Genomic DNA, 72,089 nt, shown 5'->3' on the forward strand with positions numbered 1-72,089 from the left:
TATAGCTCTTTCCATCATATATATATATATGTGTATATATATATTTATTTTCTTTTATTTTATTTTCTTTCTCTTTTTTTGTTCCTTTCCTTATCCTCCACCTGTTCCCTTTTCTTATTTTGGATATATATTTATCGTCCAAAAATTTGGTAGAGGACTCACCCACGTCCCGGAGACGCCAGCAGCTCACCGGAGCCAAAAGAAGCCGGGAACAACAAGCAGCAGGAACCTCTGGGAGAGACCGAGGAGGAAGACACAGCATCTGAAACAAGCCCCACAGTCGACGCAGGTGGGAACCGAGGGAGTGAGGACACGCTGGAATGCCAGAACCGGCTCAACAAAAAAGGCAACGGCGAAATGAGAGGAAGGTGTTTGCGGGACGCATCTGCAGCATTTACGGGTATAATAACCCGTTTTCACGGCGTCTTAATCGGCGTCCTACCGGGGGCCATCAGTCGGAGGGGAAAGCAATCACCCACGCCTCCTGGAACGTAGCGCGTCACGCGTGCGTTACGTCATCTCGTTCCCCTCAGGAGCCAATTTATAACTTATTTGAAATGCGTTGTTCTGGATTTTTTTTGTTGTTGCTCTGTCTCTCACTGCTCAAATAAACCTACCATATTATAGACTGATCATGTCTTTGTCAGTGGGCAAACATACAAAATCAGCAGGGGATCAAATACATTTTTCCTTCACTGTATCATAGAGCTACTATCTTCTCCCCGGCAGCCATTTCTCACAAAAGGGAAAGTACCCAGCTTTAGGTGGAACAGGGAGGCTCAGTGTTAGGTTCAGTGACCCAACACCAGTGGGTTGAGAAACCAGGCAGACTAAAATTAGCTAACATGTTGCCAAAGACCAGATATGCTATTAAAGTAGGGGATTGAACAGCCCAATGGATTCCCTACTTGAAAAACCTGGTGGTAGCTGGGTACCTGATTTATCTCTAGCTACTTGCCATACTCATGGGATTACAAAAGTGGGGGAAAATCCCATGTGCCCTTTTTGAAAACTTAAACCACACATACGTGGTTAATGTTGTGCTCATTCACAAAAAAGGCAGTATGTAGGAGTCGGACAACTACAGGCCAGTAAGTCTGTACATCTGTAGCAGGGAAAAATAATAGAAACTGTTAAAGGATAGGATTGTTGAACATCTGAAGTCACATGGGCTTCAAGATCAAAAACATGGGTTTACTAATCTTATTGATTTTTTGATTGGGTGACTAACGTAATTGATCAAGGTGGTGCAGTAGACATTGCGTATCTAGATTTCAGTAAGGCTTTTGACACTGTCCCACATCGAAGACTTATAAATTAACTGCAGTCTCTGAGTTTAGATCCCAATATTGTTGAATGGATTAGGCAGTGGCTGAGTGAAAGACAACAGAGGGTTGTAGTCAATGGAATATATTCGGAGCAAGGTCTTGTTACCAGTGGGGTAACTCAGGGATCTGTACTTGGACCCATTCTCTTTAATATTTTTAATAATGATATTGCAGAAAGCCTTGATGGTAAGGTATGTCTTTTTGCTGACGACACAAAAATTTGCAACAGGGTTGATGTTCCTGGAGGGATACGCCAAATGGCAAATTATTTAGGTAAACTGGAAAATGGTGAGAGCTGTGGCAACTGGCAGTAGAGCAGCAGGTAATGCTAGCAGAATGCATGGCAGTATGGGGAGAGGTATTAACAGTAGAAAGAGGGAAGTGCTTATGCCGTTGTACAGAGTTGTTAATACAGTGAAGGCATTTAAGCAAGCATGGGAAAGGCATAAGGCTAAGCTCGATTTAAGATAAGGCTAGGTACTAAAGAAAGTATTAAGAGGTTGGGCAGACTGGATGGACTGAATGGTTTTTTACTGCAGTCACTTTCTATGTTTCTGTGTTTCATTATGGATTACCTCTTGAGGAGTTCTTCAAATATCTACAAATCTGGGATCTTCTACAGTCCTCGCCTAGACTGAATCTTTCTACACAGGCCTCACTTCATCTGGTGGTGACCCTCTGCACTAAGGGGTTGACTACCCTATGTTTGATCTCTAAATGCTATAATAGCTTTCTAGATTATTTATTAGAAAACAAACTGCCTTGTATGAATGCAGGGGGATGTGAACTACATTTTAGATTCCCTGTTGAAATTTGGCAGGAGGCAGAGGAGACAGTATGTGGGGTCTCCTATTGTGTGAACCATTCTGAATTACAAAAGAAGATAATGTGCCACTGGTACTTGACAGTGGCAAAGCCCAAAATTACAACCTCTGTGGCTACAACTTTTTTAATTCCCTAAACTCAATATTCACAATCAGATTGCCGTACTCCATGGAGAATCGGAAATAGGAAATTGGCTATCCACCTTTTACACTTCAGATGTTTGGTTAATTGTGGAGGCAAATAGAAGCATGTACCATATATCTCATTCTGAAACACACACTTTGGATAGATAATGATACAATATGGGGACCTTGGATAGCAAGTATTGGATTAGCCTCACTCTGACTACCCTAGTTGTATGCGAAAGGGGCTGAGCTATTGATCCTCTGATTAGTTTGTGGAGTGGGTGGGGGTCAGTGGGAGGTCGAGGTTGGGAGATCCACATTGAATCGGTTGTGATGAAGCCTTTATTGGTGAAGTGTTTGCCCTATCGCCCAACTGTTGCACATACTGTACCCTACAGAATTTAATGTAATGGGATCCTGGGTCCAATGTCTTTTTTTATTTTTTACTTTACTTTTTTATATTGGTCAGGTAAGATACAAGGCATGCAGTTCACCCCATGATTTACTTTACTAGATAGATTGTATTCACTTTAAATTGTTAAAAATGCTTTCCATGAGATAATGAAACGATGTGCCACTTGATACATGATTGTAAAATGGTAATTACAACTTTAATTAAGAAAATAGTAAGAATTAAAGAGAATACGGAATAACTGATAGATTTTCCCTCTTAGGGAGTTGCAGACCCAAATGAGTCATGATGTATGCAGTGTGGCTTTTTCCCATAAATGCTCAGTATTGGGGAGGGTAGCACTGTGGGGTGTGACATGGAATTTGTCCTAGACAAAGACCAGTTTCTTTATGAAAGGGCACAAACTTTACAGTCCGCCTGGTTAAAATTCCTGCAAGAGGGTGCGTGGGGAGAAGGGTGCCTATTCTCTATCCACATACATTCCTGTTTTTATCCACAGCTTTTTATCTTTACACTTCATTACCCAGCCAAAATCGTTTCTCCTTACTCTTTTTCACCTGTCCTTATTTCTCTGTTTACTCATACCACACTTCCTATTAATATTTCCAAATTCATCTCTTATTTGTGTCTACCTTATATACTCATCACTAAATCTCTTCCTTGCTGTTGAATTCAAGCCTCATATATTAGTTTCTCCCTCCCATCAGCTCCTCTACTATAGCAACACTACACTTTGCATAAAGGTGACTTTTCACAGGGTCCATCTCTATCATTGTGGCATTATGCACTCTATTCTCTGTCTGCTCCCACCACATTATCATTATCAATATAAATTACAGTACTGTACATTCCTTTCACACTCCTGCTAACATAACAACAAAGCCCCCCTCCTGCAAATGTTGCATGTTGTTCTGTGTTCTCCGTTTGCTAGCTATGTTCCACTTTGACTTTTGTTTTCTCATTATGTTACATTTTACCATCACTGTATCATCCTCTCTCTCCTTTTCTATGATACATGCCCCTGGCCCTGCCCTTTGTGTTTGCTAACATTGCTACTCTCCCACATGGTTTTCAATGCATAATGCTCTTCCATATTACTCAGTTAACACTTGTTGCTACCTTAGTCACACACTGCATTTTAACAGAGCATAGAACCCTGTATCGTGCAGGTGCTAATTTCGGAGGAAGCAGCAGAATCACAAGCTTCGTCGGAGATGAACCTCTGCTGGAGTGAGATAAAGAAGAAATCTCACAGCTTGAGGTACTTTGAAACGTTTCATTGCAATTAAGTCACTTTGTTTCCACTTGGGATTGATTAGTCTGTTAATTGTATTTACCTACTTTGTTTTAACATAGACCTTTTTAGTATTGTGCTGTACTTGCAAATTTGATGGCAAGAACAGAAAAAAAACAAAGTAAAGAGAGTGAAACAAAAATATATTTATTTTTAATACATTCATATATTCTGTTCCTAAAAGAGAGCAAAATAGTTTGTATTTTAACATAAATCACATCACTATAGTCAAATTTGTTTGGATTACACAAAAATCCAATTTCCTGAATGTTGTTTTTTTTTCTTTACAAACAATGTTGTTCGTGATTGAAAATGATTTGCAAGAAGTTCCGTATTTACTCCAGCCTCCCTAACGCTCCCTTACTTCCCTAAATAGATTGGTGCTGGATTTGCTGTTATTCAGTAGTAGTTTTGTCATCATTCGCAACACAGTAATTAGACACAAGTCTGTACTTTAAGAGCATAAACTGGAATTTGCTGCATTGCTTTTCACCAAGACAAAAAGTGACTGATTGCTCTTTAATCCAATAAAATTTATATTATCACAAAAGTACAGTCACGCCTATATATCGCAGTTCATATGCATCTGGTTTTACATTTTATAACAACAGAACTGATTTATGAACATAGAATTAGTTTTTATCCCCAAGTTTTATTCTCACTCTCACTCTCTCACATGTAATGTTTACAATGTGTGAAGTGACAACAAAGACCTTATGGTTTCTAGTGCTGTAGATAATCTATGTTTCCAGCACACCAATCCTATATGGCGTAAAAGAGAACCTAATGACAGCATCCCCTACTATCTCAATGTACTAGGCTGTCATTTGGTTATCTTATATGATAGTACTAGACATGTATATAGTATTGTGTAGAATTAAATCGTACGTGTGTACATGTCTATAAATGCTGTTGTGTGTATACTGTGTTTCATACCTGTATTTTGCTATTTACATCATGCTTCACCCACTAGTCGTCTACACCAACCAATTAAGCTATTTTTTTAGACAGAGACTAGAGACATGCAGGGCGACAGGTACCATGCATGAAATAACTTTGTTGGCTGCTTAGTCTGCTTTCATTCTTTTAGCTATCTTAAGACCGAGTGGGGTAAGACATACCCAGTCTAAGACATTTAGATACTGTCTCTTAAATACAACTGTGTTCGTTACAATTTGAACATTCTGCAGTTAAACAGCCCTTCTAAATGGTTTTCTGTTTTATATGTTATACTCGCAGTATCAAGCCCAATAATGCTTTATGTGTAAACAAGATTAACCCAGTTTGTACTTCTTCTTAATGGTTTCCCACACTCCATGTTACAGAGCTCGTCTGGAAGCCTTTTCTGATCCCACTGTCAAGCTGCAGCCTCCCCTCCAAGAGATTATTGACTGGCTAGGGCAAAAAGATGAAGAGTTGTCAGCACAACTTCCCCTTCGCGGTGACCTGTCTACGGTTCAGCAAGCCAAAGACAAGCATTTGGTGAGTACCTCCAACAAAAGATTCCTCATTATGTGCATAAATATGTGTAGGAAACATTGCATTGACACAGAATGCATTTACTACAGTCCCAAACTATAGTTAGAAAATACACTCTAAAAAGGCATATGTCTTTTAACCTAAAATTAATTTGTTAAAGCTATCTTCATCTTGTGTTTTTGCTTGCCATTGAGCTTAACTGTTTGAGGATATTTCATATAAAACAAAGGACAGTTTCACCATTGCATTAATACATTTCCTGTCCTATTTCTTACTATTTTCTCTACCAATTCTAATGGCAGCCAGAGCCAGCAGCTATAAAAAGGGGAATTATAACTACTAATAATAATACCTTCAGCATTCACCCTCCCTCCCAACATTCAAGAAACATCTGAAAACTCACTTCTTCAGAGAAGCATAACATCTTAGCTGCTAGAACCTCCCTGTCACTGATACAACCACCACGCTACCTCTCACCCTTTCTCTGTGCCTTATGTTTGTCACCCCATTCCCTCAAGATTGTAAACTTGCGAGCAGGGCTCTCTCCACCTAATGTATCGGTTTGTCTTGGTCTGTCAATTTTCATATTGTCATACCCCTTGTATATATGTATTGTATTAAGCGCTGCATAGTTTGTTGGCGCTATATAAATAAAAGATAATAATAATAATAATAATAAATTGGGTGGAATAATCATCCTAATCCTGTGGTTGGGAATATAAAAATTATACAATCTGCCCAATGGTAACAGCTTTGTGGTGGTGGGAGGGGGGCAGCCCCTGTAGCACATTAACAGTGGGTTTACCCTATTGGGATATTGGTCCCTTAGTGGGTCACAACTCAATGGGCTGGTTGGAGATTGTTTTCCCTTGTAACTGACCTGTTTACACTATGAGTGCCTGTGCTGCTTTATATTATAATCCCTGTGCTGCTTTATATAATCTCTCTAGATTGTAAAATCGTTTGAGCAAGGCCCTCCTCACCAGTTGTCTCTGTAAGTCAAATTGTTATGTTACATACGACTTGTTATGTCCTGTCCACCCATTGTACAGCTCTATGGAATTTGATGGCTCTATATAAAACAATAAACAATAATAATTTATTAATTAATGCAACACACACACTACACATGTAACCATACAACCTTATTTTAGAAATAAGATGGGTCTGGTCCCTCAAGGAAAACAGTATCCATAGTGGATGTATTGATGCCAAAGATTGATGTTGAGTTGGTAAAGCTTCAGTAGAGGGAATGATTGCTGGATAAGACAATATCATATGTGTGTTTCAATATAACAGCGGGACCCTTTATCAATATTTGTTTATATATGTTGCTGTATAGTCTATAAATAGGTGAACTTTGGTTTCAGGTGTATAATGTTAAAGCATATGTGCATATTTTGATATTTATGTATTTATCACACTTATTAAAGTAGTTTTATGTGATACTATTCTTATAACCCAGTCCTTCCTATATCTGTAACCTGTGCCCACACTAGATATATTTATTGAGATGCTAGTTGCTGCCAGGAGAAGGCTGGCATATTTTTGTCTGGGTACAAGCACTTACCTGAAGCCTGTTGTGTGAGCTGCTCCAACGCAATGCAAGCACCCACATTGCTACATGACTACACTGTGCTCCTGTCCTCTGGTCACTGCTATTGCAGAACTGACACTGACATAGGCTGATGACACAGTCTCATCTTCCAGCATCTAAACCTACTTCTTGGCAGTCATTGCTTGAACTGAGCAGTGTACTTGTTTGTCAAAATTAGCTGAGTGTCTGGGTGTAGGCACCCACATTAGCAAATCTGTGCATATTTTGCGCTTTTTCTATTTCTGTGTTTCTTCTTCCAGTAGATCTGCTACCAACCATTTCTGAGCATGCAAAATGAGTCATCATGGTGATGCAAAGCCTGTACTTGCACAGTATGAGAATTTATTGCCAGGAATCCTTTTTAAATGCCACTTTCTCATTTTTTCTTGGCATGGAGTATGTTCATGGTGGTATATTACTTTTGTGCTGATTTTTTGTTTTCCCCTTTGCTTGACTGTCTGAATTTTTGTGTCTTTGCCCAAGTAGTTTCACTTTTTTCATACTTTTTATGTCTTTTTTTTTTTTTTTTTTTTTCTATTTTGCTATTTTTTTAGGTTTGTTTTTTTTCTATTTTGCCAAAATAGCAGTGGCCATCCTGCTCCTCCTTTAACATCCTTGTCTGTCCCTAATAGAAAGTTTCAAAGGCCTCCAGCAAACTGAGATAGAGCAAGTCATCTTTGTCTGCAAGTAATCCGATTAGTTCATTACTACTGGCTAATCATCTCCGACTCAGCTCCACTTCTACAGGACCACCTACTCACAGTTTCCAACCTCCTGAAGCATCTGTCCAAATAATCACTTTTCTGGGAATGATCCTGGATTAACTAGAACAAAGAACCTTTTTTTCCGGTAGAGAAAATGTTTGTTTAAGCTTGAAGACCTAATTCTTGTACTTACCAGGGAAAGGAGGACATCTTATGACTTTGTTGGGTCTAATGACCTCAACTCAGTTTCTGGGCCATCATGTTCAGATGCCATTGTGAGTCAAGTGGTCCTACAGAAAACAATCACTTCAAGTTATTGCTGCTAAAGGTGGTTCTACAAGCTATTGAATCATAAGGTGTACTTTTGTTCACACATGGCTTCTCCATTTTGGCTTTATTTCTGTTGAATAAATCATGACATGGTGTAATATGTCATGTGTTGTTGTCCATCTCAGGTTGTATTTACCTAACTTATAGACCATAAAACTAACTTACTGTACTCCCTTTACTGCTTTCTTAAGCATATTTCTGTTTGCTTAAGAAATTACAAATACTTTTCTTCACCATATTTCTTTAGGTGTTTATGGAAGAGGTGAAATCACGTGGCCCATATATATACTCTGTGTTGGAGTCAGCCCAGACCTTCCTCACCCAACATCCCTTTCAAGATGAAATGGACGACACGTCAACACAGGGAAAAGGTTAAAGCTCCTTCTGTGCTATCATAAAAGAGTGTTTGTGTGTAAATATTTCAAAGTGCAGATTATTTGTACACAAATACAGTTTGTTTTATTTTATTGATATTGTCCTCATCTTTTCCACACACATATTGAGACATGATTTGATAAACAGTTTTAGAACTTTTAGAATAAGAGATTACATTTAAATATTGTAATAAACATTTATCAACAGTTTACCTGGGAACTTTCCAGGGCAGGATACCAGGAGCTCTCCCTCTTCTGGGGAGCAGCTTTGTGAGGGGAGTCCTAGCCAGATATGTGGGCAGGATTAGCCCCAAACAGCATACGATAGGATGGAAAGTAGGCAGGGAGTGGGCAGGGCTAAATACTACTCCCTTTGCCTGGGAGCAGTGTGACCTAAGGTACTTGTGTAATTTTAAACCTGGGTCTCTTCATATTTACTCATCAGAATATTTATCTGTATATTGCATTTTGTAACAATGTCTGACTTTACATTTGTTTTATATTTATTCCTTCTCTACACCATCTTTATTCTAGACTGTTATTCTCAACCTTCTTCTCCCCATACTTTCTCGTTATTGTTTCATCTATCTTTTCTCACTTTATTTTCTTGTCTCAACCTTTCAAACTTCTTTTAGATACTTCCCCTAGAAATCACTCAAAGAGCCTTAGTCGCTTGCTCTGGAAGCAGGCAAGTGTGGCAAGTGAGCTGTGGGACAGACTGACTGTCCGCAGTCTTGACCAGCACCGCCACCTGGAGAGGACAGTAGAGCAGCTTCGGGAACTGGGGGTTTCAATGAAAGAAGCAGGAGAATCTTTAGAACAGGCTGAGAATGTGCAGTCCACCTGGGAACCTATAGGGGACTTGTTTATAGACTCTTTGCCAGAGCATATACAAGCAACAAAGGTAAGAATGATCTAATTGGTGAGTAGTTTGGGGGAATGGAGACTGTCTAAATATAAGCAATCTGTCTGTGAATGCATTTTTAGCTGTTTAAGGAAGAGATGACACCTTTAAAGGATACAATTAAGATGACAAACGACCTTGCACATCAGCTGGCCTTGTGTGATGTTCACCTCTCAATGGAGAATGCAAGAGAGCTTGAACAGATCAACAGCCGTTGGAAACTGCTCCAGGTATATTTTTACTATCAGTGTAGTAATACAAATGTAAGTATATATGGTAAATGAGTAAATATAGATTGCAAGCTTTCAAGACCTCTCAGGTCCCTTCATCAGGCATGTTATACAACGATGTGAAAAAACCTCTTTAACCCCTTCGTGACAAAGGCTGATTTTACTTTTTGTACCCTTCGTGACAATGGCCGTTTTAACATTTCTGCGCTGCTCGTGTTTAGTTGTAATTTTCTTCTTTCCCGTTTACTGAACCCACACACATTAGATATTGTTTTTTTCAGGACAAGAAGGGCTTTCTTTAGATGACATTGTTTTGGTTGTATCATATTATTTACTATTAAAAAAAGTATAAAATATGTTGAAAAATGTAGAAAAAAATGTCTGTTTATAACTTTTAGTTGAAAAATCTTTTACTCATCTATAAAAGGTAATGAAAAAACCTGCTAAATAGATTCTACTATTTGTCCTGAGTTTAGAAATACCCAATGTTTTTATGTTTTTTTGCTTTTTTCTACACATTATGGGGCAAAAAGTACAGGTAGCGTTTTGCTATTTCAAAGCCATTTTTTCCAAATCTGGTAATTCTTCCCCCAATGTGCCCATGCAATTTACCCCATCAAGTCATATATTTTTGAAAACTAGACAGCCCAGGGTATTCCAAATGCTAGTATTTTAACCCTTTCCAAGCACTAATTCTACCATCAGCCTTTGTCAAACTTTATGGTAGTCATTTTTTTTGCATTTGTTTTTTCACACACATTTTACTTTAGGTATGAATAAACAGGTTCTGGTATATGTCACTATCATAAAACACCCCAATATGTGTTTAGCAACATATCCTGAGTACAGCGATACCTCACATGAATGATTTTGCCTGGCTGTTTGGGGGCAAAAGGGCCACATTTGGGGCATGCGCATTTTCAATGTTGAACTTTGGCATTTGGGGATCCACTGCCCATGCCCTATTTGGTACATCTTTGAGCTGGGCCATTTCAGTATGCCCAATAAAGCCATATATTTTTGAAAACTAGACACCCCAGGGTATTTCAAATGCTAGTATTTTAACTCTTTCCATGCACCATATCTACCACCAGTCTTTGTCAAACTTTGTGGTAGTCATTTTTTTGCATTTGTTTTTTCACACACATTTTACTTCAGGTATGAATTAAAAAGTTCTCGTATATGTCACTATCACAAAACACCCCAATATGTGTTCAGCAACATCTCATGAGCGCAGTGATACCTCACATGAATGATTTTGCCTGGCTGTTTGGGGGCAAAAGGGCCACATTTGGGGCATGCGCATTTTTCAATGTTGAACTTTGGCATTTGGGGATCCACTGCCCATGCCCTATTTGGTACATCTTTGAGCCGGGCCATTTCAGTGTGCCCAACAAAACCATATATTTTTGAGAACTAGACACCCCAGGGTATTTTAAATGCTGGTATTTTAACTCTTTGCGTGCACACATTTTACCACCAGCATTTTTTCAAAGTTTGCAGTAGTATTTTTGTGTGTGTATTTTTCCCACACACACCTACTTTATGTATGAATTTACAGCTCCTGGTATATGCCGCTGTCACACGACACCCCAATATGTGTTCACCAACATCTCCTGAGTACAGTGATACCCACATGCATGGGTTTGTCATTTTTGGGGGGAACTAAAAGGGCACATTTGGTACGTGTGCATTTTTCTAATTGGAAATTAGATGTGTGGCCATCCTTCCCCCCCGTGTTAATTGAGACATTGTTGAATCCGGCCAATTCAATTTACCCCATCAAATCATACATTTTTTAAAAGTAGACACCCCATGGGCATTTAATATGCCAGTATTTTAACTCTTTCCATGCGAGAATTTTTTTAAGCTAATGTGCTAATTTTAGGACTTGAAGGTTCCCCTGATAGTGACATCAGAGGGAAATTATTTTTACATTTTACTGGTTTTTTACTATTTTTTTTCTAATTATTATTAATTTTATTTTATTTTTAATTTATTTTTTCTAATCACACTGTGATTAGAAAGCTGGGCTCCATTGACTTGCATGGTTGAATGCAGTACCTGTAATCAACCTGCAAGTGGAGCCAGAGTTCTCTAGAGGGTCAGGAGACCGTCTAGCGAACCTTTTCATCTTTATTATTTTTTTTCCCGGGCCGCCGCCATCTTGCTGATGGCGAAGATCACCGGCAGCTTCGGCTGTGACCGCTTTCCGGAGCGGTCACAGTCCATCAAGAGGTAAGTGTTTGGTGTCGCTGGATGCCTCCTGATCGATGCATTCCAGCGACACCATTTAAGTTTAGGAGGTGATCGTTGATCGCCTCCTAAACGCTTTTAAAACGGGCGTCCGCCCCCATACATTGTATGGCGGATGTTGACGCCCCGGGGAGGGGCCAGATATGGCCCCTGATTCCGATCATGGCGTTGCTGAATGCCTCGAGGTCGAGGCATTACAGCAACGCCGTTTGGGTAAAAAAATCGATCACGGATCGATTTTTTGTTTTTTTTACCCGTTTTAACAAATGACGGTCCTGGCACGTCATTTGTCGTTAACGACATGTTTTTCCGTGACGTGCCCGGACCGGCAATTTTCATCAAGGGGTTAAGTATCAGGTCTTTCACATCGGTGTATAACATGCCTGATGAAGGGATCTGAGAGGTCTTGAAAGCTTGCAATTTATATTTACTCAGTTAGCCAAAAAAGTTATCATTCAAACTCCACTTGTCTCCTGTAATTCTAGGGCTAACATGGTACCAACGCTCATCTATTTTCATTCTACTCATTTTTGTGGTGTATTTAAGCAAAAATATTCCTCTGCAAATACACAATGGTACAAGTAGCACTGACTGCTAAAGGGCTGGATTTGCATGATTCTAATTGTGTTGCCAAAAAATTCTATATAAAATATGAAAAATACACATTTATTATATGTGAAATGTTGCACATAAATGTGTATATTTATATTTTTACATCAAAAGTCAAATTTCTGGTAGCAATATATTTTTAATTTCATAAAGATTTATCTATCTGTATCACATGCCTCTCTCTTCAGGCATCTGTAGGGGAACGTCTTAAGCAGCTTCAAGATGCTCACCGTGACTTTGGACCTGAGTCCCAACACTTTCTTTCTTGTAAGTCATTCAGCTAGCATCAGCTGTTATGTGGGTGAGGGACATACACTATATGGACAAAAGTGTTGGGACACCTGACTATTGCGTAGAATGTCTAAATACATAGACATTAATAGGTAGTTGGTCCCCTTTTGCAGCAATAAGAACTTCCATTCTTCTGGGAAGGCTTTCACAAGATTCTGGAGTATTTCTGTGGGATTTTTTTGCCAATTCACCCAGTAGAGAGTTTGTGAGGCCAGGCACTAATGTTAGATGAGAAGGCCTGGCTCACAGTCTCCGTTTCAGTTCATCCCAAAAGTATTCAATGGGGTTAAGGTCAGGGCTCTTTGCGGGCCAGTCACTAAACTTAATTAACAATGCCTTTATGGACCTTGCTTTGTGCACTGGGGCACAATCATGCTGGAATAGAAAAGGGCCTTCCCCAAACGCCTCCCACGAAGTTGGAAGCATTTACTGGACATAAGGGGCCATGATCAACCCAAACAGCCCCATACCATTATCTCCACAAACTTTACAGTTTGCACAATGCAGTCAGGCTGATACTGTTCTCCAGGCATCCTCCAAACCCAGACTCGCTCCAACAGAGAAGAGTGATTTGTCACTGTACTGCACACATTTCCACTGTTCCAGAGTCCAGTGGCAGAGTGCTTTAAAACACTTGATTTGACACTTGGTATTGTACTTGGGGATGTGAGGCTTGCATACAACTGCTTGGCCATTTTTTCCATAAATGTTTGTAAATGCAGACTGTATGGCTAGGTGCTTGACTTTATACACCTGTGGCTATTGGTCTGAAACACCTGAATTCAATAATAAAGAGGCATGTCCCAATATATAGTGTATAAAAGTGAACTAGAAGGTTGGTAAACAAATCTGAATGCATTGGACAAGGATTGAAGTATATAGATGGTGATTTTTTTGTATCTGATTTTTAGCATCTGTTCAGGTTCCCTGGGAGAGGGCAATATCCCCCAACAAGGTGCCATATTACATCAAGTAAGTGTACTCAAGCCTGTTAATCTTTTTTTTTTCTACTCCTAAAATCTTAATTCAATTTTTATATTTCCTTTGTGTGATTTTTGTTCTACTTCCTTCTTCGTTTCCTTAAAAAAAACAATTGTCTGTTTAGTCACCAGGCTCAGACTACATGCTGGGATCATCCCAAAATGACAGAGCTCTACCAGGCTCTTGGTAAGAAATTCTCCCTTGTCTTGTCTCCTATGTTTCTTGATCTCACAACTCTCAGTTTTTCAGCATAAATTACACTGTTGAATGTACACATCTAGTTTTCCATGACATTATGTGAAATAGAAAGTACACCCTCCTTTGAATTCTATGGTTTTACATATCAGGACATAACAACAATCATCTGTTCCCTAGCGGGTCTAAAAACAACAACCTCAGATGGACAACAACATATGACATATTACACCATGTCATGATTTATTCAACCTAAATAAAACCAAAATGGAGAAGATATGTGTGAAAAACGGAGTAGACCTTATGGTTCAATAGCTTGTACAGCCACCTTTAGCAGTAATAACTTAAAGTAATCATTTTCTGTATGACTTTACCAGTCTCTCACATCATTGCGGAGGAGTTTTGTCCTACTATTTTTTGCAACGTTGCTTTAGTTCATTAAGGTTTGTAGGCATTTGTTGATGCACAGCTCTCTTACAGTCCCACCACAGCATTTCAATCGGGTTGAGGTCTGGACCATTGCAACGCCTTGATTCTTTTCTTTTTCAGGCATTCTGTTGTAACTTTTCTGGTTTGCCTGGGATCATTGTCCTGTTGCATGACCCAGTTTTGGCCAAGCTTTAACTGTCGGACAGATGGCCTCACTTTTGACTGTAGAATACTTTGGTATACAGAGAAGTTTATGGTCGACTCAATGACTGCAAGGTTCCCAGGTCCTGTGGCTACAAAACAAGCCCAAATCATCACTCCTCCACCACCGTACTTGACAGTTCGTATGAGGTGTTTGTTTTCTCCAAACGTGGCACTGTGAATTATGGCCAAATCTCAACACTTTGGTCTTATCTGTCCAAAGGACTGCCATTTTATTTTTAGAGAGAAGATGCTTTCTCCTTGCACTGTCATAAATTTAACATTTGGCATGCTAACTGAGGCCTGTAGAGTCTGAGATGTAACTCTTGTTTTTTTTTGCAATTTCTTTGAGCGTTGCACGGTCTGACCTTGGGGTGAATTTGCTGGGTCATCTACTTCTGAGAAGATTGTCAAGTGCCTTGAGTGTTTTCCACTTTTTCATAATCCTTCTCACTAAAGAATGGTGGACTTGTTTGGAATTGGCCTTATAACCCTTCCCAGAGTGATGGGCTGAAACAATTGCTCTTTTAAGATCATTGCTGATGTCTTTCCTCCTTGGCATTTTGTTAGCACACACCTGAATGCTCCACACCAGCAAACTGCCAAACAAGGCTTTTATATAGGTGGTCACACTTGCTGATCAAGGACATTTGATTAGCAGCCCCTGTCTGCTACTTGGCATCATAATCCATATGGAAACAGTAAGTGTGTACTTAGTTTTTCACACATGGCTTCTCCATGTTGGCATTACTTTTGTTGAATAAATCATGAGATGGTTTAATATCTCGTGTGTTCATCTGAGATTGTATCTACCTAATTTTAATACCTGCTTAGGAACAGATGAATGTAAAACCATAGATTTCAAAGGATGTGTACTTTCTTTTTCACATGACTGTATATATATGCTTGTGTGTGTGTAATATATATATTAAGTTATGTAAAAGTATTGCAAACTTTTATATTATAAATGTGTATTCTATTGGCAGGTGATTTAAACAACATCAAATTTTCTGCATATCGGACTGCTCTGAAACTGCGCAGAGTGCAAAAGGCTTTGAGATGTAAGCTGGGAACACAAGGGCAGTAAATGGGTTGGGAGATTTTCTGGGTAAACTGTGTAGTTGGGATGGCAAGAATTTTTTTAGTGTATTTGAGTTTTTGTGGGCTGTGCCTTATGTATTTAGAGGGGTGAGGTTTATCATTATATTAGTAATGGCAATTAATGTCTAGAGGAGAGCTTGGTAATTTAGAAAATGGGAGGGAGTCAAAAAAATATCCTATATGGTGTATTGTTTGAAAATCGTAGAATCATAAAATGCTGCTGCAGAAACAAGGTTAGTAGTGTAAGTGATCAAATTTGCAGCTAAACTAATTAGTCAAATTTTTTCTCTCTCTCCCAATTGCTTTCCTCGCACCTGTGGAGCACCCTTATATTCCTCTCTTGTTTTATTATCTGTATCCTCCTATTTTGTCTCTTTTTTTTTATTTTATTTTTTTTTTCCACATCCTCAACTTTCAAACTTTGTCATTCTTGCCTGTTACACAAAACTCTCTTTTTTCTGTCACTCTGGTCTTGTCTCCTTTTTAGTGGATTTAGTCACGCTCCCCCTCCTCTCCCAGATATTTAGCTATGATATCCTGCAGTCTCCTGAGCGCTCTCTTGATGTTCTTGATGTGATTCGCTGTCTAAGTTCACTATATGAAAGGTTAGAGGAAGAGCGAGGCCTTCTGGTGAATGTCCCATTATGTGTGGATCTAACTCTCAATTGGCTGCTTAATGTATTTGATGGGTAAGACTCTGAGAACTTTACACCCTTTATACTTGCATACCACTTTGTCATGTCACTTGCATAGAGATGGTGAAATTTCACTGTTTAAATCATCTCCCCTTGAATATAGGATTTCTTGAAAAACATATTGATTAAGATGTTTTCTCTGGATATAGAAATAACATCAAAGCTTGTTTCATATGGATCTCCATATTAAAAATACACCATCTCAGAAATTGCTTATTCATATATTAATGGCTGCAAGGATAACAATATCCAGAAATTGGAAAAAATTATATCCATTCCTTGGTCAGAGGTAATGAATCAAATCGAATGTTAATATAAAATGTTTTTTTCGCCTCTATTGGAAAAATAAATACTAAATAAGTAAATACAATTCTATTTGGTGACCTTGGACCAAATATTTAAGTCAAAGAATTCCCTTACCTCTGTTTCCCCAATGGGAAGGTCCACATGCGCCTCATGCCTCTGAAGCTGTGAGTTATTTTTTTTTTTGTATGTATATTGGTATGTATGCTTGTTGACTTTGTATGTTATAAGAAATTTAGAAAAGTGTTAAATAGCACCAATTGAATGTAAAAAAAAATACATAACATTTGAATATCCTAAAATATATTTTGTAATAATTTTTTTGGTTAATTGTTAATCCTTTAAGATTTGATTAAAAGCCAATTTACGCCATTATCTGAATTTTGAATTTCTATAATGCTCACTGTATACAAGCCTTACTCGAATGTTTCTTATGTATTACTTGAATTCTGAAATTTTACAATTCTGACTGAATACATTAGACCAGGGGTCCTCAAACTACGGCCCGAGCGCATTTACCCGGCCCGCCGGGTGTTTTTGCCTCAGGACATCCATGTGTTCCGAAAGATGCTTTCGAAACACAAGGATGCCTCTGTGAAGTCCCTGCGGCACGCGTTTACTTTAAAAACACGGGGACCGCCGGGAGGAGGCGCACGCAGCGACGTCACTGACGTCCCATGCGTGCACCCATGGCAACCGAGCGCCGCAATATGCCGGCATATTGCGGCGCTCAGCAGTGAAACAGCCGGCACCAGCAAGCGGCTTTTAAACACTGATGCGGAGGAGAGAGGGGCGCCTAGCAACCGCTCGGCGCCCCTCGTTCTCCCCCGCATAAAAAAAAAGAAGACAGCCTTTAAAAGCCGCTCACTGGTGCCCGCTGCTTCACTGCTGGGCGCCGAAATATGACGTCATATTACGGCGCTCAGCAGTGAAGCAGCGGGCACCAGCGAGCGGTGCAGGAAGAAAGAAGCATCGTGCTCCCTTCGCTGGACTTCAAGGTGAGGAGGGGGAGATATATAGTGGGTAAGGGGGGAGAGGATATATAATGGGTAAGGGGGGAGAGGACATATAGTGGGTAAGGGGGGAGAGGACATATAGTGGGTAGGGGGGAGAGGATATATAGTGGCTAGGGGGGAGAGGGTATATAGTGGGTGGGGGGATATATAGTGGGTAGGGGGGGTGGGTATATTTGTTGATTTAACTTTACTTGTTCTTCATTTTAAATATTGTATTTATTCCCGTTTTGTTTCTTCACTTCAAAATAAGATATATGCAGTGTGCATAGGTATTTGTTCATAGTTTTTTTTTTTTTACTATAGTCCGGCCCTCCAACGGTCTGAGGGACCGTGAACTGGCCCCCTGTTTAAAAAGTTTGAGGACCCCTGCATTAGACACTCGAATATTTCTTTATGTTCTACATATTTATTTACTTCCTGTGCCCTCTTCCACGTTCTCTCCTTTTTTCTGTCTGTATTTTACCAGCTAATTGCCGAAATAAAAGAGATTAAAAAACAGAAAAGTAAACTGTAGTCTGTTTAGCCTAATAAGAAACTTGCCTATTTTCTGCACTATTTATTTTCTGCACTATTTATTTTATACTATAGTATTTGTCTGGAAAAGAAGCATATCTTGCAAGTATTCCCCAGAGCAAATGCCCACTGTTCAATAATGATTTAAAAATGTTACCATATGCTTACTTAACTTGCACTAAACTAAAGCTAAGATATATTTTTTCTTTGCAGTGCTCGCAGTGGTAGGATCAGAGCTCTCTCTTTCAAAGCTGGAATAGTGTGCCTGTGTGATTGTGATGTGAAGGGAAAACTTCAATGTAAGTATTTTTTGGAAGACGGGACCCTGTTGGGCTTGTGAAAAGAATAAATAATGAAACTGCCATTTTAATAAACCACAAAACCTATTTTTTAATAAACTACACTAACTAAAAAACATGTAATGGTTAAAGTAAGCAATATGTCTTCATCAGTGGGAAAAGTTGCAAGTCATTGTTTTCAGGGTCTGAATTATGTTTATATATTTATTATAATTCTCCTTTTGTTAAGTTGTTGATTGGTTCTGGCACCACTTGCAGTGGTGGAATGAAGAGAAGTGAGAAAACCACAGGAATGAACGTTGATTAGATATGTAACTTTTTACAACTTTGGCTACGGATCTTAAATTCCCTTTGAGATAGTCCCTTAATTTTAAATTACATTTCTCCTAAGAATTACACTGAAAACAAGACAACACAAACAGTAAATAGGGTTAGCTTTTTCATTATTAGCTTTTTTGCCTTGTCAAGGATTTTATAGAGGGGGCTATATAGCTATTCTAAAGCTTAGATTGTACGATGCCATTGACGCCTTAGGGCCACTACCTGCCAACTCTCACTGTGACATTAGGGGATGTGGATGTGAAAGGGTTAATATTAAAGCCAGCCCACATGCTCACTCGTCACTCTCCTTGCAGGTCCCAGAGCAACTACACATTGATCCAAACCTGGTTACCCCCCCCCAAAAAAAATAATCTGTCATGATCACCCCTTTATTTCTGTAATGTGAGCCATTAGACCCTGTATGATTTTCAGTGTGCTTGGGATACATGTGGACACATCTCTTTTTAAATGATGGGACAATGTGTGGGTGTAGGTTTAGGGTTGTGTCAAGTGCACAGGCAAACCAAACTTTCACTTTACCTCTTGGCGTGTTTCCATGCATATTTGATCAGCAGCAAGGTGTGTGCTCACATGCAGTGTATTAATTTAAGGTAACTCTATTATTATCCATGTGCCAAATTGGGATAGTTCAGATAAGTCCATTCCCTTAAACATGCATTTACTCCTAATCACATGTGCCCAATTGTTAAATGCCTAAAAAGTCAGTTCACTACATGAGGGCTGCATTTAACTATGATGGTGTAGAAGCAGTGGCGTACCTATTTGTATTTGTAGTTTTGTAGAGGATCTTGTATGTGGCACCCCACCCGCACACTTTAAAACTCCATAACTGCTATCATTATATACGGATGGTGGTACAGCATAAATCCTATCACAGTGGAACAGCATAACTACTATCACCATACACTGAGCCAGGCATTTACATTGGTACAGCATAACTGCTATCACCATATACTGACGCAGACCTTGACGGTGGTACAGCAAAACAGCTATCTTTATATGCTGAGCCAGACATTACAGTGGAACAGCATAACTACTATCACTATACACTGAGCCCGACATTGACAGTGGTACATGATAACTGTTATCATTTATCTACTGAGACTAGGGTTACCACATCAACCATGTTTTCCAGGACACATATCATTTTTACATATTGCTGACCAGACCAGATAAAGTGTTGCCCTGCAGTATGGATGATGTATAACTGACTAATTGGTTCCCTTCCATGAGTCTATACATCCCACATACTGCAGGGCTACACTTGTTATCAATATGAAAAACGTATACATGTCCTGACCGATGGTCACCCTGAGACAGACATTGAAGGTGGTATATAATGATCGGAGTTATGCTGTACCACCGTCAACTAGATTTTAAGCTGGCAAGAGCAAGGCTCTCTTCTCCTTTTGTGTTGGTTTGTCATGTGATTTTTAATTTTACTGACTGAATGTAACAGTGCTATGGAATCTGCTGGTGCTGTATACATTCATATAATGTAATTTCTGAGTATAAAGTGATGGGAGTTATGATCTACTTTAGAGCATAACTCCCATCACTACATACTGAGCCAGGCAATAATGGTAGTACATCATAACTCCCACCACTATACAGTGAACAAGACAATGACAATAGTAAAGTATAACTCGCACCACTCTCACACACTCTCCCTCCCTCTTCCTTTCTTTCTCTCTCTGAACTTCTCCATACCTTTCCTCTGTCACTGTCACCTTTCCTCCACCTCCTCCCTTCATTCTTGCTGTGTGTGGTGGGCGCCGAAGACGCTGGGCGCAGCTTCAGTGCTGTGCACCAGGATATGACATCAAATCTTGACGCACAGCATCAGTTGCATTAACAGACCTCACGCTCCCTTGACTGATTTTAAGCCTGTTAGAAGGAAATTTTTGATCTCCCCAACTGACCCTGCACTTCCATAGACAGACTATAATGTTCACCTCTAGACGGGTGCACAACCGATGCCCCCCACCAGGTACGCTACTGTGTATGTAGAAGTGAAAGTTTCTATAATAGGTATGGTTCAGGAAGAAGATGTAAAAGAGAAATGCATGTTTATGAGCTACTAATGTGAACCTAAGGAGGTAGCAGAAAACAAGAGGAAAGTAGTGAACACAGGCCACAAGAATGCATGATTATTGCTTGATTTTACCTTACTGATTTTTCTTTAGATCTGTTTTCTCAAGTGGCCAGCCCTGGGGGTACTTGTGACCAGCGGCAACTTGGCCTTCTCCTCCATGAGGCAATTCAGATTCCACGCCAGCTAGGGGAGGTTGCAGCTTTTGGTGGGAGCAACGTCGAACCCAGTGTTAGAAGCTGTTTTAGATTTGTAAGTATTCTCTAAAGGAAGAAATGTTCATCCTACATAAAGTCAGAGCACAGATTGTACACAATTAGTTGACATGGATATCTCTTATGCTGTCTGTTTACTAGGCACATTGCAGCCCTGATATACACTTTATTGCATACAGAGAGTCATCAGAATGCATTTACTGCTTAGCAATGCATATGTGGATGGAAACCATTTCCTGACAGTAATTGGTGTGAATAAAACAACAAATAGGGAGGGGGAATATGCCATTGGGAGCCAACTGCCTATGTCATTCATAGATCGCAAAGTGGACTTTCACTGCCAACTATGTGTCTCCCCAGCCAATAAGCAGCCACTACAAATTCTTCCCTGTGTGGAACTCATAAAAAAAAAAAAACCACAACACAAACATTCTCAATAAAAAAAATTGTTATATTTTATTACATTACGATCAGGACTTGGCTGGGGGAGTAAGGCAAGAAGTGCAGTCACCCAGAGCCAGGCAGTCCGTAACACCACATAGCAAGTCAATAATCAGTCCAGAGGGTCAAGGCAGGCGGCACTAGTTCACAATGTGTTAACAAGCGGAGGTCTAAGGACAGGAAACAGACAGGATAATCCAGGTAGCAAGCCAAAGTCAAAAGCCGTGAGGTCAAGCGAAGTCAAGTAAGGTCAGCAAGCTATAGCAAGGAACACAAGCGGAATGGTGACTGTACAGAGAAAGACACCACAGCTTGGCAACAATCCAGCATAGCAAAAAGAGAGTGCAAGACTTATATAAGGCTGTAGGTTAAAGGCTCATCCCACTGGCTTCAGGATGCCACCTTCCTCAGAGCTGGTCTGCCAGTTAAGCCCCTCCTCCACTCCACCAATGAGGATGCACCATTGGGGAGTAGTATACGCCCCCATATCAGCTGCAGCGCAGTCACACCTCTGAATGTCGGGAATGCGGCCAACTCCACATTCGCACCACCATATGCGGCATACAGGCTACTCGAGGCTAGGAATGCGGCCTACTGTGCAACCCTGCGGCCCTATCGCGGAAGGAAAATGACCCCAGGTGTCTGACAACTACTAGGTAATCAGTATCACTGATCAATATCAGTACCCTTAACATGTTATTTACAAGTAATCTGATAGCAATTACATTTTTTTACAACTCTAATTTAGTTTTAATATTTTTAACCTTATAAATTGCTATCTGAATACTTAATACCAGGTCACGCTTTAGGACTCTTTGGATCACTGATCATTTGTTTCACCAATCAAGAGCCAGTGATTCGAATCTGGTGATCATCCCTATCACTAATACTATACATTAACTCCAACCTAACCCTGTTACTATCCACTAATGGTACTTCAACACTACCTCTTACACTAACCTCTACCCCCTAGATATAATCACTAACTGTTTTGTATTTGCATGTCAGTTTGCTCTGAGATGCTAAAATATAAATGCACTTATGAGTAAGTGAGGTGTGAAACACTTTACGTCTTGTAGGAGATTGTGAATTCCCAACGACTGCTGAGATTTATTCTTCCAATATATAAATTTTATGAACTGGAAAGCCATTCTGGAGTGCCTCTCTTTTCTTCTTCGTTGAATATTGATTATCTTGAGCTGGTGATGTGAGATAGAGCACCTGGGGAGCATTATACATTTACGCTTGGTGTGAGTAGACTGAAGATTGAGAGACTTTGGGCTTCCTGGCTGGTTTCAAGCAGGACTTTTTCAAACCAATGGATGGAGAGACACGAATAAAATTTTCAAAATTGCCCCAAACCTAGAGAAGAAACCATGCCATGTGTGCAAGAACGAAGGGAAAGATTTCAATGTGTACAATTCATCCTGATACACCATAAAAATGTCAAAAGCTAGATGAAAAACTCAAATTTCTGTGTTCCTGTTGTGGCAATCCACTTAGAAAGGTAAGTAGAGTATCTACGAGGTCCTTAGTCAATGTGCTTTAAGTGACTATATATTTTATGGGGTTTTATGTTTAGGTGTAGTTTTACACCAAAATCATGAAATGCACATTCCTGGTTAAACATAAAACATGGCGTTTGAGGTTTTGTGTGAATATGAAACGCTGTCTTACCACACATACATGTTATCTATGTGTTCAGGAGAAATTGGATTTTTTTTTTAATTTCCTTTCTTTATTCAAGTAGCCTAGTATGCAAGATTTATCCCAAAACTTGTCTGAAATGAGAAAAGGTAGAGAACAAATTCCCAGAAATTCTTTGTTCCCCTTAGATTTGTGTTTGCAGTGGCCACATAGAATAAGAACATATTATTTGTAGGGTTTATTTTGGTGTTTAGGGGTAGTTTTAACCTTGAAAGCATAAGATGCACCTTCTTGGTTTTAACATTCTGTTGTGACCGTTTATAGTGGACATACCACATACATGTGGCATCTAGGTGTTCAGGACTAGTGGGAGATTATTTTTTTGTTTTCTTTTTTGTTCCAGGTCCCATCCCAAAACGTACCTCACTTGAAAAGGCTGAGAAAAATACTCAAACCCCTCTGTTCCAATTAGATTTGCGGTTGAAGTGGGCCACGAATAAATGTAAGTTGTGTTAAAATCCCCAATGGGTGTTGTTTTAGGGAATATATAGTTTGTGGGATTATTTTGGTGTTAAGGGGCAGTTATCCCCCCCAAATCACCAGGTGCACATTTTTGGTTTACCTGTGCAAATTTCTCAGCTTGAAGTCACTTTGTGCACTTATGATTTAGGGGTCTCTCCTGGACATGTAATGCCAATTTTCCTCACATATGTGATACCTATGTGTTTTGTAAACTTAAAAGATTATTTTTTTGTATTTTATTTCCTGTTCTGGGTAGGCCAGGGTATAGCATCTATCCTCAAATATGCCTGGAACATGAAAAATATGAGGGAATAAAAAAAACTAAAATCCTCTGTTCTTAAAAGATGTAGGGTTGCTTTGCAGGGCCTAGATGTCTTCAAAATATTTTATGGGGTGTGCTTTCAGGCAGTATGTAGTTTGTATGGGGTAGTTATCCCCTACAAATCACAAGTTGCATGCTTTTGGTTCTAACATTAAAATGTCTTGGTTTGAAACAGCTTTGTGCACACATGATATAGGGGAATATTGTGACCATGTTATTATGGTAAATAACACACATGTTAAATGGTGTTATTCAGGAGACTTTGGAGATTCATGTTATATATTTTTTTATTTGTCAGTTGAGAGGTACATAATGATATATGCTAATGTTGTATTTGTTGCATAAGATAAAAATAAACACAATGCTAAAAAAAAAAATGGTTCCATGTTGTTTTTGATTCACTGTGTTAATAAAAATAAGATACATGTGTGCTAGTGTTATATAAGCTTTCTGGAAATGCTTTTGTTTATTGATTGATACTTTATAACAGTTTTATCACTTGTAACTTTAAATCATAAAATACAACCTTTGTGTTATCTATTTTAAATATACATATCTAATGTGAGCACTGGTTCACTGTAAACAAAGAACAGGGTTACATACATATCTTGGGGTACATTTAAAATTGCTTTAATAAAACACTTCAAAACAAAAAAAATTAATTATTGAACAAATCTGGGGCGTAAAAATATAAAAACACAAAAATACTTATATCTACAAACTTAATTTGAACAACTCTTCTGTGTACATGTGAAAAAAAAACCAATGTGTAACTCTTGTAAGTATTTTATATAACCCAATAATCCTCCTTTTGGAAGTGCACTCACAAGTGTAAGTGTTGACTCAGAGTCAGGTAATTCGATATAACAAATGTAGGAAACAAGAGACAATCCCAAGCATAGCTTAACAAGTGTAATTTACTTGCATGTAAAATCTGTAATAAGGAGACCTGTTCTGCTAAAGATCTTCTGTTTCGCTCGATCTGTATATTCACTGCAAGGTTGTTTCTTCTCTCTACACGGTCACCGACAATAAGATCCTTCCGCTTCCCTCACACACAGCACGTTTTGCCAATAAAAAGCTTCTTCACGGTGCTGATGTTATGAGAGTTACTTCTTACGTAGTCCGGTTTTCTCCAATATCTATATATTGTTAAACCCCTTGTTGCACCATTTGACTCTATCTAAAGGATACTTTAGGTGGTTCTTTACAGCCTTTTATCAAATAAATATTATTTTAAATCTTAAACTAAGCTGATATTAGTATCACAACTCATATGTGTTTTCATTTTTAATACTTAATAGTACTTGGATTCTTGCCTGGATATTTAAAAAAAAAATAAAAAAAAATATTGCACATTGCAACAAGCAACTCAATGCATTTAGGCATGTAGACGTAGTCAAGAAAACTTGCTGAACTTCAAAAGAGCATCAGAAACAGGATATAAGTGACTGAACGTGGCATGGTTGTTGGTGCCAGACTGTCTGGCCTGAGTATTTTGGAAACTGCTGATCTACTGGGATTTTCAGGCACAACCATCTCTAGGTTTTGCAGAGAATGGTCAGAAAAAGAGAAAATATCCAGTCAGTGGCAGTTGTATGGATGAAAATGGCTTCTTGTCAGAGGAGAATGGGCAGAGTGTTTCGAGATGACAGAAAGGCAACAATAACTTAAATAACCACTCGTTGCAATCATGGTATGCAGAATACCATCTCTGAATGCATAACATGTCGAACCGTGAAGCAGATGGTCTACAGCAGAAGACCACACCGGGTGCCACTCCTGTCAGCTAAGAAAAGGAAACTAAGGCCTTAGAATTTAGCGTAAATAACATGAAAACTCGGATCCATCCTGACTTGTATCAACTGTTCGGACTGGTGGTGTTGATGTAATGGTTTGGGGGACATTTTCTTGGCACATTTTGGGCCCCTTAGTACCAATTGAGCTTTGTTAAACGCGACAGGCTACCTGAGTATTGTTGCCAACCATGTCCATCCCTTTATGACTACAGTGTACCCATCTTCTGATGGCTACTTCCAGCACTATAATGCACCATGTCACAAAGCTCACGTCATCTCAAACTGGTTTCTTGAACATGACAATTAGTTCACTGTACTCCAATGGCCTTCACAGTCACCAGATCTCAATCCATTAGAACAAATTTGGGATGTGGTGGAACGGGAGATTCACATCATGGATGTGCAGCCGACAAATCTACAGCAACTGCGTGATGCCATCATGTCCAAATGGACCAAGATCTCTGAGGATTGTTTCCAGCACCTTGTAGAAAGTATGCCATGAAGAACGAAGGCAGTTCTGAAGGCAAAAGTGGGCCCAATCCGGTACTAACAAGGTGTACCTAATAAAGTTGTCAGTGAGTGCATATTTCTTATGGTGTCCATGTGACCTCTATTATGTTGGAAGAACTTAAAGACCGAAAATACTTTCTGGGGAACACATAAGAAATATGAAAAATGTAACCAAAAACATACTGTCTCACAACATTTTTTTACAAACCATAGCAGGGATCCAACACTATTAGGTTTTATGGGGATTAAATAATTAATCAAAGGTTGCATTCTACGGTTAAACGGTGTTGCTGTAATGCCTCAGTGTCGAAGCATTCTCTGTAGACCCTCCTGAGAACTCTGGGCTCATGCTTCTTGAATACAGGTACTGCATTTAATCATTCATGTCAATGTGATTAGTAAAATATATTTAAAAAACTAAATAAATAAAAAAAAATAGTTGTAAAAATAAATATCCAGTGATGTCACCATCAGGAGAACCATCCAGTTCCAACAAAATGTAAGAAAAATAATAATAAAATAAAATAAAAAATTTTTATGAGCAAGTGGTAAAATGGATGCTGTATCTTCCTAAATACGAGCATTTGAATTACCCATGAGGTGTCTATACAAAAAAATGTATGGTTTGATGAGGTTAATTGAATTGGCCGGGTTCAAGGATGTCCCAAATAGGACTTGGCACAGACTGACCAGATGTCAAAATGAAAAAAGTTCTCATCCCAAATGCGGCCTATCAGCCCCTAAACAACCTTAAAAACATATGCATGGATGGTATCACTGTACTTGAGTGATGATACTAAACACGTTTGGGGTGTTGATTGACATATACCAAGCTCTATAAATTCATACATTCCTACGTAAAGTACAAAATTACTACCACAAACGTTGACTGTGGTGATAGAATTATAAGAGGTGACTTAAACAAGATTTGAGGCCAGGCAGAAATGAAATCGATTTATTTACATTTTACATCTGGAAGCACATTAATTCCAGATGACTTAAATTCTGATTTTGAATTATTTCACTTCCTACAATGTATAAATCTTTTTTCTTTTTATATTTTTTATACTTTTTACATATATATCATGTAATATATTCAAATTTTTATATTTATTGCAAGATTATGGATTGTGTTACATGAGATATGCTTTAATTAGTCTCAACTAAATGCCTTAATTAGATGTTTTATTACATTTATAAGTGATACAATAGCAATATTTTTACAAGATATGTATAAATATATTTGTGTTATGATAGAAATAGAAATATGAGTTGTGATACTAATATCAGCTTAGTTTAAGATTTGAAATTATTGTTTTTAATAAAACACTGTAAAGAGCCACCAAAAGTACCCTTACATTCAAATGCAGCAACAAGAGTTAAGCAATATGCATATTGGAGAAAAACAAACTAAATAAGAAGTGACTCCGATGATAACATTAGCACTGTGAAAAAAGCCTTTAATTGTCAAAATGCATTGTGCATGAGAGTAGTGGGAGGATCTTATTGATGGTGATCGTGTAAAGACTTTCAGAGCAGAAACAACCTTGCAGCGAATATACAGATCGAGCGAAACAGAGAAGCTTTAGCAGGACGGATTACGAACAGATTTTACATGCAAGTCTAATGAGATACTCTTTTTTTTTTTTTTTTTATGATTTTTAAGAAAGCCTTACTGTAGAGAGGGTAATAAAGTAGACCGTTTAGAAGGTGCAAGGCTGTACAGTATGTGAGTTTGATACTAGATAACTCTGCAAGCAGCATATAAATGTTTCCATTCAGGGACTATAGCTGGCTTCTTTTTAGCCAAGGTTACTTGTTTTAGCCAAGGTTACTTATCACTGACTGCCACACATTTACATGTGAAGAAGCCCCTTCTAGGTCTCATCCTTCATAATCTAAATATAATGCTTTTCTACTATTGTTTTTGAAAAGCTCCTGATGTGATTTTGCACGTGTGTTTTAAGTGGACAACACTGCAATTATAGGTCCACCAGTGATCAAGTTCCAGGGCTACTATGTGATCTTTGTGTTCTGACTGCAGACAAACGGTACTACGCTTTTGGAGCTGTCTCAGTTTCTGGAGTGGGGGACCCTGGAGCCACAGTCTTTAGTTTGGCTTCCAGTCTTGCATCGTGTGACGCTGGCAGAGTCAGTCAAACACCAAACAAAGTGTTCAGTCTGTAAACAATGTCCAATAAAAGGCTTCAGGTATGAATATAAACAATTTTTTAATCCATACAGTTGTCCAGAAGCTACATTTTAAAGGAAACAATGTTTTAATTTAAAGTTGTAGTCTTCACTACACATCACATTTCTATTTTGATGTATCTCACTTTCTTTATGTTATTTCCTACGAATCAGGTACCGTAGCTTGAAACAGTTTGGGGTGGATATCTGTCAGTCTTGTTTTCTGACTGGTCAAGCTGGAAAAGGGAATAAACTACACTATCCAATCATGGAGTATTACATGCCGGTGAGCCAATACTGTCATAAGATATCTAGCTCATTTGTATTGAGCAATATACCGTATTTACAGAGATTAATGCCCTAGGTCTGGTGATTTCAAACTCTCTTGTAATTCACATGCTGTTTTCACCCTGAATTTTAATTTGATATTTAGACAACCTCTGGAGAGAAGATGAGAGATTTTGCCACAACATTTAAAAATAAATTCAGAACTCGCCAATACTTCAGTCGGCACCCACAGAGAGGTTACCTTCCTGTACAGTCTGTTCTGGATGCTGAAGTAAGAGACACGTGAGTAATTTTATTCTTTACTTGTTATGACTACTTTTTTGTATTTTTCACATAAATGTATAAATGATTATTGAGAGTTTGCTGTACCAGTGTCAATAATACAGTGGGAATACAGTGCTTCTAAATCTATAAGTGTTTGATAGCTATGGTGTACTGAACATATTATAGTGGTAAAATGGGATGTCTAAAGTAGATTATATTAATGTGCAGTGTGCGCAGAAACCATTCCCAAAACAGACGCCACTCTTATCAAATCTGCTGTGGTCTTTTGGAGACCTAGAAACGCCCCTGGTGAGAACCGACTGTTGATATCGAACATAACCACAAGAGGGTTACAATTGCAGTATGGCGAGATGTGACAACTTTTTTGTACGTGTCAAGAATTTTTCTCTGTTCAGCTTGTCTGTTCCTGAGATTCTAGATTACCTGTAAAATGGCCTAACAACGGCTTCCAGAACAGGTTATGTGCTGACTTCCTCAGTCCAGCTGTCGGCTTTCAGTGCCTTTCTTGATTGCAGGCTGGCTAAACATCCCTAATAGTAGCCACATCAAAACTGCACTCTTTGGTTCTTAACAAAATGGTAGCAATATCTTGTCAATGTCTGAAAGATACATGTTTCTCTTTCTTTTGGTTGGTGTTACATCTTCAGCCAGATTGGGTGTACTTTAAACAAATGCATTTAAAGTACCTATTCAGCAGATTCTTAAGGACAATGTTTTGTTGCCTGTGGTGCTATCAGATTTCTGCTTGTATCACAATATATGTTTACATACCCTCTGGGTTTGACTTTTCATCAGATTTGAACTAGTATAGTAAGTGTATTCTGCTATATCATAACAAAACAAAGAGAATGGACCTACTAAGAGTTAAAATGTCACAAGATCCATGTTAGCCTGATGAATCAAAAAGGCTGTGATAATAATTTGGTAGTTGGGAAAGAACTTTTCATCATTAAATTGCATGTTTGTTGGACTCTATTCTGCCCAAGATATATCAATATCATTTATATTTGCAAGACGGTAAAATGTCAGTGTGGACTTTCCTCAGGACGAGCTTGAATTAAATAAAAGCGTTGTCGCTGGCAACCAACGTTTCTGTATGTAGCATTGTAGTTTATGCTAAAGGATAAAAATGTTTCATTTAATTTTAAGGATTTTAGTTTATTTAGAACCATTTTGCTTGTAAATACATTTAAGTTTTCCATCTTTATTAGCAATTTTTTATCAGAACTATAATATCTTAAATTTGAATCTTTTTTTAATATGTGATCCAGGCCAGTCTCCTCTCCTGTGCTCCCACATGCCGATACTCATTCGCGGATAGAGCATTTTGCAAGCAGGTGTGTATGTTCTCTGATGGTAAAATGTAATGCAAGGAAATTCAACATTTCATCTAAATTCAAAAAATAAAAGCAACTTTTATGCAAGTTGAACTTTAGTTTAACATCCTGGGCAACCTCGCCAAAGAAAAACGCTTCTTTTTAAAGTATTATTATTATTATTATATTTTATTTATATATCATTAGCAATTTACGCAGCTCTTCTTACAATACAAATATTAAGGGGTATGACAAGATTAGAATTGACAGACTAAGACAAAGAAGCGTTGGGTAGAGAGTGCCCTGCTCGCAAGCTTACAATCTAGAGGGAATGCGGTAAGGAGAAATAAGGTAAGGAGAAAGAGGGGTGGTAGTACTACGTACAGAGATGGTATGCTTCTGTGAAGAAGTGGGGGGGTTTGAGATTTTTCTTGAAGTGTTGATAAGTGAGGAGGAAAGCCTTAGCCCATGGGAAACGATTGAGTATCTGAGTTTTTTGTTGTAAAGGCGGAAATGTATGGAGGACTTTATATGTTTGGACAAGGATTTTAAATTTGATTACTTAAGGTAATAGGGAGACAATGAAGGGGAAGCAGTTCATGGAGTGGGTAAGCAGAAGCGACTAGGAAGATGAGCCTAGTAGCAGAGGATACAGAAGAGTGCTAACCAGAGTGTCGCAATACTCAAGGCAGGAAATTATAAGGGAATTAACCAAGGTTTTGTGGCAAGAGGGCACCATGTCAATTTAAAGGGGGCACTCAGCTGTCATGTGCATTAAAGTGTAAATGAAATCTGGAATGTCCCTTTCATTTCCTGTGCTAACCCAAGATACAATAATTAACACGTGTCTTATTTCAAAAACAATTGTAAAATACTTCCCAAATGTCGCACTGCAGCGGCCCGATATACACTCCTCTCAGTGTTCACAAACAGATACAGCACAAATAGGGGCGCATGTGCATATAGGCAGAAAAAGAAAATATTTATATAATAATATAATACTGTCAAATAAATAGAAATAGAAGATGTGAATGCACTCACAAACAGTGCCGGTACAAGAGGCCCTTCAGAATAAAAAAGATCTTTATTTCTTCATTAACATCTATAGGGAGATAAAAAAGACCAAATGGTGCAATATCTTCCTCTTTTTATGCAAGTCGTGGTGGTCAGTGTTAATGTTCCTGTGTTGTATTCCAGAGTAACTGACCGTTGCTTTGCAGGCTTGCTGAAATGGAAAGCCAGAACTGTACTTTCTTTACTGATAGCCTATCTCCTGATGACAGCCTGTGAGTAATATGTTCATAGTGTATGGTTTTGATCACATTAGTAATTTATGTGTGCACATAAGTGTGAAATACTCAATTTGCTGCAAGCTGTGTGATGTCACCCATATGCACATATTCAGAAATGCCTGGGGTAGATTGAAAGAATGGTAGAAAAATATCAAGCAGCTCTTTAGTCTTCATATGTGGTTTTGGGATTCAATCATACTCAGTTTTTGTTTCGCCTTATCTACTTGGTAGTGATGAGGACCAATATTTGCTACGACACTCCAGTCCCATTACAGATCGGGATCCATGCAACATGCCTCAGACTGCAATTGCCCTACATCCAGAAGAGGAACAGAGCGAACTGGAAAGAATCCTTGCTCACCTAGAGCATGAGAACAGGTATTTCAGATACTGTAGCCGTTGATACACTGTTAAAAACGCAGTTTAATTCTGTGGTATACGTTAGAATGACAATGTCAGTAGTGTAGCAGAGAATACTTAGGTCCTGACAAACAAATTGGCACACCGATGTGTATAATTCACACAAAGATAGAGTTATAAACTATTCTATGGCAAAAACCTTTTGTTAATGCCAAACTAAATTTCTGACATTTTGGACAATGCTATACTTCCAACTTTGTGGAAACAGTGACATCAAAATGTATGCAAAAATCTGGGCTGTTGCCATTGATTGCAAGCTTACTACATGTGGTCCAGGTGGGTTTCGTGGGGGGCTGGCAGGCATCAGATAATACACTCTGCTACTCCATGCTTGCTCTTATTATTCGATGCCGAAAAGGTATTTGATCATCGAGTGGGCTTTTTTGAAAAGGGTTTTAGAAACGTATAGTTTCCCAGGGCAATCACAGAATTGATGTTGTTGTATATTGCCCCAAATGCAAAGTTTACTCAATCAGGTTTCCCCTCTAAAAATATTATTATAACCAACGGCACAAGGCAGGAGCTGCCTGCTGTCCCCGTTTCTCTACAGACTAGCACTGGAACCGCTGGACATAGGAATCAGATCTGACCCTCCCACTTCCAGCTTTAGCACTCCTGGGATTTTTTTTTAACAACGTCGTAGTTACAATGCGCTTGTGCACCTTTTGGGGGCTTCACCCATTGAGTCATTAGAGCGTTGGGTTGGTAGGGGTAGCTTTCAAGAATGGAAGATTGCAGATTTAGTTAAAATCTCAAATCTATTTGAAAGAGGTCAATTACAATGTTATGAAAAGCTGAGTGGGTCCTGTGGAATATCGCCAAAATACTTTTACAAGTATTTGAAAGCTAGACACATTTTAATCCTCCTCACTCCTAAGGAAGGATAGAGTGACTCACCATCCTATCATAAGCCTGATCTCAACGTGTTACACGTGTGTGATTGAACCATGCTTCAGGTCCAATGTTCCATAAATTTTGGCATGGGAATGGCAATTAGTGGCCATGTATCCCCTAGATCAATGGCTAGAGGCAGAAAAATGGATGAGGGGAATAACAAATGTAGCAGAATTAGAGAAATAAGTAGCAGGGGCTTGCCAAAATCTTCTCAGAGTCAGCGCTTCACTGCTGAGGAAATGTGAGATGGTGAGGGATATGGTGGGTTTGTCCCAAAATTCAGTGGAGACTGTGGAGAACTTTCACCTAAATTATTGGCATGGTTGCAGGACTTGCAGTCCACTAACACCAGAAGCTGTCCTTCTCTTCCTGACGGGGATATTCTGTCGGGCATGAGGAAATTCATTGTGCACTTTTTCCTAGCCACAAAATTATGCCTAGCTAGCAAGTGGAAAACGGAGACGGGGCCCAGAGTAGAGGAAGTTGTGGATATGATGGAAGTTCACGGACACATGGAGGAGATGCCACACACCCTCTCTAACACCAAATATGTCTATGATAAAATATGGACAATCCGGCTGCTTTCAGACCAGTTAAGCTCTTTGGTGGTTGGCCGGGGGAGGGCAGGGTGAGGCAACGCTCAAAAGACAAGGGGCCTGGTGGATGATCGTAGCATCCTTTCTATGGTTAAAAAAAACCCTTCACAACATATAGCCAAGTGAAGAACACTCTCCAGAAGGTAGGCATATATCTAGGGCTGAAACAACAAATCGATAAAATCGATAATAATCGATAATGAAAATCGTTGTCAACGATTTTCATTATCGATTAATCTAATCGATTTTTATCGATTATAAAAATTATAATCCGACCTCAAACAGAGATCGGATTATAACACTAGAATCCAGATCCCCCGCAACGCTGCAGGGGACCTGGATTCCCCTCACTGTCGGACGGTCTCTCACTTCTGTCTCTCTCCCCCTCCCATACACCCCTCTGACTCCTCCCCCCTCCCATACATCACTCTGCCTCTCTACCCGGCTCCGTTACTGACTTCATAGAAGCCTCAGCGTAAGTGAAGGGCAGTAACGGAGGCTGTCTGTGCGCATCGTTTAGACCCCCACCGGCTGACAGAGGATCATCCTCTCTGTCAGCCGGTGGGGGTCTGCATCGCACAGACAGCCTCCGTTACTCACCTTCACTTACGCTGAGGCTTCTATGAAGCTGCAGTGAAAGTTCCTGTCAGTAACGGAGCCGGGTAGAGAGGCAGAGCGGTGTATGGGAGGGGGGAGGAGTCAGAGGGGTGTATGGGATCCACCCTCCCATACACCACTCTGGCTCCTCCCCCTCCCATACGGCACTCTGCCTCTCCACCCGGCTCCCTGGTGTCTTGTGAACCTCCGTGGCTGACAGGAGGCAGAGTGGAGTATGGGAGGGGGAGGAGCCAGAGTGGAGTATGGGAGGGGGAGGAGCCAGAGTGGAGTATGGGAGGGGGCAAAGTGGTATATGGGAGGGGGAGGAGGAAAAGTGATGTATGGGAGGGGGAGGAGGCAGAGTGGTGTATGGGAGGGGGGAGGAGGCAGAGTGGAGTATGGGAGGGGGGAGGAGGCAGAGTGGAGTATGGGAGGGGGGAGGAGGCAGAGTGGCGTATGGGAGGGGGGAGGAGGCAGAGTGTAGTATGGGAGGGGGAGGAGCCAACGTGATGTATGGGAGGGGGAGGAGCGAGTGGTGTATGGGAGGGGCAGGAGCCAGAGTGGTGTATGGGAGGGGGAGGAGCCAGAGTGGTGTATGGGAGGGGGAGGAGCCAGAGTGGTGTATGGGAGGGGGAGGAGCCAGAGTGCTGTATGGGAGGGGGAGGAGCCAGAGTGGTGTATGGGTGAGTTATAGTGGTGTATGGGGGGTATTATGAATTTCAGGGCATATAGGGGGTATAAGGCATATCGATATTAGGCATATCAGGGGGGCATAAAACATATCTGGGGGTAAAAGGTTTATCAGGGGGCTCAGTGGCATATAGGGGGTATAAGGCATATCGATATTAGGCATATCAGGGGGGCATAAAACATCTGGGGGTAAAAGGTATATCAGGGGGCTCAGTTGCATATCACTGGCATATAAGAGGTATAAGGCATATATGGGGGCAGAGTGGCAAGCTGGGGGTCAGATGTGCATAACCGGGGGCAGTTTGGTAAATAAAAAAAATATAAACAAGGCTTTTTTCTCATAGTTTTTATTAAATATGAAAAATAGTTAACATATGAATTAATATTTACTAATAACTTTGTATTAAAACCTAGTTTGAGAAACACTGTGTTTGGGTTCTTGTAGCTTTTATTATTATGTCAGTAAAATAAGAAGGTGAATACAGAGGCCATTGTGATAAAGAGATGAAAGTGTAAATTGTACGTTTTTTATTACATTATTTTAAATTGAAAAAAAATTAAATTTTTTTATCCGATTAATCGATTAATCGAAAAAATAATCGGCCAACTAATCGATTATTAAAATAATCGTTAGTTGCAGCCCTACATATATCATTATCCAAGTTTACCATAAAGAGACTTGAGCAAATAGAGGGTTCACCACAAGGTGCATACCATTCAAGAATAGAAAGGCCAGATTAGACTTTGCCAAAAACATCTAAAAAAAAAGACTTGGAATGGCTCATGATCCGAAGCATACCAAATTATCTGTAAAACACAGTGGAGGTAGTGTGATTGCGTGGGCATGCATGGCTACCAATTGCACTGGTTTTATTGATGATGTGTCAGAAGTCAGAAGCGGTCAGATGAATTCTGATATGTGTGTATGGATATATTATCTGCTCAGATTTAGCCTAATTTCAGCTAAGTTGATTGGATGGCACTTCACTTTACAGATAGACAGTGACCCAATTCATACTGCAAAAGAAGCCAGGGTTTTTTTTAAAGCAAAAAAGTGGAAAATTCTGCAATGGCCGAGTCAGTTACTTGATCTGAACACCATTGAGTATACATTTCACTTGCTGAAGACAAAACTTAAGGCAAAAAGTCCCACAAACAATAACTAAAGACAGCTGCAGTAAAGGCCTGGCACAGCTTTACAAAGGAGGAAACCCAGCATTTGGGGATGTCCATGCATTCCAGACTTCAAGCAATCATTACCTGCAAAGGATTTTCAACAAAGTATTAAAAATGAACACTTTATTTATGATTGTGTTGATTTGTCCAATTGCATTTGAGCCCCTGAAAATTGTGGACCTAACAGTATGTCTTTCCTCACAGCATCTTTCAGAAAAAAAGATATTTTGCAAGTAAAAAAATGATGTATCACAATATTATAATATTTATATTTTATTTTTCTGTATATCTAAAGAGGCGTCTACGCTATTTTTATTTACAACCTATGTGTGTTATTTACACTGCCACTGGTACTTAGTTTTTTGTTTTTTTCAGGGGTGTTATCTTGAAAAGTTGTTTTAGGTAAATACTTGTCTCATATTGATGTCAACTACTACACTTGCCCGCATCTGATGGTTTTCCTTCAACCATTTTCTAGAATCCTACAGGGGGAGCTGAAACGTTTGAAGTGGCAGCATGCAGAAGCTGGAGAAGGAACAGTGCTGGGGGAAGTTTCTCCAGATTCAGGTGCAAGTAGTGATGCACAGAGTGAGGAATTGCTAAGTGAGGCTCGTATCCTTAGGCACCACAAAAACCGCCTAGAGACACGCATGCAGATACTGGAAGACCACAACAAACAGCTTGAATCTCAGCTACATCGTCTCAGGGAGCTGCTTTTACAGGTAGTTGAGAATATATAATTGTTTCTTTGTTTATTGCTTTACCTTTACATCCTGTTAGAGGTCAGTGGGTTGATACTTACTGATATAGTCTATAAGTAGAAAAAAACATCTTAGTTAAATTTGTGGTAATGTTATATTGCATACATTTACCAGTCATTCACAAATCAGAGCTGCAAGGAGTACAGCAGGTTATATATATGAGCTTTAGTACATATTTTGAAAACATAAATAGGAACAACTGAATTTTACATCAAATATAACTACTAGTGAGATTATAGTGCAAACGCTTGTATACTAGAAGCAGAAAACTGCTTGAATATAAATAGCTTCAATGAAATACTGCCCGTTTTCAAGCAAGTAGCATATGTATTTTGATGTACCAAAAATTAGGAGTGGCAGTAAAGCAACGTGGTATATGGCACAGAATTAAAAAAATATATAATTGGAAATTTTTGCCACATTCCACAATACTGCCATACTAATATTAGCGACTTTTATTTTGGATGTGACCCCACAGTAATAGTTTTTGACCAAAGGGAAGTCAGACAAAGTATATAACAAGAATTGACAGGGGATAGGTGGTATAGGTAAATATAGTGATGGAAGTTAAACATATATGGGATAGGCATATGGCTATCATGAATACAAAACAAAACCAAGGACCAGTTGAGGTTTGAATTTTTTACAGCAGAAGTAATGGACACATTATTTGCCACGAAATTCCCTGTTTTTGCAGTTAGCATTACACATGTGTACAGATATATATTTAAAACTACAATAAGGGCAGCCCAAAAAGGAGATTAACTTTTATTACTGCGTATACAGAGTATCGGAAGGGTCAAGGGGGCAAGTAAGAATGTATCTAGAGTGAAACTACCAATGATTGTTGAACAAATGAAAGCAAATATAAAAATAATTAGTATTTGTAATGTAATCAGTACTTTGGCTAGAAACATAAAAAATATGTAATCATGAAAAATTAATATACTGGTATATCAAATTACATAAGCAAATGAATCATGATTATGCATATTAAAATTAAATAATAATAATTACCGTATTTGCTCGATTATAAGACAACCCTGATTATAAGACGACCCCCCAAATCTGAATATTAATTTAGGAAAAAAAGAAAAAGCCTGAATATAAGACGACCCTATAGGAAAAAAGTTTTACCAGTAAATGTTAATTCATGTAAACTATTTTTTTTTTTAATAAAAGCTATGATTGAGAAAAATATTTTGGTTTTATTTCCTTCTATTTTCCAACCTGCCCCCCAGTTATGCACATCTGCCCCAGAAATGCCTTATACCCCCTATATGCCACTGTGCCCCATGATATGCCTTTTAACCCTCTAAATGCCACTGTGCCCCATGATATGCCTTTTAACCCTAAATGCCACTGTGCCCCATGATATGCCTTTTGACCCCCTATGTGCCACTCTGCCTCCAGAAATGCCTTATACCCCTATATGCCACTCTGGCATTTAGAGGGTTAAAAGGCATATTATGGGGAAGAGTGGCATCTAGGGAGGTTTAAGGCATTCAGGAGGCAGAGTGGCGTATAGAGGGTTAAATAGGCATTTCGTGAGGCAGAGTGGCATTAAGGGGGATTTAACACTCCCCCGCCCCCCCCCCAAACTTACCGGTGCTTCTGACTTCCCTGTCATGTAGCCGGGCCACGTGTAGATCCCACGCACTTACGCTGCAGCCAGAAGGAGGCGTGGCTAGCAGCGGGGTTGTCTGCGTCCATCGCGCAGACCTTCCCCGACTGTCAGAGATCAGAGTTCCCCGCACCGCTACACCAGCTACACACCGGGGACTCAGAAGTTCCGGTAAGTGGGGCGGGAGGGGGGAGACAGGAGGATCCAGGTCCCCTGCAGCTGCGGGGGATCTGGATCTTAGTCGTCTCATAGTCAGACCTATTTGAGGTCTGATTATAAGACGACCCCGATTATAAGACGAGGGGTATTTTTCAGAGCATTTGCTCTGAAAAAAACCTCGTCTTATAATCGATCAAAAACGGTAATAGTGATAAGTCAAATAAATGTATATACTGACATACTGATAAACAAAGGGGCTTGAAATACACATAGGGACACCAAACTATACTAAATGTTTTTTAAAAAACACAATGGTCCGAAGGGATGTTGTGGGCCACTGTGGATGTCACTTCATTCTACGCTGTGATTGCATAAGGTTTTGAAGCAGTCAGACAACAATTAAATGAGGACATCCAGATGCCATCTGTTCAAGCCCAATTTATTTTACATTCTACTAAATTCATTTTAACACACAATTATTTTTGGTTTCACGATACTTATTATTTAAAGTTATGTGGTATGGCCATGGACACCAGGCTTGCACCTAGCTACTCTGTGCTCTGGTGTCGATATATAGATGACATGTTGATAATATGGCATGGGACACAAAAAGATTAAAACATTTTTATCACATTTATAACTAATAATTCATATGGTTTAAAATTTACATCTAATATTCACAGCACATAAATTGATTTTTTTAGACCTCACTTTGTAGAAGATAAGAAGCAGGGCTCTCTCCGCCTAATGTATCGGTTTGTCTTAGTCTGTCAATTCTCGTTTTGTCATATCCCTTGTATATATGTATTGTATTAATTGCTGCGTAAACTGTTGGTGCTATATAAATAAAAGATAATAATAATAATAATAAAGTTAATTCACATACATTTTTTGAATAGATATATAGATTTTTTTTTAGTTGTCACATGATTTTACAACATCCCTAAGGGGCAACTGATGAGAATTAAAAGAAATTGTACAAATGATAGGGACTTTCAGGGATAGTGTAATATTTTGATAAATTTGATAAATTCTCTGAATTTGTTTACAAGTTACTCAGATAAGAATGAGTTATTCAAAGATAAGAGTTAGGCTCAAGATGGAAAATAATTTTCCTTTTCTATTTTAACTAAATATAGGCCAACAATTTTTAATGCTTATTATATTAACCTAATATGAAGTCCTAGGGAAAGTGGTACCTGCACCACCACAAGTGATATGTAACCCCTTAAGGACAGAACCGTTTTTTTAAATTTTTTCTACCCTTCCTGATAATTGCCGTTTAAACATTTTTGCGGTGCTTATGTTTAGTTATGTATTGGGGGGGGGGGTTAGGACAAGCAGGGCTTTATTTAGATACCATTATTTTGATCATATCATATAATTTACTATAAACTGTGAGCTGGGATCATGTAACCACACAGTCTTAAGGTTTGAAATACCACATAAGGCTGAATTATTTTTAGAATTGTAGTCCTTTTTATTAAAAGGTCTGTAAACAAACATAAATAAAACAAACAAAAAGAAAAGCCTTGCTCTCTGAGCACTTACTGACAAACAAAAACTATCGTTGGACGGCTTACCCGCTACCAACAAAAAAACATTTAGCACAGACCTTTTTCGTTTAGGAACCGTTCAGCAGATTTGTTTAGGAGAAAATGCAGTCTCACTCACTGCTTGTATGTTTCTCACCTGACTAACTTACAGGGCTCCTTTTTGTAGCAGCCCCCTGCTGCTCATTGGTAACAGGTGAGTAAATCTCTGAACCAGAACTCCTGGACTGGCTGCATCACCTGCTGCAAGTAAACTGTGGAGTGGAGCACTGGCCCTCCCTTCTCTCCAAATGCTCCACCCCAGGGACCCAAACATAACTACAACATTACCATTACTTTGCTGGTAACAAAACATTCTCCCTGGGGTTATCGAATACATTGCACTGCAGTATTTGGTGGGAAATGTACATGTTATCCACCACAATGCCCTGTTCCCTGTCACACATCCTCCCCCCCAGCTCAAACCTTGTGGGGTGAGCGACCACGGTCATAAGTGAATGTTTACGTGAAAGACCATCAGCATTACCCTGTTTAGAGCCTGCCCTGTGCTCTAACGAGAAATGATAGGGTTGTAAACTAAGGAACCAACGTGTAACTCTGCTATTTTTCTCCTTGTTTTGACTCATCCAAGTTAGTGGTGCGTGATCGGTCACTAGCTTAAACCTTCTGCCCAACAAATAGTATTTCAGAGTTTCAACAGCCCATTTAATAGCTAAACATTCCTTCTCCACTATGGAATAATTCTTTTCTCTGGGTTGAAGTTTCCTACTCAGGTACAAGATTGGGTGCTCTTCATCTTGAGTTATCTGGGAAAGCACTGCTCCCAATCCTACATCAGATGCATCGGTTTGTAGGATGAATTCCTTTGAGAAATTCGGTGTGACCAGTACAGGTTGAATGCAAATAGCTTCCTTGAGACTTTGAAATGCTTGTTCAGCTTCAGGGGACCACTTCACCATGACAAAACATATATAAAATATGGTGAAAATTTTTATTTAAAAAAAAGCTAATGAAAAAACTGCAGCAACATCTCCTGAGTACATTGATACTCCCCATGCATAGGCTGTTGGGTTGTCTGGGGGCTAAAAGGCCATTTGGGAAGTGTTTATTTCTTAGGGACAGACTGACCAGATGTCAAAATTCCGAATTGGAACATCTTGGCTATTTTGATTTACCTTTTTAGTATTTAGTCTTTCCATTTTTGACGTTTTTTATATTTATCTTTATATACATCACCTTATATTCTGCAGATTAACATTTGTTACATAATCACCATAATATATGCAATTATATTTATTTTAGCCTGGCACAGATGAAGGTAAGCCTTTGTCTTCCACCTCCACTTCAGATTCTGAAAACCGGCATTCTGAAGAAAGGAATGGAAGTACCCCAGAGACAGAGGTAGCAGGTATGAGAGAACTGCCCTAATATATTTGCACACACAAGCTTTTTTGATGTGTGTTATATGTGCTAGTTGAAATATTATTTTCCATCACAACTAACATTCTCAACCCTTATTTGAAACTCTGGTCGGTTTACATACTCCTATTTTACTACTTTAATACACATTTTTCTAGTGGTCCGTTTTTTGGTTTTTTTTATCCTCAGATGATATGGAGAGTCGGACTAGGGAAGTAGGACTCTGCTTAGAAGACATTATGGAGAAGCTCAGAAATGCCTTTCCCAATACCAGAGGTAAGAGGAACACTATTAAAACATCTTACATAGAAGATAAGGAAGATTATCCATTAAATGTTTTCATGTATAAAAATTCCTCTGCCAAACAGTATACATTTCTGTAGATGATTATGCAATCATACGTACAGATGAATATATACTTGCTTGATTATTGTGCTCAAGTTATGTTTCCCTTCATTTGAATTATTATGTTCTGCCACATTTAGCCACAGCTCTTGGGCCCCTTGATAAACTAAATATCTCCAAAAAGATTACACCGGCTGGAAAATAAAAAGTACAGCTATTGTTTGTTTTCACAAATGTAATGATTTTGGCAACAGTTGACTTTTAATATTTTCATCTTTATGAAACTTAATTTGTGTAACATGTATGTTAAACAGTCTCTTTCTTGTCTTTTTAGATTCTGGTATTGCACCTGTGAAGTCTCAGACGTTACCATTGTGACACTGCCCCTGTGCAATAAGATAATTTAACCCTCCCTGGTTGGGTCAACACATCTCGTATTTTCAACTAATGAAAGGGAGATATTCTAACGTGGCAACGAAAGTAAATATCTATAAGGGTATAACACCAAGCCAGTGTTTCTAATGCTAACCATGTGAAGATTCAAAGTGAACAAAGCCAAATATCTGATAAGATTAATAAAGCGTGACGTCCCAACTTTCAGAAGCTATGATAAATGTTGAGATGATGACTAAAGCTGCCATAATGCTCCTGAGTTATGTAGCAAACAATGGGTTTGATTTTAGTTCCTAGCTACAACCAAGGATTTCCCTTAATCTAAAGATGCTCTCAATGACAACTCTGTCCTATAACCTATGACTAATTATTGTAATGAAGAAGGATGTGATTAACACATTCATTGTTTTTTATGTTGTATTTCTTTATAGAACTTGCTTAGAGAAAAAAAAAGCATATTATGGACTTGGAATGGGATCCTAAATAATCTTTGTAAAGATTTATAAAGAAACAACATGACTTACAGGAACTATTATGTGAGGAAGAGTTTTTAATGTAAATATTAAATTGGAAAGTGGCTAGGAAATGGCTTTCTGTTAATTTGTTGTTTTATTAAAAGTTTACATATAAACACATTACATAATTCAAATCTACAGTACCTTGCAAAAGTATTCACCCCTCTTGGAATTTTTCCTATTTTGTTGCATTACTAACTGGAGTTAAAGTTTGTTTTTTATTTAGATTTCATACACAAATAGCCCAAATTGGTGAAGTAAAATGAAGAAAATAACTTTAAAAAAAAAATAATAAAAATGAAAAAACGAATTGGTGCGTGCATATGTATTCTCACCCCCTTTGCTATGAAGCAGCTAGGTAAGATCTGGTGCAACCAATTATCATTATTATTATTAATAAGTCACATAATAGGCAGTCAGGCATGTGGGAGACTCCCCAAACATATGGAAGAAGGTAGTCTGGTCAGATTAAACTAACATTGAGCTTTTTGGCCATCAAGGAAAACACTGTCTCTGGCGTAAATCCAACACCTCTCGTCACCCAGAGAACAGTATCTTTCTTTTTGGCAGGGACTGGGAAACTGTTGAAGATTGAAGGAATGATAGGTACTAAATACAGGGAAATACTTGAGGGAAATGTTTTTCAGTCTTCCAGACAGAGGTTCAGCTTCCAGCAGGACAATGACCCTAAGCATACTGCTAAAGCATCACTCGAGTGGTTTAAGAAAACATTTAAATCTCTTGGAATGGCCTAGTCAAAGCCCAGACCTCAATCCAATTGAGACACTGTGGTATGACACCAGCGGAACCCATCCAACTGGAAGGAGCTAAAGCAGTTTAGCCTTGAAGAATTTTATAGATATGTACCCCAAGAGACTTGTAGCTGTAATTGCTGGAAAAGGTGGCTCTACAAAGTATTGACTTGGGGGGGGGAGGGGATAGTTATGTATGCTTTTTGTCTTTTGTATCACAATAAAATAATTGCATATTCAAAGTTGTAGGCATGTTATATAAATCAAATAATACAACCCCCCATTTTAATTATAGGTTCTAATGCAACAAAATAGGAAAAGTGCTGAATATTTTTGCATGGCAATGTAGATCTGCAAACATCCACCAAGCAACATATTTAGTGTAATAATATTAATAGTGTGAATTTGGAATTGATGCTAAGAGAATTAATTATTTACAAGCCACTACAACATGTTGCCTTTGAAAGAATTACAATTTCAACCAGCCAAAGACTAAATTAATCACTTTATGTTTATGTAAAGGAGTAATTACTTACCATCTATAGCAAACAAAATTAACTACATTAATAAAGCACAAACAATGTTTAATTATAAAAGTATAGTAATTGCGCCAAATATTTAAAAGTGAAGACATACAGCATATAAAGGGCTGTTGGATAACACTATGAATTCTAACTATGTTAGAATACTTATATTTGTCAGTGGCTTCCATTAAGTAGCTTGTTTGTATTTTTTGTTTGGTTTTTAAACATAATGGTAAACAATAATAGTAACAATTATAGGAAAGGCTGGTTATTGTCACAGTTTTAACAATAAATGTCAGTAGTATTTTCTGTCAGTTGTGAAGAGCTCCCCAAGTATTTATGAATGTATAAATTACATATATCAACACACACACAAGCAAAACTGCTAGCAAAATGTATGTACGTTTACACTGGTCTTAATCTGTTCCCAACATTTTCTATGGAATAGATCTGGGGGTACAGGTTTTTGATCAATGAATGGAAATGTTACAGAGGTTTCTCAAGAGGCAAAGAATGGTACAATAAACATAGTTATAAGTATTCATGTAAGTTTTCATGGTGAAACTATTTAGGATAAAGTAATAAACAGATGAACTAGGGCATGTGTGACTGGCTAAAGAATGTAACGTTGAGACTGGCAAGTAGATGTTTGTTTATTGGTGCAAGAGACATTTTTGGCACAAATTCAGTAGTTACTTAACTTTTTTTCTAAAATAACAAACTGAACTCTGATACACCCTTCCCAAGCCTAACCAATAACACATTATCTTATGGAAACCAATACAGCCTATATTTTTAAACCATAATAAAGATTTATCTGAAATGCTACAGTGCATTATGTTACTGGACAAAAAATGCTTTTTGGGGGGTTATAATCATCAGTAAATATCAATATTTGAAAACATTAAAAAATAAGCATTTAATGGATCATTTAAAAAAAAGGACTTCTAGACTTCATGTATATACTATGTTTCTCTGTTGTGTTTTCATTTATCTTTCATTACTAAAATGTATATTAACCCCTTGACGACAATTGACCGTTGACAATTACAGGTGTAAAAAAATGGATCTACGTTGGCTTTCTGCACCCAAATGGTGTTGCTGTAATGCCTCGCTTTAATGTTAACGTAAAAATAATTTTCTACTGATGTCAAATTGGATTGGCCGGGTTCCACAATGTCCCAATTAACCCCTTTAGTCCCCTATAGACGTACTGGTACGTCCATAAAACGCATCTAAATAAACACATATGAATGCACCATTCTTGCAGCGGCAGGTACACATCCCTGCCGCTACACGGGAGATCAGCCTGGACTCCCCCCCTGTCAGCAGAAGCCAGCATCGCTGGCTTTCTGCTACCCGATCTCCTGTAACAGCTCCCGGCACGAACACCGGGAAACTGTTACAGTTTTAAATGCCCGATCGCGCATTCCCTTCTGGGTCTTGCCACTGCTGACGTCACCCGGAAGGTCATCGGAGGACAGGATATACCCTGCAGTGTCTGTCTAGACCCTGCTGGGATATCCGATCGCTCCGATGAGGCACTGATCACAGATACTGTGATCTCTATGCAAGTCTGTGGGAACTCTAATCATAAGAGGACCTCTAAACATACTGTATTGATAACAGTGCATTTAAAAAAAAATACAAATAATAAAAGAAAATTATAAAAAAGATAATAATACAAAAATACACTAACACAACATCTAAAAAGTATAACCCTCCGGCCCTGTTCACAACCCCCAAACCCGTTGAGCCATAAGTATAAAAATACTACCCTATGGCGTACTATATGTAATGGATGGATATGGCCCTTTAGAAAGAAAAAAAAAAAAAAAAAGGATTTGGGGTATCTCCGTAATCAGGAGATGCAGCTAAACAATTTTGTCTGGGTTTCTCTGCCGTAACACATACCCTGTGCTAAAAAATTCTGCAGGCCACCTTTGACAGTGATTGGTGGCCAAATAGCTGCGTGAAGAATGCCCAAATACCCTTGATAGTATAGCCTGGGATGTCTGCTTTACAGAAATATATACTTTTGTGGATATTTTTGGTTTATTTGTTTAAATACCTAATGAAAAATTTTGTGAGGATTCAGTGGGAAAATATATAAAACATTTGGTTGTTTTTCAAATTCTCGCGAGTTTGTACTAAATTTCTCATTCTAAAATTTCAGCTAATTATCTAATTATGGTATCAAAAGAAAGCCCCCTCTCTCCTTGAAAAAAACAATATATAATTTACATGGGTACACTATTTGCAGGAAAGGAGAGTAATCACTGAAGTGACATACCCCAAAAATGGCAAAATTGCTCCAAGCTTTTAGGTACCAAAAACCCCTGGGACTGAAGGGGTTAAAAGAGGGGGATGGATGACCACATGTCAAATTTCCAATTTGAAAAATGCCCTTGTCACAGATGTGGCCTTTTAGCCCCCAAACAACCTGACAAACCCATGCATGTGGAGTATCACTGTACTCACTGGATGCTGCTTAACACATATTGGGGTGTAGTGTAACAGTGACATGCTAGGAACTGTTAATTCATACCTAAAATACAATGTGTGTGGGAAAAATACATACAAAAAAATACTACTGCAAACTTTGACAAAGGCTGGTGGTAAAATGTGTGCATGCAAAGAGTTAAAATACCAGCATTTGAGTTCTACTTCAAGAGACCCACTTCTGTCAGAGGTGTATCCCCAAGTTCTGGGATCCGAGATTTCCTGTGCACTTCCACTCTGCGGCTCCTGATAAACATAATGGTGTGTCCATTCTCATACATAAGAGACTTCCTTTTCGTGTCCTCCAAACGTTCTCCGACCAGGACGGCAGATCTCTTCGTTTGGACGGTCTGCTCAACGACCATCCGATCACGATCGTCAACATATATGCACCCAGCCCTCCGACATCCGCGTTCTTTGATAAGCTTGCACAACTGCTCCTCACGACCCCACCAGGTGGTCTTGTTCTTGGAGGGGATTTTAATTCAGTTTTGGATCCTTACATGGACAGGACTCTTTCGGCGGCTCGAACCTGCCCGGGCTCCCTCTTTAAGCCCTTGCAGAATTTTGTTAAGTCTCTTGGATTGTTTGATGCTTGGAGACTCCTCCATCCCACAGATCGGGACTATTCGTTTTTCTCACACCCTCACACGATGTACTCCAGGCTGGACTATTTCTTCCTTAATCAATGCCTCCTTCCCTCGCTTCTCGAATCTAAGATCCACGAGATATCGTGGTCAGACCACGCTATGGTTGAGATATCGCTGGTGGGCCTTCTCCCTCCCAACCTGCGACCTTTCTGGTGACTCAACGACTCCTTGCTTCTCGACCCTGAGGTTCGGGGGACCATAACGCAATCTCTCACCACTTACTTCGCGGAGAATCTGACTCCTGATGTTACCCTTGGTACCACCTGGGACGTGCACAAGGCAGTCCTGCGGGGACAATTCCTGGCCCTGAACTCGGCTAAACGGAAGATCCATCTTTCCCAGATTAAGGACCTTGCGGCCACTTTATCCAGACTTCAGGCAGACCACAAACGCTCAGGTGACACTTTTCTTCTCCAGGAGATAATCTCCATCAGGGGCCAACTGAATTTATTACTCTCTACAGATGCCACCAAGGCGCTTCTTCGCACCAAACAACGGTTCTTCGAGAAAGCCAACAAGCCAGATACTATGCTGGCAAGGAAATTACAGAGCCTCATCCGCTCCCGGACTATACGCAATATAAAGACACGATCTGGCTGCCTGACATCTGACCCTGAAGCAATAGCGGATCGGTTCGCGGAATACTATTCTCATTTATATGACGGCAAGAAAACTTCCTCCTCAGCATCTCTGCCATCTGACCTGCATCTGTTTCTATCCGACTGTAAGTTGCCTTCTCTTGCTCCTTCGGCTCTAGCTAACCTTAATACTCTCATCACGGTGGACGAGGTTTCAGCTGCCTTAAAGTGTTTTAAGAATTCGAAAGCCCCTGGTCCTGACGGCTTCACCGCTAAATATTACAAATCTTTTGCTACTTGCCTTCTCCCGCACATGACCGCGTTATTTAATTCATTCCTCAAGGGGGAGGCGAGCCTGTCTCCGGACATGCAGAGGGCCAAGATAGTCATGATTGCCAAGGAGGGTAAGGACCCTTCGCTTTGCACCAGCTATAGACCCATCTCCCTCATTAATATAGATTTTAAGTTATTTGCTAAGGTGCTTGCTCTTCGTTTAAATGGGGTCCTGCCTGCTCTGGTCCATTCTGACCAGGTGGGCTTCGTCCCGGGGAGGGATGCCCCGGACAATATTAGGCGCTCTCTGAACCTGATCCACTCGTGTCGGAGGACCGAAACGCCAATGATGCTTTTGTCTCTGGATGCGGAAAAGGCCTTCGACCGGGTGGATTGGGGGTATTTGTGGTCCACCATGCGGGCTTTTGGCTTCTCCAGGGCCTTTTTATGTGGTGTACAGGCCCTGTATACGCTCCCCTCGGCAGTGGTGGACATCGGCACGTTCCGATCCAAGTTTTTGCAATTAAGGGTGGGACCCGCCAGGGTTGTCCCCTATCACCGTTACTATTTGCGATGGCTATTGAGCCCCTGGCTCAGGCCATTCGTCAGCACCCAAACATCAGAGGTCTTACTGTGGGAGGCCGGGAATATAAACTCAGTCTCTTCGCGGATGATGTTCTGCTTTCCTTGACATCCCCGCTTACGTCTCTGCCAAATCTATATCATCTGCTGGGGCAGTTCGGAAAGTTTTCCGGCTATAATGTAAACCCGGACAAATGTGAGGCCTTCGATTTCAAGTGGCAGCCCCTCTCCCTACGGTCCTTGGGCATTAACATCACCCCCTCTCATCAGCAAATGTATGCGGCTAACTATCCGCAACTGATTCAGAATCTAAAGCGTGATCTCTCTGCTGGGTCCACTTACGCCTCCATTTTTAGGGAGAATATATGCGGTGAAGATGACTTTATTGCCTAAACTGTTGTATCTCTTCCGATCTATCTCATTGCCGATTCCATGAAAAGATATTGCTAGCCTCCAGGGGGCTATTGAGAGGTTTGTTTGGCAGGGCCGAAGGAGCAGGTTCGCTAAATCTACTCTCTACAGATCAAAGAAGGCTGGAGGGCTATCTACCCCCCTCCTTTATGAATACTATATTGCAGCTCAACTAGCGATGCTTTTGTCTCTATCTGTGCGCCCCTCTCCTGCCCGTTGGGTTCAACTGGAATCAGATGTCTCCTCCGGGGTGATTCTACGATGGCTTATGTGGCACCATACCCTGGATAAACCCAGGGTCTCCGGCAGCCCTACCCTCCTTCACTCGTTCTCTCTCTGGCATCATGTTTACCGCAAGTACCGACTCACGGCTGATAGTTCTCGGTTAACACCGCTATTTCAGAACCAGGACTTCCCTGCTGGCCTTCAGGCACGCCTGTTCCAGTGGTGGGTCGACAAGGGACTAGTCACAGTGGGAGACCTGCTCCTGAACAATCGACTCTACTCCTTTCAACAATTGACTTCGTTACACGATATTCCTGCTACTGAAGTTTTTCGATACCGCCAAATCTCCCATTTCCTCCGTCTATTTCTTAAACGCCATCCTGACCATGTCTCCACGTTTTACGAGCAGGCGAGCAGCCGCCCTCACAAATCCGGCGGTGCGATCTCCGCTCTCTACAACCATATTTTGGGGTGAAATATCCATCATCGCCCTCATTTGAATGTTGCTGGGAGTCCGACCTGGATCAACACCTCGACTCCTCCGATTGGGGGAAAATCTATGAGAATATATGGAAGGTCACCGCTTGCACCCTCGTGCAGGAAAACTGCTTTAAGGTACTGTCTCGCTGGCATCTTACTCCTTCGCGACTGCATTATATGTTCCCGATGCACTCTCCCCTCTGTTTTCGCGGCTGTAACACGACTGGGACTCCGCTGCACATTTGGTGGACTTGCCCCAAGATCACGCCGCCGTGGTCTCATTTCTTCAGTATGCTGAGTGACGCACTCGGGGAGCCTCTCCAACCAGAACCTTGGTCGGCTCTTCTCTGCAGATGTTATCCTTCCGACACCCTGACTAAGCCAGCCCACCGTCTCATATTTCGAGTATGTACGGCGGTCCGCCTCGCCATTGCCCAAGTGTGGAAATCGGTCACTCCTGAGATTCATGCCGTTGAAGCTAAAATTTGGCATATGCTGAAGATGGAAAAAATCACGGCGTATCTGCATGACAAGTCACATCTTTTTCTTCTCACTTGGGAGCCGTGGTTGGAGAAGTTCGGGATGTCCCCTGCGGTCATTTCCTGGATACACATATATACACAGATACACTTTTGTAATATGAGACCAGGGCCATCATTAATTACACTAGGGTCTTGTGTAAACATCTGTTGGGCTTCAAATACTGCACGTATATTCCATCTAGCAAAACATGCCAGTACCAATGTGAACTAATAAAACCCTATTGATATATATAGCTTTTCACCCTAACACATCCTTGTCCAACAGTCGGTCTCTCGTTTTTCTATCATCAACTGTCATTTAACTTTGTTTTCTCCCTTTTCCCCAGCTCTCTTTTCTTTAAACTGTCTCTTCTATTTTCTATATTGTGCTTTAAAATTTCTATCTTGTCTGTCATTTTACTACTTTCTCTCTTTACAGTGCACATTTTTCTTCTTAGAGAAATCAATAAAAATACAAATGACAAATGAGTAAGGTATGGCATCAGCTTCCAATAAATAGCAATCCAGCATTTTCTTTATCATTGTGAATACACATTTAGAAAATAGATTTCAGGCGTGCAAACTGATTTTTTAGTATATGAAAGAGTTTTTTAAACAAATGTTTACATGCATGTGACAACCTGTATGGCACTGGTTGTTGGTCAATGGCTACAACAACCACCGTTCTCTGCAGGCTATGACTGACTAGAGGAATTTGGGAAATGTAGCTGGAGTGCTCCAACACATCTGTGTAGCATACAGTAAAGGAGCCTCCTGTTGAGTGTGCTTTTTAATCCTAACCCTGCAAAATAAGCCTGTATTTAATTACCTCTGTAAGGATTTTATATTAGAGGTGTCTGCAAAGATCGGCAATGCTGTCAGTCCCTCCTCTTAATGACTGAAAATGTTAGTGGGTATTGATCACCCACTCTTATGTTAAAGTTACAGAAAATTAGTGGTAACATTGTCCAGCTGCCACAGCCCTCTAGCGGCACATGAGATAAGTGATGCCCTGTGTAGCCAATAAAGAAAGCAAACTCTCCCGCTTTCATTGTGCCTACCATAGCACAATGCCTTCCTGTCTCAAGTGGTGGGTTAATAAGGTCCATGGCAGAGAAGGAGGGCAGAGTACAATCTGGTCATTGAGAAACTTCACCATCTAAACTGGTTGGAGGGTGAGTGTCCTCTTTTGTGCTTTGTGGCAAGTTTTATGTAATAGTGGTGTTATGGAGCAGCATGGGAAATTGCAAAGTCCACTTTTCTGGCATGTTATTCCAAAAAACCCTCAGTCTTTTTGAATAATATCTCACTTAATATGACCTAAACAAGAGAATGTATCTGGATAGACAGCTACAGTGCCTCTTGTTACCCAATAAAGGGTCTACTTCACCTTCCGCAATACTATAAGTAAAAAAAAAATCTGATCTGAAAGTATATAGTGTGCGGTGATATTTGTAAGGCTTTCCTCTCCCCTCTTGTAGAGTGTCTATATCAGACTGCAGGCTATGGAAAGCCATCTCTACTGTAATGTTGTAGGAGCTCTACTGTAATGTTGTACAACTTATCCTCAGGGTGCTCAATCTTACTGCTACAGAAAAGTACCTTTCCACCCTTAAAATCCGAACCTGAAGTCCCCAGCGGATGGTGTGTAGGCCCAGAAAAAGTTCTCACTCAGGTAAGGCGTATCTAAGGTGAAGTGCTGCCAAGGCAGGCCCTGACAGATAGGCACACGCAGGACTGAATTTCCTCAATATAATTTTTTTCCCATGCGAGTGTTAGTGGTGATGGTGCCAGTTTATGTAGAGGAGCCACATTGCTACTTTTGCAATATTTTCTTATTTATTATTCATGTTGTCCAAAATTAAGAGGTTTTGCTAGTAGCATAAATGTGCACCTTAAACACAATTCAGGAATAATATTTCAAGAACTAAAACACACTGCGCATTGGCGCAGTCCCCTGGTCTGGCTAATTTGTCACCAATATTTTCTAATTTATTGTTTTGTGTTGTGCAAAAACTAGATGTTTTGCTGGTAGCGTAAATGTGCAGATGTCATAAACCCTAATCAGTAACAATATTTCAAGACCTAAAACAGACTGCTTGCATGTCTATTTTGTCACCAATAATTTCTGATTTATTATTTGCGTTGTCCAAACTTAAGAGGTTCTGTTGGTAGTGCAAATATGCAACTTAAACCCAATTCAAGAATAGTATTTCAAGAATCAAGAATAGTATTTCAAGAACTTCAACACACTGTTCATTGCCTAATTTTGTCATAAATATTTACTAATTTATTATTTTGTGTTGTTACGTCTCCAATTCCAGCCATAATCACAGCCATAACCATCAATGATACTACCTTTTGGCTACTTCGATCTATCAATCATTTATATGTACCCTTCTACACACGGTCTGTAATGGTGCCAAAACTTGGCAAACAAACAAATTACAGGCATAACCATCATTTAGACTACCTTTTGGCTTTTTGGCTACTTCTATCTATCAATCATTTATATGTACCCTTCTACACACAGTCTGTAATGGCACCAAAACTTGGCAAACAAACAAATGAATCTTAAAAAAGAAAAATTGGTGTTCAGTTTTGTTTGTTTTATTGGGGGCCCAATTTGTTATTGGAGATATAGTATAAAAACATGAAACTGGTAAATTACAGCAAAGTATGGAAACATTTGAATGGACAAGTCTCTTTCCTACTGTCTCTGCATCAGCATATTTGCATGCTTAACCTTCAATCCAGGTGAAGTAGGTACATATAATATATATAAAAATATTGACATTTGGGAAATTCTAAAAAATACATTTTTAGAATTGCAAATGCACCCCAGAGTGAGGCTGTTGTGCAAGTTTGACCGTTTTCCTTGATGTTATGTTCCACTCTTTGTTCACATGGGATACAAAGACGTCTTTGCAAGATCAGAAGCGGAGCTGTGCGGCATGGAGACAAGGATATTGAAGTGGTCGGCAGAGAAGATAGGGAGACATTCAGAGAGAGTATGAAAGAAAATGAATGAGAGAGTGAGAGAGCATGAATGAGAGAGTGTGTGAGTGTGACAATGAAAGAACATTTTTGTTTGCTTCGTTAGGGGTCCCTCCTCTTTTCAGTGATTCATGTGAATTCGTCAAAATATGCAAATTTAGTTAAAATTGTAATTTGTACAAATCTGAATGCACACATCTTGAGAGCAGCATAGAGAGTACAGCATGATAGTTCTGTTCTTTAATGAGCCACATAATTACTAAACAAGCATGAACACAATCACGTAGACAGATATCTACTTAGACTTTCATGCATTACTAAAAAGTGCCCCAAGGATTGGTCTAGCTCTTCAGCCTATCTTCCAGAGAAAAACTGTTAGCTGAGGGTTTGTCCGGTTTTCCATATGCCCTTGTCTCTGTTCTGTAAGTGACCTTTTTTGATTGTGTATCTTATTTTGTATTTGCATTAAATTGATTTGCAATTGTTGACTTATTTGACTAAATTGGTTTTGGTATGTAAATTTTGGAAAAATAAATAATTTTTGTATATTTTTTATAGTTGTGCAGCTCATCTTTTTTATTTGATATTGATTTTGCAGTTATTGTGGAACTACTAGACAGCTAACACCCTTTTTTGTTAATTTGTATTAGGATTGCTTTATCGTTATTGATAATCATTACAATCAGTTTAAGACCTCCTAAAGCCTTCAGGACCACAAAAAGAAAAGATCCCTCTTCCTCTTTGAGAAGATGATAATGGAATCAGAGCTTCCTTGTGTGTACATTTTCAAATCTCCATGTGAAACGCTCTGTCAGGTCTTCAAAAATCAGAAAACTTTCTTGGGGAGAACTGGTGAACTTCAGACTGTGCCTCCTGGTTCTGATGTGCCGACTTGCCTCTGCCTAAATCTGAGCATGGCTCTAAAATAATCCTAAATCAAATGGGTAATAAACTCTGAAGTGGTTTTTATCCAGGAGATGCTACTCATGTAACTCTGGCTTGTTTTAGACAGAGCCCAACCTACTTGAGCAGAGGACACTAAACAACTGCCAGCCAGCATCCAGGGAGATCAGATTTTCCATTGTCAGTTTATAGCATCCAGGAGGATTCCAAATAGTAATTTTTCCTGTTTTACCTCCATAAACTAGGTAACAAAAACCCGGAACCACTGCAAACTATCAAAAATACACTCATTGCCAACTTTATAAGTATCAAATATACACTCACTGTCAACTTTATTGCTAGTCCCCGGTTGGAGCCCCTTTTGCCTTCAGAACTGCCTTCGTTCTTCATGGCATTCTTTCTACAAGGTGCTGGAAACATTCCTCAGAGATTTTGGTCCATATGGACATGATGGCATCATGCAGTTGCTTGACCGTGTACCGCTTATCGAGTTCACATAATAATAATAAAACACAGGAGACCGAAATTTAGTTGGAAAGTGTATGGCCGCTTTATCAGATCTTTTATTGTACACTATGACAAAACGGCATTCAAATGTTAATCGAACACTGCTTCACGCTATCTCTGTCAAGCAATACACCTTGTAAAAACATAAGGCAACAAGCCACTGTAAGCAATGCCGACATTACTCCCGCCTGCCGTAACCCTACACTAGCAAGCGGACCAGCGTAAATCACATTACATTTCCAAAGGGACCCTGCCCTAGGGAAAACACTACACCATCTACTGAGGCACACCATTGATGAACCGTCTCCAAAAATGTCTTAACAGGAACCACACAAACTTAGAAATCGCCTTATTTAGCTGTATTCTAGCCCTACCAACACCCTGCGAAGAACGAGCCCCTCCTCCAAAACAAACAGGGCATGTGAGACCACACCACGATTAAGCCTGGAAATTTGCACCACAATCACAGCAAACCGCATTTAATATGACAAATCAAAACTCGCAAAGGCTTTTGACAGATATCATTCCCCCCAGCATGAGCCACCAAGACCTCCTGGGAGGAGCCATAGCTACCAATTCCAGCGTTTCATGCAGGACGTCTTCCCACCGCCTGACCTGAGCCTCCCTGGATGACAACCCCAAATGCTTGCCATTGATCCGGATGCCGGCCCGCCGCTCTGCACCAAACACATAGGAGTGACTGAAAATCCAGGCGGTGCAACTGGCTGAAAAACAACGTAAAAAAAATCAAGGAAAGGAGAACAAAACATAAATACCAACGCAGCAATAAAAATATCTATTTTTTTAGGTTTTTATTTTTTTATTATTATTTTTTTTATTATTATTATTTTTTGCTTCAAATTTTAATATACATATGCAATTTGCACATCAATTATGTAAATATACGTAAAGATATGTGGTTTTTTAAAAAAAACAATAAATGTAACAGTGTCCAGAGTAGACACGCCAGCATCCACCAAACAAATAAGAAAAAACATTAAACTAAGTGTGGCCTAATATAGGAACGAAACCTCGAAGATTCCCACACCCAGGCCCCAGTCGAAAAGAGTGAGAAGCAAATTGCTTACCTTCCAAACCCAACAAACTAAGGGATTTCTGAAAAAAATCGGTTAACTGGTAACGACAGGAAAGAACCATCCTCATGAATCAGGAAGGGGCCAGCAACATGAGGCCTCACCAGCAAAAAATCGTCAACACACTTACTAGGACCACACCAGCAAGCCATCCAGCGCCTCCAGACGGAGTTGAAAACACAGATGAGCTGATCGCTGAATGGACAATCAGACAGTACAACCTTTAACCCTAATATCCCCCCCAAAAAACCACCCGGAACAACCCTGGAAGGAGAAACCAGTTCCCCCAGTCTCAAAGCCCCAAAAAAGGCCAAGACAGAAGCCACACGAAACAAGACTTCCTCGTACACACACCTGCAAACCCCAGAGAAGCCCCCACACAGCGCCTGAACTATAGCAAATGTCACTAGCCTCCTCCCGTCATGAGACCGAACACCTCTCCTATATCCCTTCAACACCTGGACCACCGAATCACCTGTAATCCGGCAACGAAACTTGTTAACCTTTCAAATAGAAACATTTTTACTAAAGGAATTGGCCAAGTACCACAACAACACCTCGATCCTCCTTTGATGATCCAAAGGACTGGATGTCTCCAAAGTTCAAAAGCCACGTCAGACAAACGTGACCCTGTACCTCCGCGTCCGGAGCCAGCTGTAGCCACACCAGGAATGTGTGCAGTCCTAATGCACATATTCGCCAAAATGGTATCCTAAAGCTATCAGAAAAACCTTGCTCCAACAACGCCATCTCCCTGTTCCTGTGTCACAGCTCCATTGCGCTTATGCTAACTGGAGTCAACCCCTTTTCCAGCAGAGCCTTGTCCCTTACTGTTCTTACCCTTTTTAAAGCAACAGGACAGGGGGTGAGATCCTAAGCAGCTTGCACAATCCCTCATTGTAATGCCAATAATATCCCTGAGTGCAGCAGACGACGCGCCTCCCACACCGCGGGCTGCAGTCTGAAAGGGCTGCCCCACAGCCCTCACAGGGGCAGTATCCTTCAACCATAAAGCAATATCTTTGTGATCCCACCTAATGGAAGGACACACTGCCTTGCGCTGCCGAAACTGCTTATCATAACGCAACCATGCCTGTCCCCCATAAACCCCATACGCTTCATTTTTACTATCCAGATAACGAAACAGACCGGAACAATTATCCTGGCACCAACAACCATGCCACGTTCAAAGTCACTTAAATCCCCGTTTTTTCCCCATTCTGATGCTTGATTTGAACTTCACCAAGTTGTCTTGGCCACGTCTACATGCATTGAGTTGCTTCCATGTGATTGGCTGATTAGCTATTCGTGTTAACAAGCAATTGGTGTACCTAATAAAGTGGCCAGTGAGTGTATAATAACTATAACTAAATGTGATCTCCCATTGTGCCCACAGCCAAGTTGACAAAATACAGAGACTTTAAGGACAAAAACATCTATATGTTAATTCTGGGGCTGGCTTGATACTATATATATATATATATATATATATTGTGACCGTGTGAACCCCAGGGAGATGATTAGCATGGCATCTGAGTACAGCTGCTATGCAGATTATACATATGGGTCCCTGGGGTGGAGCAATTGGAGAGCAGGGTGGGCCAATGCTCCATTCCCCCATTCTGTGGAAACTCCATGCCGGGTTTTCCAGGAGGCAAGAAATCTGCAGGATCCGGTCCGGGATTTCTATGAGGCCGGCGTCAGGCACAGGTGCTGGGCATTAAAAACCCCTGGAGCCTGATACTCAGCGAGACTGTTGGGGGAAGAGGAAGTTCCCTGTGCTCCCAGGGCAAGGAGAGGCCCTGAAGAAGACTATCCCTGAGCCAAGTGAGGCATCACCTGCCTGGACATTTTGTGTGCTGTCTGTGGGAGGTTTTCCAGAGCCTGGCGTAGCTGGGTCTGGTTGGGAGGTTGAGTTAGTGGGTGATTAGGCTGGTCAGTTTAGACCAGCATTGTTCAGTTAGAGAGGGCTCCAATTGGGAGCTAGGTTTTCTTTTTATGATTTGGTTTTTGGGGTTTAAGTGGTTAAAATAAAGCGCTGTTTTGTTTAAAGCTGCTGTTCCTGACTCTGATTGCCCTAGAGGACTGTGCTTAGGACCCCTAAAAGTGACATGTATGGCCCTCATGCTATAGGGTTTGTCACATATGGTGGAGAATGCAGGCAAAGCACTGCTATGGTCTGTGGGCAGAAAGCAGGAACCAAGTGAACAACTGAGTGGATGCTGGTGACGAGTGCTACACTGGATCCAGGAACCCCAAGTGTTGTGCGGCCTGAAGCTACCAAGCTGCAGTGGATGTGCCAGAAGTTATTACAGCTTAAACCAGAGGATTGAGTGGAAACCCTGCAAAGACTGTTGCGTGGTATGTGCCATTGTGTATTGCTGGCTGAAATACATATGCTTATGGAGGATGGCCTTGATGTGTTTGTGACGACTTATTGATGATCCGGATGTGAAGGTTCTATTTGCTGGATAAAAGTATTGCGTATCTGTGAAACCTGCAAAAGAAAAGCATTTTGTCGCTATGACCTGCTGGTAATTACTTAATTGCATACTGCAGAGGAAGCGATTAAAGACCTGGAGTACAATCTCTTGGATTTGTGTATTGCAGTGACTGTTAGTCTAATGCAAGATGGGAAAAGGACAGCAAAGCAGAAATAAAATGTCCTTTCCATGTTTCACTCGCCAGCCAACCTGCAGTGGATATGTGGAACCACTGAAACTGGCACAAGAGGCATATATAAAGTGTGCAGGGTCCTGTATTGAGGCACAAGAGTTAAAGGAGGAAATTGAATCCTTAAAGTGGCTGCACCAGGGTGAAGTCTCTGATTTGAACTTGCAGCTGAAAGAAGTAACCGATAAACTAAATGCCGCAGAAAAGAAAGTGGGAATGCTACCTATGTCTTGCAATTGTGTACATGGGGACAAAAGAGACTGTACAGTAGCTAGAGAAAGTCTTTCACCGGTGGTTCTTCAACTTCAGGAGGAGAAACACAAATTACAGAAAGAGCTTGTCTTCAACAAACAAAAGTATGAGGATGCTATCAAACAGAGACTGTGAAATTAAGAGACTGACAGATTTAAATGTTTGCTATGACAAACTGAGTCGTGGTGTATGTAACAATGTGGCATGGACTACTAAGCTCAGGAAAGTGGAAGCTATGCCCAGAGATGAGCTGAATCTCTATGTGATTGAGCAGTCAGAGTATGTTGGGAAACAGATCTGCAAGAACAAAAAACTGACTGATGAGTGTATGCTAAAAGAACTTGAATTAATAAAGGTTAAAAAACAAGCAGCACAATTACAGGAGCAATTGCGCCGAACTATTGGCCAGCTTGAGGGAGAAAACCTCACTTTGCAAAATGAAGTGGCTGCTTCTAGAGAAAAGCATTGTGTTGACCTGTCAGCAAAACTTCAAGAGATGCAACAGTTGCAGGAACAAAAGCTGGTGGTTGAAAAACGTCTCGCGGAGGTGTCCCAGAAAGGTAAAGAGGATGCAGAGCGTGTATTCGGGCTCCTTTCTGAGAATAGCAGTGTGAATTTAACACTTGCAGTTGAGCGTCTAGAAAAGGTAAAGCTGCAGGAGACTATAAAACAACTACAAGATGAAATCCAAGTCTTGTTTAAAGCCAGTGAAGAGAGTGCTGAACTTCATAAGGCTAATTCAACACTAAACGACATGTATTCCCAAGTAGAGGCTGAACTGGAATATTGCAAGGATCAGCTACAGGCCAGAGAAGGCCAGCTAAAGCAAATGGGGGCAGTTATGCTTCTAAAAGAGGAGGAGTTAGCATTGGCTATCCGCTCCAGAGATCAAGCTTTAAGGGAAAGAGATACGGTCCAATGTAAGCTGGAAGCAATACCGACTAATACAGAGCGGGACAGGCAAACATTATTCATGCAGCTTGCTGATATCCAGGCTGAGAGAGACAAAATGGCAGAGAGTCTGGAGACCGCCCAGACTTCGAATGTAAAGCTTGAACAAGTTGGGCTTGAACTGGATAAAGCCAATAAATCCCTCAGGCATCAACTGGCAATATCAACCTTAGAGCTGAGAGAGGTGAAAGCAACCCTTGAGGAACAAAGGGTTACTGCAGTAGAAAAAACACAGACTACTACAACTCCAGTTAGATGAACTGGGTCTACAGCTAGCTGAAGAGAGGGAGGCCAAGCTAGCTCTGCAGCAACAGATTAAGGTCCAGGAGGAAGAGGACACCGTATCTGAAACGTTAAATATTGTACAAGCAGCAGATGAGCGGCCACAGTACAATACAAGATGTCTGGAGAAAAAGACTGTGATTAAGAATGCCATTAAATGTAAGCTTTATGGGTTAAGTGAAGGAGGGTCCATGCATGGTGCTAGGAGTACTGGCCAACTAGAATATCAACATGGCAGTAAGCTACTCCAGGGAGCAGCTGGTCCCAGGTCCAGCAGAAGCCATACTTCAAAGGAGGAACCTTCTACAGGTGACAGTAAGGTCCGTCCATTACACGCATCTGGGGTAAGAGGACATAAAAATGGGCTTGGTATTAAAAGGAGTGATGGTGAACAAGCTACTGGGAAACAGCTGGAAGATGGTGTGCACTTGGCTGTATCGCGTAGACCACGCAGGGTAAAACTTTTGGATGAGCAAGCTACAATGGTGTTCATTTGTACAGAGAAGAGACATGGCTGTGCAGTGTGTTTCCCATTCACTGATGGTTGCAGAAACCCAGAAGGGCAGACGGATACAAGGAGAAAGTATCCACTACCGGGCCACATTTATGGTGTGTGGAAAGGAAAGCCCCCTGATGCCAACCTAAGAGGGACGTCATCAGCAGAGCTGCTTAGTCCCATGTGTTGTATATACAACACCATGGTCGCTCAGCCCCATGGTTCTGAGCTGGTGGGGAGGATATGTGACCGTGTGAACCCCAGGGAGATGATTAGCATGGCATCTGAGTACAGCTGCTATGCAGATTATACATATGGGTCCCTGGGGTGGAGCAATTGGAGAGCAGGGTGGGCCAATGCTCCATTCCCCCATTCTGTGGAAACTCCATGCCGGGTTTTCCAGGAGGCAAGAAATCTGCAGGATCCGGTCCGGGATTTCTATGAGGCCGGCGTCAGGCACAGGTGCTGGGCATTAAAAACCCCTGGAGCCTGATACTCAGCGAGACTGTTGGGGGAAGAGGAAGTTCCCAGTGCTCCCAGGGCAAGGAGAGGCCCTGAAGAAGACTATCCCTGAGCCAAGTGAGGCATCACCTGCCTGGACATTTTGTGTGCTGTCTGGGGGAGGTTTTCCAGAGCCTGGCGTAGCTGGGTCTGGTTGGGAGGTTGAGTTAGTGGGTGATTAGGCTGGTCAGTTTAGACCAGCATTGTTCAGTTAGAGAGGGCTCCAATTGGGAGCTAGGTTTTCTTTTTATGATTTGGTTTTTGGGGTTTAAGTGGTTAAAATAAAGCGCTGTTTTGTTTAAAGCTGCTGTTCCTGACTCTGATTGCCCTAGAGGACTGTGCTTAGGACCCCTAAAAGTGACATGTATGGCCCTCATGCTATAGGGTTTGTCACAATATATATATATATATATATATATATATATATATATATATATAATTACACACAAATAAGACTTTTGAGTGCTTCCCCTCTCACAATAGCACAATAGTAATTTCTGCTGATACAAAAAATTAATTCTGCCCGTCTAACTCACCTATGATAAACAAGTTTGGTATAAATTCTGGTGGTATTTAATTCATTGTTTGGTGCCAAGAAAGCTGAAAACTTATATCAGGGTAAAATTCTGGTGCAAATCCAGACTAAAAAGAATTTTTTTTAGCCCCCTGGCCTTGGCTACGTTAACCCTGTATCTGCTGTGTATCTATGATTTCCACCTACGGGCCGCTGTTATCAGTGGCGGAACTACCGGGGTCGCAGGGGTCGCGACTGCGACCAGGCCCCGGCGGCAGGGGGACCCAAGCCAAGGGGCCGCCCAAAATCCTTTTTTCAGTTTTTTTTTTTTTTTTTTTTTTTTTTTTTTTTTAATAAGGCAGGGGCGTCCAAATGCGGCCCGCGAGACCTCGAGGTGCGGCCCGCGTAAGATCGGCAGCCAGGGCAACCGATCTTACGCGGACCGCACCTCAAGCCCTGCTACTTACTTGTGGGAGGGTCTTCTGGACTGCACAGAGGAAGCCGAGTTCACGTGACATCCTACTTCCTCTGTGCTTTAGCAGAGAAGGCAGAGGGAGGCCGCGCCCCCTGCTGAAGTCTGTGAGCGGCATCGAGGAGTGTGTGTGATTAAGGGAATTAATCTGTGAATGAATGATTATGAGTGTGTGTGTGTGTGTGTGATAGCATGGATGTGTAAGTGCTGGAACCTAGGCATGATGGGACTGTGATTGCTTTTAGCAATCACACTCCTATCATGCCAAGTCAGCCAGTACATGCTGAAACCTGGCCAGCTGCCCCCCTTGTGTAGTGATGCTGCCAGCAGTATGGGGTCTGCACTTACAGCCACCCTGTACCAGCATGTATTGGCTGACTTGGCATGATAGGAGTGTGATTGCTAACAGCAATCACAGCGAGCACAGTCCCATCAAGCCTAGGTACCAGTATTTACTGGTTGCCTGGGTATGATAGGAGTGTGATTGCTGTTAGCAATCACACTCCTATCATGCCAAGTCATATTGCTAATTTTGTCCAATTGTGTGTTACCTACTTTTATTAAACATGTGAGTTTTTATTATTATTTTTAAAGGTGGGGGTCATTTTCGGTTTTGGCTAAGTGAACCCTGAATGTTTTGGTCCAGAATTTTCATTTTAGTTCATCCCTAGAATAAATTTAGGGAATCCTGAATTTGTAGTCGCAAAACTTTCAAGGCCTAGAAATCAGTGAGAGGAAGAGTAAAGGTTTTGTGTCATTTTACTTTATTTTAATCTGCATATTTTATTAAAGGCCATATATACAATTCTGATGAAGTGGCCCACTGCAGAAAAAACTTGGACACCCCTGGATTATGGCCTTTGTACATGCGCCCGTTTTTCTTTGATTTTTTTACAGATATGATTCAATATGTAAATTGAATTTGTTGAATTTGTTGAAAAAAAAATGTTGGGTAAAAATCATGTTTTTTTTGGGGGGTGAGGGGGCCCTTAACAGATTCTCGCACCCGGGCCCTGAGGCGTCTAGTTACGCCCCTGGCTGTTATACCTTGCTGTACATCGACAGTGTCCTGCAACCAGACCCTGAATGTTTAACGCTTCTGCTGCCATTTACTTATAAAGTTCTGCATTTCTGCACAGAGCAGTTAACCCCTTTGTTTCCATGTACCGTTCCCACATACTGGGCTCCTATTGAACTTACCTCACACATTCTTAGATCATGGAGAGATTGCATAGACCAGAGGCGGGCTCGGCCGGGGCAGGCCTCCCTGAATCTAAATTGAGCGGGTGTGCCAGGGCCGTCACACTGAGATGCCATTGCAGCCGACGCAGCTGTGAGTTTTAAAGAGGCTGTAAGACACGCCGGATGCTTAAAAATCATTAACTGACGTGCCTGCACCATGCCGCCCAGTACCTCAGTGAGGCTCTTCGCCCCGCCCCTTTGAAGACGTGACGTGCCGCTCAAGGGGGTGGGCTCATACGGAACAGCTCCTCGTGACACGAAGAAGAACACGTCGTAGGAGAGCAGTCTGCAGGAAAGGAAGGCAGAACAAAAAAAAAAGTTGGGGGCACGGCTGGACTGGGAAAGAAAAACAACCCTGGAAACATTTGGAGACCAGCCCCATATAGTTTATCTCGCTGTCGAGCTCTTATACTCACACGCACCCCTTACACATACCCTGGTACCATCAGCTGCATGGAAAGTGTACCAGCTGAGATACATGTTTATTCAAAACCACTTTAATTGCAAAAGACACTCATGGTCATCACACGGATCCCTTTCTTTGTTACCACCACAACCATCGTCTTCACAGCTGTTCATGGTACCGCTCTTTTAACGATAATTAGATATGCCTGTATATATCTTGTCCAGCTTCTTGGAAAGACCAAGGGGAAGGAAGACATTGAGACATAATCAGCATATACATCCTAGTACAGAGCCCCTATGTTTACAGACTTGTGTGGCTTCACACTTTCCAGCTTTAAATGTAAAGAAAATTGATTATCAGATCCCCTTTTCTCCTATTTTCATTGACCAAGATGATTCCTCTAAAAAACATGTACTGATTTGTAATTGGTTTTAGTTTTTAGGGGTGGGGGTACAAGGTCTTGAACATACTACATCACCACTCTAGAGCAGTCGCGTACAAGATATCATCAAGTACTGAATTTGCTCGATTATAAGACGACCATGATTCTAAGACGACCCCCCAAAATCTGAATATTAATTTAGGAAAAAAAGAAAAAGCCTGAATATAAGACGACCAGTAAATGTTAATTCATGTAAACTATGTAAACTATATTTTTTTAATAAAAGCTATGACTGAGAAAAATATTTAGTTTTTATTTACTTTTATTTTCCAACCTGCCCCCCCCAGTTATGCACATCTGCCCCCAGGCTTGCCACTGTGCCCCAGAAATGCCTTATAACCCCTATATGCCACTGTGCCCCATGATATGCCTTTTAACCCTCTATATGCCACTGTGCCCCATGATATGCCTTTTAACCCTCTATACGCCACTGTGCCCCATGATATGCATTTTGACCCCCTATGTGCCACTCTGCCTCCAGATATGCCTTATACCCCTATATGCCACTCTGGCATTTAGGGGGTTAAAAGGCATATTATGGGGCAGAGTGACATATAGGGAGGTATAAAGCATTTCAGGAGGCAGATGGCGTATAGAGGGTTAAAAGGCATTTCTGGAGGCAGAGTGTCATTAAGGGGGTTAAAAGGCATTTCACAGAGCACTCTACCTCCAGAAATGCCTTATGCCCCCCATTTAACACTCCCTCCCCCTCCCTCCTCCTCCAAACTTACCGGTGCTTCTGAGTCCCCGGTGCTTAGTCCGGGCAGCGTGTAGAGCTCTATGCGATTTGCTTAGACAACTGAGCGGAAGTTGTCTACGCGAATCGCGTAGAGCTCTACACACTGCCCGGACTAAGCACCGGGGACTCAAAAGCACCGGTAAGTTGGGGAGGGGGGCATAACACAGGAGGATCCAGGTCCCCTGCATCGCTGCGGGGGATCTGGATCTTAGTCTCATAGTCAGACCTATTTGAGGTCTGATTATAAGACCACCCCGATTATAAGACATTATAAAACCTCGTCTTATAATTGAGCAAATACGGTATATATATATATACACAGGGCTTTGTCCCAAAATACATTTTTTATTATTGATTAACTTTTTTTGGACATTGAGTCATATTGGTATTTAACACTTTGCTGGAAACATTTGGAGAATACCCATAAAGATTGGGGAATATACATGGATATACATTGGATAAGAGACACACCTGGGAGACACACCTGAATGATATACATGCCCAGTATATTCTCCTAAACGTAAGTGCATCCATCACCTTCGATTGTTCCCTTAACAAGTGATACCATCCCATGTTTTGGCGTTTGTCTCTGTGCTCCTTTTTGCATGTGCGAGCTGGCAAACAGACTCTAAGGAATCTTACTCAGAATACCACGCAAACATTGTGAGAGAAAATCCTTTAGCCAATATTTTTGCATCGTACACGTCTTTTGTTTTTTTCATTTTTTTCATGGTCGGTTGACACGAGCGCACCTAATTGGATTTTGCCCATGCCAGAAGGTGCCAGCCCTCCCATGGTTGATGCCATGTCTGTGGGCAAAGACCAGCACCAGACACTCTACCAACATGCTCACAGATGTAACACACATTTCAATTTTCAATACAGAACACACAGTCTCAAAACCTTTAATATGCTTTATTATTTATTGTCAATGACCATATGAATTATAACACAGTGCTATACTAAATACTCCAGCGCTGCTGTCATCATCAAGTACTCCCTTTAGATGGCTGAGTGGCGCTGTGCCTTGTGTTTGTGGTTTTTAACTGCACCACTTCGGTATTTATGTCCAGCAGGCACTGATGACATTTTACAAATCTGCTTGATGGCTTCTGCTGTGGGAAGTGCAAGAAAGGCCAATGGTTTGGGCTGCACCGGGGCAAGATCTGGTAATCTGGAGTAAATGGTTACAAACTTGTGTGAGAGATTGCATTCATATACTGTTTTTTTTTATACCATTCTGTAACAATGTTTTACTTTAAAGGATTTTGTAATTCGTAACCCCTGTACTTCTTAAAAGTAATATTACGGGGAGAAGGACAGCAAAAAGTGCCTGAAAGGACAAGTGTGTGGAAGGGGAGATAATATTTGGCTATTTTACCATAAAATAGTTAAACCTGTGTCTACATACAAAGTGACCAAGTACTATACATCACTGTGTAATATGATGGTGCTATTTGAAGCAAATAATAATAATAATATAACTGAATAAGTAAAGGGCCGATCACAGAAGGCTCTGACATTTATAACACGGATGCCGCCTTTTACAATTGTTTTAAAGACATAAGGACAGCTGTGATGCATATTTATGGAGTGGACAATTAAATGTACAATTACTTGCTCTGGAGATTGTCCCTCCTATTGTCTCCTAACAATCGTATCCAAACAAGACAAAATAATGTATTACATAAAAGGAACAGCACATACTTTGGCACAGTCTGAGGCTCCTTCGTTGGAGTAGTCATCCTAATTCCCTGCACTGGCACTATCTGCCACCGTGGTGGTAATTGCGGCTTGAAGGGCAGGTATCTCGGGCATCTGCAAGTAACAGATAAAGATTTTGAGTTGTGAAAGGACAAGCGAACGGGGTATCTAACTGTTATAAATGTGGTATTATCCAGCTGCGAAGACAACATGAGTACATAGTTACTCCATATTAATACATAGTGTCAATAGAAGAACTGGAGTAATACGCCAATGATATTAGTGAGCATATGACATCAGAGCCCTGACATCACGCTTTGGTGCCACAAGCAGACTAAGAAGCTGGGAAAGTTAAATAGCTATAAAATGTCTAGATTTGGTTTAGTCTAGTGTTTCACACCACACTTACCTTTTGTTCTCTTCATATAGGCTTGCACTCCTGCTCATGATTTCTGTACCACACCTGTTTTTAGTGGGATATACTTTTATCGCTGGTGGATGTTTCTCTCCAAAACGAGGTGGGATCAGGGCTCTATAGCTATAGAAAGAAATAACCATCAAAGCCAAGAAAAAATCCAGGTAAATTCATTTTTAAGATCTTAAAACAATGTTGTGTCTATTAACTGCTTAACTCCATTCGATCAATCAAGTTAGCATCAGAATTTTAAAACAATATTTACCTAGTAAAGTCAGGTCCACGTTTGTCCAAAGGAGCCTCTATCACCGGCCTTTTAAATATTTGCCCTTCATCTTTAAATGTCAGCTTTGCTTTCTTTGCCTTATACAGTGTCAATCGTCTCCGGGGATTTGGATATAGGGTCAAGCAGCTGATTTGGAGCAAAACAAAGAGAATTGAATAATATTGAACAAAAAAACATATGTTTTCTTTAAAATCTGTACTATATGTTTGGGGACGATTTGGCATCAGAGAGAGAACCCATGCATAGCACATTCACAGCATACAAGGTTTAAACCACTTTCATTAGAGAGGACACAGGGGGCAAAGCGACACAATGTTGGAAAAGAATAACTATTATATAAAAGTAAAAATTCTTCAACTTATAGGGCATGAATGTGATTCTGAAATGATTCTTGGTGAACACTATTAATGACCTAGAATGTTGACTGTGGGCAGGGCCGGCCCAAGACATTGTGCTGCCTGGGGCGAAGTGTGAAATGCTGCCCCCCCCCCCCCGCTTCGGGGAAAAAAATTCTGCAAAAACTGTCCTACATCCATTATGTCATATCATGATAGTTAAAACTAAAATTAGGAAGTGATAATTTACATGCAACTGCAAACTCCATATTTTTACATAGCTTTATTTATATAAATAGTTTAAATAGATTTATTAAAAAATACCCCTCGTCTTATAATCTATGTTGCCTCAAATGAGGTCTGACTATTAGACTAAGATCCAGATCCCCGCAGAGCATTTCTGAAGGCAGAGTGGCATATAGGGGGTTAAAAGGCATACTCCTCCACATGGGGCGCAAATACATAATGAGAAAAACAAAGATATAGTAAGTATAGTAAGGAGCAATATGTGGTGTATAGTCCCCTCTATAATGAAATCAGCAATTGTGTTTCACAAACTCCAAAGAACCAATTTAAGTTTCTTTTTTCATAAAATATTCAGATTGAAATAGAGTAAATAACACAATACCTTCACTTTCCCTCACACTGATGTCTGGAGTTTTGTCCTTTGACGTGACTAGAAATTCAGGAAGGCGTTTTGTCTCTGGATAAATAAAAATTACAAAGTTCTATTTATCCCTACAGTAAGTAAAGTGCCAGGAAACAGATAAACAAATACACACCAGGACAGGCTTTGACACCTGTCAAGAGCATAAAAAATGCTTTCCACATTGCTGCTTATTGTGTGTATCTGACTGTGCCCCCTGCCAGGCCCCTCCTTTTGTACTGGTTAATTATAATGCCCCCTATACCCATGTGTATCACCCCCCCCTTTGTGTATAGATCGTCCTAACCACCCTGTTGTGTCCTCACTCCCCAGCCACCCTCTAGGGGCATGAATATTTCCTTTAAAATTATGTCCTTCCCACCCTTTAAAATTAGGCCTTTCTTTAGATAACCAGATAGGACAGATAACCACAAGCGCTATTAGCTGTAGTTACCTCAAAAACAGAAGGCACAGCCAGTGTATGTTAACATTAAACCTGCTCCAAGGCCAAGAAGGTTTATTACAAAAAATCCTATACATATTTGGAGGAAAAAACAGTGATTTCAGAGGTTCATGATAACCTCCATAAACAGCCATTTTAACAGGCTTAACACTTGAGCTGACAGCTCACCTCTCATGTGCTGAGGTATTGAGGTCATACATTTGTGCTGTTTTGAGCAGTTGCTGTTTGCTTTGTACCACCAATTTTGGTTCCCATTTCATATTAAATAGAATATCGCCAATATGGAAGAAGGGGAGTGAACACCACCTGCACACATTTCAGACATGGTGGCACCATGTCTGAAATGTGTGCAGGTGGTGTTCACTCCCCTTCTTCCATATTGGCGATATTCTATTTAATATGAAATGGGAACCAAAATTGGTGGTACAAAGCAAACAGCAACTGCTCCAAAGAACCAATTTCAGTTTCCTTTTTCATAAAATATTCAGATTGAAATAGAGTAGGCCCGCAAATACGTTTCAATGATATTCAATTGTTAATGTCGCCTGACTCCCCTCTCCACAGCAACCCTCTAGGGGCATGAATGTCTGTCCGCGACTCCATCGGTCCGCTTATCACCTCAATTTTTTATTTTTTTTTAAATACTTACTTTTTCTTCTTCCACCAACGTGCTCTTCAGCCTCTTCTCGCTCGAGATCTTCTCCTTGTCACGCGGTGACGGGAACCTGCTCTGCGTGAGCCCGCCCCTTTGAGCGTCAATGCGCATCAAGGGGGTGGAACGAAGAGCCGAACCGATCGGCACGCTGCACGCAGGCAAGTAATTAAACGGCGGCGGTTTTACATTTATGTTAAAACCGGCGCCGGTAGCCGCATCAGCTGACAAAACAGCGGCACTTGGGACGGCAAAGTGCCGCCCCTTGAGAAGTGCCGCCTGGGGCAATTGCCCCAGTCTGCCCCATTATAGGGCCGGCCCTGACTGTGGGTATTTTCATAATACTTTATTAGATGTTTCATAGAAAGTTAATATAGGTTAATGGTAATTCTCTGCCACTTACATTTCGTTCTCTTCAAATAGACTTCCCGACCGACTTATGGGTCACGTGCCACAGATGTTTCCAGTGGGACATAGCTTTATTGGAACAGATGGCACTGGTGGACTTTCCGCTCCCAAATCAACATATTTAATTGTTTTTAAAAATTATTTTTTAATTATTTATTTATTTAAATTTTTTACCTCTTTCAATGCTGATGGTCCATTGAAGCACAGCACACTCATGTGGAGACCGAAGAACCCTGTCTCCCTGTCCCTGAAGCTGCCTCCGGCAGCTGGGACACAATCTCCCGTAGACCGGAGATTGCAGGGGAGGAGTCTCTTTGTTCAGTCCTATAGGACTGATCAAAGGGCTTGTGGGGGCTCGTTTTTGCGATCACTACGATTGTGGCGATGTGGGGGCGGTTTTTGGGGATGATGTACCTTGTACGTCCCGGTCTAGCGGTGACCTATGACCAGGAAGTACCAGGTACGTCCCAGTCCTGAAGGGATTAAATCACCAAGAGTGAAAAGTGTCAATATTGAAGGTGGCAGACAGTGTGTACAGAGAGCCGTTTTCTTTAAGGCTCTGCCCAGCGCAGACATGGTTATTATATATTTTTTTTCTTATTTTATAGCCATCACCTCTAAGAAAATCCATAAGTGAAACACAACAGGTGTTTTGTTCCGCAGATAAAAGATTCACCAAAGGCTTCATTTAGAACTCTTGCATTTCCATTATATGTATGATACTTGTACACATTGTATAATATTTATTGCATTTTACTTTATATGTTTTTAACCCTGTCTATCAGATATCTGTAACATTACTCTTATTTCAATCTGCATATCTTATCACAAAGGATTAATCGCAGAAACTTGAATGGTGGTTGGGATCTTCAGAGTGAAACCCAATTTAGTTTTAAGAACTGATTTCATTATTCCCGTTGGTTTCACAGTCCTTCCCCCTTAAGAGAGGACCTTTTACATAAAAATACTGGCAGACCACTTTGCACCATGAACTGTGTGCATTTACAAGAATACCATGAAGAATAATGTGATCACTCTTTGTTTCACTGAATAAAATGGAACTTTTTCATCTAAAAATTTTGCAGTAGCAAATGTTTTGATGTCCCTTATGTCTAATGTATTTAATTTATTGGGGCCTTTTAACACTTTTGCTTTCTGGCATTTTAATACAAATAATGTGATAAAAAGAATGTTTTATAGTTATTTGTATGGCAAATAATGTGACTCGGGTATGTATAAGGGGGTGCATGTGGGTACAAGAGGTCGACCGCAACATAAAATATATGGGGCTGGTCTCCAAATGTTATCTACCCTTATCTGCCCCTAGCAACAGAAATTTCTTGAGCGAGGCCAGTTGATACGTGGAACAGCTTCCAAGCACAAGGGGTAGGAGACCAACAGAGTAAACTAGTGAATGCAGCTTGTATGCTGATTGATAACCGCTCATTTGTGGATAACAAAGTGGAAGGGTAACAAATACCGTATATTCTGGCGTATAAGACGACTTTTTAACCCGTGAAAATCTTTTCAAAAGTCGGGGGTCGTCTTATACGTTGGGTACTAAAACTTACCGAGCCAGACTGGAGAATCACGAATCTCTAGGGGAGGAGCGAGCGGAGAAGCCGCCTCCCCTGGGCCGTTCTTCAGGGCCGCGCCGAGGAATGTGCAAGATCCTGATCTCCCCAACTAGCCCTGATCAGCGGGCGCCCGATGTACAGGGCTAGTTGAGGAGATCACGACCTCCCTCTAACTAGCCCAACATTAGGGAGCTCGAGGTCTGGCAGGGTTAGGATACAGATCCCCCGCAGAGGTGCAGGGGACCTGCATCCTACTCTCCGATACGCTCAGACAGCCTCCCCTGCCGGCACTTTCCAAGGGGGGAGTGCCAGCAGGGGAGGTTGTCTAAGCGCATCGCGCAGACGTTCACCGGCAGCGGCGATGCGTGTAAACCCCCGCTGCTGGCACGTCTGCTCGGTGTGCTTTAACAATCTCCCTTGCCGCGAATTCCCACGGGGAGTCCCGGCAAGGGAGATTGTTAAAGCACATCGTTCTGCATAGAATAGATATCCCCCGCCGGCCCCGCAAGACACCCGGGACTCTGGGAGTCTGCACTGGTAAGTCTAGGGGAGGAGGGCACATCTCGGGGGACAAAGAGTGGCAGCATATCTCGGGGGGACACACAGAGTGGCAGCATATCTCGCGGGGGACAGAGTGGCAGCATATCTTGGGGGAGACACACACAGAGTAGCAGTGTGTGTAAAGGCAGGGGTGTGTGGTGAGGGCAGTGTATAAATGTGTATGTATGGACAGGCGTATG

At 40.6% G+C, this 72,089-nt stretch overlaps 1 protein-coding gene across 1 annotated transcript; it reads left to right on the top strand.

Annotated features, from left to right (window-relative positions):
• The first annotated feature begins 3,874 nt into the window (after window positions 1-3,874).
• Window positions 3,875-42,364, top strand: LOC149282313 (dystrophin-related protein 2-like). Its single transcript, XM_089498353.1, has 22 exons — window positions 3,875-3,951; window positions 5,310-5,466; window positions 8,342-8,465; window positions 9,104-9,372; window positions 9,456-9,602; window positions 12,656-12,734; window positions 13,670-13,730; window positions 13,864-13,925; window positions 15,551-15,625; window positions 16,153-16,354; window positions 18,406-18,491; window positions 21,020-21,177; window positions 28,426-28,592; window positions 28,746-28,857; window positions 29,005-29,141; window positions 30,416-30,481; window positions 31,681-31,746; window positions 31,984-32,130; window positions 36,604-36,847; window positions 41,525-41,630; window positions 41,831-41,917; window positions 42,321-42,364. Exons 1-22 carry the CDS (start codon window positions 3,905-3,907, stop codon window positions 42,362-42,364), a joined length of 2,643 nt encoding a protein of 880 aa, XP_089354479.1. The 5' UTR covers window positions 3,875-3,904.
• The last annotated feature ends 29,725 nt before the right edge of the window (window positions 42,365-72,089 follow it).

This window comes from Sceloporus occidentalis, unplaced genomic scaffold, assembly GCF_023333645.1.
Source record: "Sceloporus occidentalis isolate IW3139 unplaced genomic scaffold, rSceOcc1.0.p SCAF_119, whole genome shotgun sequence".
Taxonomy (NCBI): domain Eukaryota; kingdom Metazoa; phylum Chordata; class Lepidosauria; order Squamata; family Phrynosomatidae; genus Sceloporus; species Sceloporus occidentalis.

Excerpts from the sequence above, each read along its gene's own strand:
- LOC149282313 (XM_089498353.1), top strand. The coding sequence starts at position 3,905 with ATGAACCTCTGCTGGAGTGAGATAAAGAAGAAATCTCACAGCTTGAG. Across the intron at positions 13,926-15,550 it reads AGAGCTCTACCAGGCTCTTG|GTGATTTAAACAACATCAAA; the intron begins GTAAGAAATTCT and ends TTCTATTGGCAG. Across the intron at positions 16,355-18,405 it reads CTGCTTAATGTATTTGATGG|TGCTCGCAGTGGTAGGATCA; the intron begins GTAAGACTCTGA and ends TTTTCTTTGCAG.